Below are 72,089 nucleotides of genomic sequence, written 5' to 3'. Positions count from 1 at the left end.
GATCCATCCTTCTTTTCTACTAGAAGTACTGGCGATCCCCAAGGTGAAGAACTTGGGCGAATATAACCCTTATCCAGTAACTCCTTAATCTGCTTCTTAATCTCCACCAAATCCTTTGCGGGCATCCTATATGGTCTCTTTGATATTGGCCCTGTGCCTGGCAAAAGTTCAATCAAAAACTCAATATCTCTATCCGGTGGCATGCCTGGCAATTCCTTGGAAATACATCAGGGAAATCCTTCACTAGTGGTACTTCCTCCTGCACCACTCCTTCTAGGAAATTTACTTGAGTCCTTTTTGGCACATGTCGTGATACATACTTGATCCTTCTTCCTTATGGGGTGGTAAGCAAAATTGACTTATTGGCACATTCAATATTCCCTTCATACTTTGACAACCAATCCATGCCTAATATCACATCCAATCCTTGAGATTCCAACACTATTAGGTCTGAGGGAAATACGTAGTTACCAATCCTTAATGGTAACCGATCACACCATAGACTAGCCATATACTCTACTCCAGGCGAGGTTACTAACATGGGTGACCTAAGGGCTTAGGTTGGCAGTTTATACTTATCCACAAATCCCCTTGATATGTATGAATGCAATGCACCAGTATCAAAAAGAACGAGTGCAGTAAATGACTTAACCAAAAACTTACCAATTACTACATCCGGCTGCTCTTCAACCTCCTCCACGTTAACATGGTTCACCAGTCCCCTGTTGAAAGGGTTCGGCTTCTTCCCAGAGCTTCCATTGCCATTTCCATTCTGTGATTAAGGACATTCATTGGCATAATGTCCGGTCTTCTGGCACTTAAAACAAGTGACTTGGCTCAGGTCTTTCTTGGCTGGGGTTGATGGGTTGGTGCGATTCTGGCCGTTGCTTCCTCCATTCCCATTACCAGTCTTGGGGCCATTGTGATTGTGCGAGCTACCTCCTCCATGGGTATGCTGGAAATGTCCTCCCGGTCTAGGGGTAAAACGTGGCTTCTGCTGAGCTCCAGAATTGTACTTCCCTTGTCCATACTTCCTCTTGCAGTTCTCGATCTGCTGCTGCTTCCCTTCAATCATGAGAGCACGATCTACCAACTCCTGGTAGTTGTTGAAGGTTGCTACCATCAACTGCATGCTCAACTCATCATTCAGTCCTTCCAGAAACTTCTCCTGCTTAACTGCATCCATAGCAACGTCATCTGGGGCATAACATGCTAGCTTACTAAAGTCCTCCACATACTGGCCAACTGTCCGTCCTCCTTGGCGCAAGTTGCGAAACTCTCGCTTCTTCATGGCCATAGCTCCTGCTGAAACATGGGCAATACGAAAAGCTTGCTGCAACTGGTCCCATGTGACAGTGCCGACAGGGAAAGTGGCTGTGAAATTCTCCCACCATGATGTTGCGGGTCCTTCCAGCTGATGTGCGGCAAACTTCACTTTTTCCGCATATGTGCATCCTGCCATGGTCAACTCTCTTGCTGTCTTGTGGAGCCAATCATCTGCTACTATCGGCTCGGTGCTACTGGAAAACACCGGCGGATTCAGCCTAAGAAAACGGGCTAAGTGATCAACATGTGGTGGTGGGTTGTTGTTGTTGTTCCCCTGATTCTGATTCTGGACTAGTAACTGCATCAATGTGTTCTGCTGCTGGATCAACTGAGTGAGCTCCGGTGGGAAGGTAAATCCGGGGTCACGTCTCGGAGGCATCTGAGGGTTTAGAAAAGATGAGATTTAAGAATAGAGGGGGTCTAAAGAGAAAGACTACCCATATGCACATGAGGCAAAAGCAAACAATTCACTTCACTCAATCAATCAAACAAGGGCATACAAACGATCTAACTATCACAAAAGTGCTCGGACTACTATATTTACATGGTGGACTACTACTACTGTTGGGGTGGTTGTCGGTGTCAAAACCGGCGGATCTCGGGTAGGGGGTCCCGAACTGTGCATCTAGGCCGGATGGTAACAGGAGGTAAGGGACACGAAGTTTTACCCAGGTTCGGCCCTCTCGATGGAGGTACAACCCTACGTCCTGCTTGATTAATATTGATGATATGGGTAGTACAAGAGTAGATCTACCACGAGATCGGAGAGGCTAAACCCTAGAAGCTAGCCTATGGTATGATTGTTGTTGTGTATGTTGTCCTACGGACTAAAACCCTCCGGTTTATATAGACACCGGAGAGGGTTAGGGTTACACAAAGTCGGTTACAATGGTAGGAGATCTGCATATCCATATCGCCAAGCTTGCCTTCCACGCCAAGGAAAGTCCCTTCCGGACACAGGACAAAGTCTTCAATCTTGTATCTTCATAGTCCAGGAGTCCGGCGGAAGGTATAGTCTGGCCATCCGGACACCCCCTAATCCAGGACTCCCTCAATAGCCCCTGAACCAGGCTTCAATGACGACGAGTCCGGCGCATAGATTGTCTTCGGCATTGCAAGGCGGGTTCCTCCTCCAAGTACTTCATAGAAGATTTTGAACACAAAGATAGTGTCCGGCTCTGCAAAATAAGTTTCCACATATTGCCATAGAGAGAATAATATTTACACAAATCTAATCTGCTGACGCATTCCGTAGTGTGACACACCACGGCCAAGCCTTTATCCGAGTCATTTTATTATCCCACCTCAGCGTATCATGCGAGGCGGTTTCCTTGGCATGTCTTGTTAAAGCAGAGATCGTGTCCCCTTATTCCGGGATTCTCATCAATACGGGCGTGGGTAACCCAACCGCTTCTAGGACTCCTAGATTATAGGCAAGTCCAAACGGACACGGAGAGGACGCTTGATATTCACCCTCTTTATAAAGGGGACAAGGCTTTAATTTTTCCCTCCCGTGCTCAATCGAATCCTTCCCCCACCTCAAGCTCAAACGCCCGAAGTTCAGGTTAGGTGCTCCGAACCTTTAGTCATGTCCGGATCTAGCCTTCAAGGCCGATGGGTGCCTTCCTCCGTCACGGAACAAGACATCAAAAAGTTGAGGGAGGCCAGATATCTGACCGCCGAGATTTTGCATCGGCTGCCTCCCCGAGGGCAGGCCGTCCCCACCCCTGAACCCAACGAGAATGTCGTGTTCGTCTCCCACTTCCTCTGAGGTCTAGGCCTTGCTCTGGATCCTTTCGTCAGGGGTTTGATCTTTTATTACGGGCTGGACTTCCATGATCTAGCTCCGGACTCCTTTCTTCATATCACGACATTTATTGTCGTGTGCAAGGCCTTCCTCCGGGTTACCCCTCACTTTGGCCTATGGCTCAAGACCTTTGAAGTAAAGCCGAAGATGATCGAGGGGCAACATACAGCGTGTGGAGGTTGTTGGGTTTCGTAGTAATTTCAAAAAATTTCCTACGCACACGCAAGATCATGTGATGCATAGCAACGAGGGGGAGAGTGTTGTCTACGTACCCAACGCAGACCGACTGCGGAAGCGATGACACGACGTAGAGGAAGTAGTCGTACGTCTTCACGATCCAACCGATCAAGCACCGAAACTACGGCACCTCCGAGTTCGAGCACACGTTCAGCTCGATGACGATCCCCGGACTCCGATCCAGCAAAGTGTCGGGGAAGAGTTCCGTCAGCACGACGGCGTGGTGACGATCTTGATGTACTACAGCAGCAGGGCTTCGCCTAAACTCCGCTACAGTATTATCGAGGTATATGGTGGCAGGGGGCACCGCACACGGCTAAGGAATAGATCACGTGGATCAACTTGTGTGTTCTAGGGTGCCTCTACCTCAGTATATAAAGGAGCCAAGGGGGGAGGGGGGGCGCCGGCCAGAGAGAGAGGCGCAGGAGGAGTCCTACTCCTTCCGGGAGTAGGACTCCCCCCCCCCCAATCCTATTCCAACTAGGATTCCCCAAAGGGGGAAAGAGAGAGAGGGGGGGCGGCCACCTTCTCCTAGTCCTAATAGGACTAGGGGAGGGGGAAGTGGCGCAGCCACCTTGGGCTGCCCCTTTCTCCTTTCCACTAAGGCCCATGAAGGCCCATATGGCTCCCGGGGGGTTCCAGTAACCTCCCGGTAACCCGGTAAAATCCCGATTTCACCCGGAACACTTCCGATGTCCAAACATAGGCTTCCAATATATCAATCTTTACGTCTCGACCATTTCGAGACTCCTCGTCATGTCCGTGATCACATCCGGGACTCCGAACAACCTTCGGTACATCAAAATGCATAAACTCATAATGTAACTGTCATCGTAACCTTAAGCGTGCGGACCCTACGGGTTCGAGAACAATGTAGACATGACCGAGACACGTCTCCGGTCAATAACCAATAGCGGGACCTAGATGCCCATATTGGCTCCTACATATTCTACGAAGATCTTTATCGGTCAGACCGCATAACAACATACGTTGTTCCCTTTGTCATCGGTATGTTACTTGCCCGAGATTCAATCGTCGGTATCCAATACCTAGTTCAATCTCGTTACCGGCAAGTCTCTTTACTCGTTCCGTAATACATCATCTTACAACTAACATATTAGTTGTAATGCTTGCAAGGCTTATGTGATGTGTATTACCGAGAGGGCCCAGAGATACCTCTCCGACAATCGGAGTGACAAATCCTAATCTCGAAATACGCCAACCCAACATCTACCTTTGGAGACACCTATAATGCTCCTTTATAATCACCCAGTTACGTTGTGACGTTTGGTAGCACCCAAAGTGTTCCTCCGGCAAACGGGAGTTGCATAATCTCATAGTCATAGGAACATGTATAAGTCATGAAGAAAGCAATAGCAACATACTAAACGATCGGGTGCTAAGCTAATGGAATGGGTCATGTCAATCAGATCATTCAACTAATGATGTGACCTCGTTAATCAAACAACAACTCATTGTTCATGGTCAGGAAACATAACCATCTTTGATTAACAAGCTAGTCAAGTAGAGGCATACTAGTGACACTTTGTTTGTCTATGTATTCACACATGTATTATGTTTCCGGTTAATACAATTCTAGCATGAATAATAAACATTTATCATGATTATAAGGAAATAAATAATAACTTTATTATTGCCTCTAGGGCATATTTCCTTCAGTCTCCCACTTGCACTAGAGTCAATAATCTAGATTACACTGTAATGTATCTAACACCCATGGAGCCTTGGTGCTGATCATGTTTTGCTCGTGGAAGAGGCTTAGTCAACGGGTCTGCAACATTCAGATCCGTATGTATCTTGCAAATCTCTATGTCTCCCACCTGGACTAGATCCCGGATGGAATTGAAGCGTCTCTTGATGTGTTTGGTCCTTTTGTGAAATCTGGATTCCTTTGCCAAGGCAATTGCACCAGTATTGTCACAAAAGATTTTCATTGGACCCGATGCATTAGGTATGACACCTAGATCGGATATGAACTCCTTCATCCAGACTCCTTCGTTTGCTGCTTCTGAAGCAGCTATGTACTCCGCTTCACATGTAGATCCCGCTACAACGCTTTGTTTAGAACTGCACCAACTGACAGCTCCACCGTTTAATGTAAACACGTATCCGGTTTGCGATTTAGAATCGTCCGGATCAGTGTCAAAGCTTGCATCAACGTAACCTTTTACGGTGAGTTCTTTGTCACCTCCATATATGAGTAACATATCCTTAGTCCTTTTCAGGTATTTCAGGATGTTCTTGACCGCTGTCCAGTGATCCACTCCTGGATTACTTTGGTACCTCCCTGCTAAACTTATAGCAAGGCACACATCAGGTCTGGTACACAGCATTGCATACATGATAGATCCTATGGCTGATGCATAGGGAACATCTTTCATATTCTCTCTACCTTCTGTAGTGGTCGGGCATTGAGTCTTACTCAACTTCACACCTTGTAACACAGGCAAGAACCCTTTCTTTGCTTGATCCATTTTGAACTTCTTCAAAATTTTGTCAAGGTATGTGCTTTGTGAAAGTCCAATTAAGCGTCTTGATCTATCTCTATAGATCTTAATGCCTAATATGTAAGCAGCTTCACCGAGGTCTTTCATTGAAAAACTTTTATTCAAGTATCCCTTTATGCTATCCATAAATTCTACATCATTTCCAATCAGCAATATGTCATCCACATATAATATCAGAAATGCTACAGAGCTCCCACTCACTTTCTTGTAAATACAGGCTTCTCCGAAAGTCTGTATAAAACCAAATGCTTTGATCACACTATCAAAACGTTTATTCCAACTCCGAGAGGCTTGCACCAGTCCATAAATGGATCGCTGAAGCTTGCACACTTTGTTAGCTCCCTTTGGATCGACAAAACCTTTCGGTTGCATCATATACAACTCTTCTTCCAGAAATCCATTCAGGAATGCAGTTTTGACATCCATCTGCCAAATTTCATAATCATAAAATGCGGCAATCGCTAACATGATTCGGACGGACTTAAGCATCGCTACGGGTGAGAAGGTCTCATTGTAGTCAATCCCTTGAACTTGCCGAAAACCTTTTGCGACAAGTCGAGCTTTGTAGACAGTAACATTACTATCAGCGTCAGTCTTCTTCTTAAAGATACATTTATTCTCAATTGCTTGCCGATCATCGGGCAAGTCAACCAAAGTCCATACTTTGTTCTCATACATGGATCCCATCTCAGATTTCATGGCTTCAAGCCACTTTGCGGAATCTGGGCTCACCATCGCTTCTTCATAGTTCGTAGGTTCATCATGATCTAGTAGAATGACTTCCAGAACAGGATTACCATACCACTCTGGTGCGGGTCTTACTCTGGTTGATCTACGAGGTTCAGTAGTATCTTGATCTGAAGTTTCATGATCATTATCATTGGCTTCCTCACTAACTGGTGTAGGTGTCACTGAAACAGTTTTCTGTGATGTACTACTTTCCAGTAAGGGAGCAGGTACAGTTACCTCATCAAGTTCTACTTTCCTCCCACTCACTTCTTTCGAGAGAAACTCCTTCTCTAGAAAGGACCCATTCTTGGCAACGAATGTTTTGCCTTCGGATCTGTGATAGAAGGTGTACCCAACAGTTTCCTTTGGGTATCCTATGAAGACACATTTCTCCGATTTGGGTTCGAGCTTATCAGGTTGAAGCTTTTTCACATAAGCATCGCATCCCCAAACTTTAAGAAACAACAACTTTGATTTCTTGCCAAACCACAGTTCATAAGGCGTCGTCTCAACGGATTTTGATGGTGCCCTATTTAACGTGAATGCGGCCGTCTCTAGAGCATAACCCCAAAACGATAGCGGTAAATCAGTAAGAGACATCATAGATCGCACCATATCCAGTAAAGTACGATTACGACGTTCGGACACACCATTACGCTGTGGTGTTCCGGGTGGCGTGAGTTGCGAAACTATTCCACAGTTTTTCAAATGTACACCAAACTCGTAACTCAAATATTCTCCTCCACGATCAGATCGTAGAAACTTTATTTTCTTGTTACGATGATTTTCAACTTCACTCTGAAATTCTTTGAATTTTTCAAATGTTTCAGACTTATGTTTCATTAAGTAGATATACCCATATCTGCTTAAATCATCTGTGAAGGTGAGAAAATAACGATATCCGCCACGAGCCTCAATATTCATCGGACCACATACATCGGTATGTATGATTTCCAACAAATTTGTTGCTCTCTCCATAGTACCGGAGAACGGTGTTTTAGTCATCTTGCCCATGAGGCACGGTTCGCAAGTACCAAGTGATTCATAATCAAGTGGTTCCAAAAGTCCATCAGTATGGAGTTTCTTCATGCGCTTTATACCGATATGACCTAAACGACAGTGCCACAAATAAGTTGCACTTTCATTATCAACTCTGCATCTTTTGGCTTCAACATTATGAATATGTGTATTACTACTATCGAGATTCAATAAGAATAGACCACTCTTCAAAGGTGCATGACCATAAAAGATATTACTCATATAAATAGAACAACCATTATTCTCTGATTTAAATGAATAACCGTCTCGCATTAAACAAGATACAGATATAATGTTCATGCTCAACGCTGGCACCAAATAACAATTATTTAGGTCTAATATTAATCCCGAAGGTAGATGTAGAGGTAGCGTGCCGACCGCGATCACATCAACTTTGGAACCGTTTCCCACGCGCATCGTCACCTCGTCCTTTGCCAGTGCCCGCTTATTCCGTAGTCCCTGTTTCGAGTTGCAAATATTAGCAACAGAACCAGTATCAAATACCCAGGTGCTACTGCGAGCTCTAGTAAGGTACACATCAATAACATGTATATCACATATACCTTTGTTCACCTTGCCATCCTTCTTATCCGCCAAATACTTGGGGCAATTCCGCTTCCAGTGACCAGTCTGCTTGCAGTAGAAGCACTCAGTTTCAGGCTTAGGTCCAGACTTGGGTTTCTTCTCCTGAGCAGCAACTTGCTTGCCGTTCTTCTTGAAGTTCCCCTTCTTCTTCCCTTTGCCCTTTTTCTTGAAACTAGTGGTTTTGTTAACCATCAACACTTGATGCTCCTTTTTGATTTCTACCTCCGCAGCTTTCAGCATTGCGAAGAGCTCGGGAATAGTCTTGTTCATCCCTTGCATATTATAGTTCATCACGAAGCTCTTGTAGCTTGGTGGCAGTGATTGGAGAATTCTGTCAATGACGCAATCATCCGGAAGATTAACTCCCAATTGAATCAAGTGATTATTATACCCAGACATTTTGAGTATATGCTCACTGACAGAACTGTTCTCCTCCATCTTGCAGCTATAGAACTTATTGGAGACTTCATATCTCTCAATTCGGGCATTTGCTTGAAATATTAACTTCAACTCCTGGAACATCTCATATGCTCCATGACGTTCAAAACGTCGTTGAAGTCCCGATTCTAAGCCGTAAAGCATGGCACACTGAACTATCGAGTAGTCATCAGCTTTGCTCTGCCAGACGTTCATAACATCTGGTGTTGCTCCAGCAGCAGGCCTGGCACCCAGCGGTGTTTCCAGGACGTAATTCTTCTGTGCAGCAATGAGGATAATCCTCAAGTTATGGACCCAGTCCGTGTAATTGCTACCATCATCTTTCAACTTTGCTTTCTCAAGGAACGCATTAAAATTCAACGGAACAACAGCACGAGCCATCTATCTACAATCAACATAAACAAGCAAGATACTATTAGGTACTAAGTTCATGATAAATTTAAGTTCAATTAATCATATTACTTAAGAACTCCCACTTAGATAAACATCCCTCTAATCTTCTAAGTGATTACGTGATCCAAATCAACTAAACCATAACCGATCATCACGTGAGATGGAGTAGTTTTCAATGGTGAACATCGTTTATGTTGATCATATCTACTATATGATTCACGCTCGACCTTTCGGTCTCCGTGTTCCGAGGCCATATCTGCATATGCTAGGCTCGTCAAGTTTAACCTGAGTATTCTGCGTGTGCAAAACTGGCTTGCACCCGTTGTAGATGGACGTAGAGCTTATCACACCCGATCATCACGTGGTGTCTGGGCACGACGAACTTTGGCAACGGTGCATACTCAGGGAGAACACTTCTTGATAATTTAGTGAGAGATCATCTTATAATGCTACCGTCAATCAAAGCAAGATAAGATGCATAAAAAGATAAACATCACATGCAATCAATATAAGTGATATGATATGGCCATCATCATCTTGTGCTTGTGATCTCCATCTCTGAAGCACCGTCATGATCACCATCGTCACCGGCGCGACACCTTGATCTCCATCGTAGCATCGTTGTCGTCTCGCCAATCTCATGCTTCCACGACTATCACTACCGCTTAGTAATAAAGTAAAGCATTATATCGCGATTGCATTGCATACAATAAAACGACAACCATAAGGCTCCTGCCAGTTGCCGATAACTCGGTTACAAAACATGATCATCTCATACAATAAAATTCAGCATCATGTCTTGACCATATCACATCACAACATGCCCTGCAAAAACAAGTTAGACGTCCTCTACTTTGTTGTTGCAAGTTTTACGTGGCTGCTACGGGCTTAAGCAAGAACCAATCTCACCTACGCATCAAAACCACAACGATAGTTTGTCAAATAGACTCCGTTTTAACCTTCGCAAGGACCGGGCGTAGCCATACTTGGTTCAACTAAAGTTGGAGAGACAGTCGCCCGCAAGCCATCTATGTGCAAAGCACGTCGAGGGAACCGGTCTCGCGTAAGCGTACGCGTAAGGTTGGTCCGGGTCGTCTCGTCCAACAATACCGCCGAACCAAAGTATGACATGCTGGTGGGCAGTATGACTTGTATCGTCCACAACTCACTTGTGTTCTACTCGTGCATATAGCATCAACATAAATAACCTAGGCTCGGATGCCACTGTTGGGTTTCGTAGTAATTTCAAAAAATTTCCTACGCACACGCAAGATCATGTGATGCATAGCAACGAGGGGGAGAGTGTTGTCTACGTACCCAACGCAGACCGACTGCGGAAGCGATGACACGACGTAGAGGAAGTAGTCGTACGTCTTCACGATCCAACCGATCAAGCACCGAAACTACGACACCTCCGAGTTCGAGCACACGTTCAGCTCGATGACGATCCCCGGACTCCGATCCAGCAAAGTGTCGGGGAAGAGTTCCGTCAGCACGATGGCGTGGTGACGATCTTGATGTACTACAGCAGCAGGGCTTCGCCTAAACTCCGCTACAGTATTATCGAGGTATATGGTGGCAGGGGGCACCGCACACGGCTAAGGAATAGATCACGTGGATCAACTTGTGTGTTCTAGGGTGCCTCTACCTCAGTATATAAAGGAGCCAAGGGGGGAGGGGGGGCGCCGGCCAGAGAGAGAGGCGCAGGAGGAGTCCTACTCCTTCCGGGAGTAGGACTCCCCCCCCCAATCCTATTCCAACTAGGATTCCCCAAAGGGGGAAAGAGAGAGAGGGGGGCCGGCCACCTTCTCCTAGTCCTAATAGGACTAGGGGAGGGGGAAGTGGCGCAGCCACCTTGGGCTGCCCCTTTCTCCTTTCCACTAAGGCCCATGAAGGCCCATATGGCTCCCGGGGGGTTCCGGTAACCTCCCGGTAACCCGGTAAAATCCCGATTTCACCCGGAACACTTCCGATGTCCAAACATAGGCTTCCAATATATCAATCTTTACGTCTCGACCATTTCGAGACTCCTCGTCATGTCCGTGATCACATCCGGGACTCCGAACAACCTTCGGTACATCAAAATGCATAAACTCATAATGTAACTGTCATCGTAACCTTAAGCGTGCGGACCCTACGGGTTCGAGAACAATGTAGACATGACCGAGACACGTCTCCGGTCAATAACCAATAGCGGGACCTGGATACCCATATTGGCTCCTACATATTCTACGAAGATCTTTATCGGTCAGACCGCATAACAACATACGTTGTTCCCTTTGTCATCGGTATGTTACTTGCCCGAGATTCGATCGTCGGTATCCAATACCTAGTTCAATCTCGTTACCGGCAAGTCTCTTTACTCATTCCGTAATACATAATCTTACAACTAACATATTAGTTGTAATGCTTGCAAGGCTTATGTGATGTGTATTACCGAGAGGGCCCAGAGATACCTCTCCGACAATCGGAGTGACAAATCCTAATCTCGAAATACGCCAAACCAACATCTACCTTTGGAGACACCTGTAATGCTCCTTTATAATCACCCAGTTACGTTGTGACGTTTGGTAGCACCCAAAGTGTTCCTCCGGCAAACGGGAGTTGCATAATCTCATAGTCATAGGAACATGTATAAGTCATGAAGAAAGCAATAGCAACATACTAAACGATCGGGTGCTAAGCTAATGGAATGGGTCATGTCAATCAGATCATTCAACTAATGATGTGACCTCGTTAATCAAACAACAACTCATTGTTCATGGTCAGGAAACATAACCATCTTTGATTAACGAGCTAGTCAAGTAGAGGCATACTAGTGACACTTTGTTTGTCTATGTATTCACACATGTATTATGTTTCCGGTTAATACAATTCTAGCATGAATAATAAACATTTATCATGATTATAAGGAAATAAATAATAACTTTATTATTGCCTCTAGGGCATATTTCCTTCAGAGGTGCCTCAATACGCAAGATGACGGGAGCTCCGTGGCCCAAAGGTTCCATCCCAGAGGTGTCTGAATTGTGGCAACAGGAGTGGTTCTACATCACGGCTCCTAGAAGTGCCAAGTGGGCGGCCGCCCCTGTTTTCCGCTCGGGCCCTCCACCACAACTGATGTCATGGATCAACAGAGGTCTGAGCTGGGGTCCAGCCAAGGACGTGCCTATACTGCAAATCCGCATTCGAGATCTCTTCAATGGAGATTTCAGTTTGGTTGCGGTAATACAAGTTATGCCGGTTCATCATGTCCAACCTTGCAAACGCCGGCCTCTTCGCCTGTGGGAGTTCAATCCCGAGGGACCGCGTGTCATTCAAAATTTTCTCAGCCTGACGCACGAGGAGATGTATAAGTTATTCTTTGGACCTCAGCTGGAGTGTCCGGAAATCACCGAGGACGTGGGCCTGAGTAGTAACCGCGCCGCCGAACAGGTAAGGCATCTTCCGGCCGAACATACTATCTCTCCTTTGTTACGAAGTTATTTCTGAGAGTTTGCTTTTTGACCAGGACTGGCTAACAAAGGCGAAGTTGATTCGGTGTTCGCCCCCCCTCCCTGAGGGTTTGGAAAATCCGGTATTGGAAAAGATGCTCCAGACCGCACCTTGCCCGGAGCCCTTGAAGGAAGATACTATGGAGGATAATACGGGCGGACGCGGGCCCCCAACGCTGACCATTCTAACCGAGGGAGCGAGCGTCTCCATGAAGGAAGACGACCAGAAGAGGAAAAGGACTGCGTCCGGGGATTCGAAAGCCGAAGCTTCCAAACGGGAGAAGAAGTCTCCCATAGAGGGTCCTACCTTGGGGGGCGCTGTTGCCGCACAAAGTTCGTGGGGGGATCAATTCTCCTGCGAGTCGTAAGTGACCCAAAATACTTTAATAGTACAGATATGCCATCTTTTTCTTCTGAGAGAATAACCACCGCATATATTTTTGCAGTTCGGGCCTTAGCCCCTCTCAAATGAGCTTGTCCTCGGGGGGTCTTCTTCCAGAGATGATGGAGAGCGAAACGCCTCCTCCAAACTCCTCCGCTCCGGAAGCGGGCGACCCTGAAGTGTCGTCGCGGAGGGCCTCTCCGAGTCCGGTGAGGCCGGAAGATAATCCCATTGACCCCCGAAGCTCCCAGTGTCCGGCTCCCGAAGAGAGCAGACAAAAGAGTCCGACACCATCTAGTGTGCGATCGAATGTTCTGAGGGAGTTGGTGGGGCGAGCGGCCATCTCAGATGAACACCGTGTGCTGATGAATACGGTGATGGAGAGAATATCGTCCGCCGAAAGCGGATTGCATGAAGCTTTTATGAGTCTACTGACAGGCTTTGAGGTACGTAAAAGAATGTATGATAGTCCTGCACATGCTAGGTGTGCCCTGTGTAGATAGTAGCCCCTGAGACTCTGGTTGTCGTCGGAAACGACGACGAACAGAGGATCATATTCCCAGGTAATAACCATACTGCCTCTATGTGCAGGCGATGGAAGCTCCGGTGGCTAGCCGGACTAGCGAGTTTGCCCATTTAGAACGGCAGTTGGATGCGGCAGACGCCGACATCGAGCTTGTTAACAAAAGGCTTGACGACGCACAGGGTAAGTGTCATTATCTGGTAAACGCCACAATAGGAAGAGCAGCATGATGCCAGCATCTTTAATATGTTGTGACTGCAGATGGAGCTGCCACTGTTGAAGCCTTGCGGGCAGAACTTGCCCGAGCCAAGGAACAAGCGAGGTTGGGTAATGCGGCTGCTTTGAAGGCGGCCGAAGAGTTGCAAGCCGAGAAGGCCGTGCATGGCGAGAGCCGAGACTAGATGGCCAAGATGGCCATAGAATTAAAATCCGCCGCTGAACGTTGCCGGGTTCTTGAAAAGGAAAACCAAGCGAAGGCATCGGACCTTGAGAAGGCTGCTGCGACGAAAAAAAAGACCTCCGCTCTGCTATGAGGGCAAAGAAGGAGGAGCTGCGGGAAGCCGGGGATATTGTAGCTGGGAAATCCTTTATGTTGTGGAGGAAGTTCGGAGATCCACGGTATGCCCCTCTGGATCGGCTGTGGAGTTCGAAGGATGTGTATATGGATTTGGCGGCGAGCGCTGCCGATGCGGCCAAGTACTTCCAGGGTCAGACGGACCATGAAGTAGACCAGCTGTTTTGGAGATAATTTCATTCTCCCGAGCGTCCACTTTCACTGACTGGCCAATTAGCCGAATGAGCCGAACTAAATAGGTTGTCCGGACTCTCCATGAGGTCTGTTGTGGATCAGCTACGGCCAGAAAGGTCAAAACCGAACAGCTATTTCAGCTTGGTGCAGCAGTTCCTTGACGTGGTGCCGCGCATTAATGCGATGAAGAGGTCAGCGTGCATAGAGGGCGCACGGATGGCCTTTGCCCGTGTTAAGGCATACTGGGCGGAGATGGATGCTACCAATGTTGCAGCGCGAGATTCGGCTATAGGTCGAAAGGCTGCTAAGCACTACTTTGAAGAAGTTCTTGAGGGTGCCCGTTTGATAGAGACCCAGTGCTCAAAAAATATTATGTTTGAGTGATATGTAATCTCATTGTAAGCGAAATGCTTTTATAAATTTTTATAAGGCTATTTTTATACTTTTGCCTGAAAGTAATATGATGCCTCCTGGGTGGCCGTTTATGTATACATGTGTATAACCTGAAAGATTGTAGTCGTCAGCTTCAACCCCCACGCATATAATGCGGAGGTGCTCGCAAAAACACGCGTTCACACTTAACCCAACGTCTTGGTCCTATTAAGGAGGTGATAACGGAGCGAGCGAGGCAACCGGACTATAATGCTTTAGCACTTTCACTTAGCCATAGGAGTTTGACAGTGGGGCTACTAGATAGCCCCTGGTGGCTCCGCACTCTCCCGATTCCGGGGTGCGTACATGCCTGGCCGAAAAACGGCCCTTCGTTAAGGCGGAGGAATTCTAACATTCCCACAGGTCATCGAGTGGTTGACCAGTCTCACACTATATCATGACAGTCAGTTTTCGGCTTTCTCTACTGAGGTGCTCGTCCGAATGAACCAGGGCACAATCACAGTAGTTCTCCTAGTGCTACCTTAGCCGGTAAAGCGGAACGTAAGGCAACAAAACACAGGACCCGGGCAAACCCAACATTTGACCAAAGACAATGATTCGGAGCTGATGCATATAGGGCCAAACTCGCGATGCCGAACACTCCCTAAGGTATCCGGTCTTTGTGATATAAACCGGGCCTAAATAATGGCCTTTGTAAGAAGCCCCTTGTGTCCAGGTACGTGCATTTTTCTGGCGTGGCCACATGCCAAGACGTCAGCATCCTTCTCAACGGTGGATATGTATCAACAAGAGACAGTAAAAAAGGTTTACGCAGGGTCTTAATCTAAAAAGAATCCTTGGAGCGGGTCCCTGCTGCACGTCTGCGCCTGTGTCTCCGTTGTGCCGTATCCTGGATGAGTGTAGCACGATGATCGTCTGCAAAAGAGAGGAAGTTAAGTGAAAAAGTTGTCGTGCAAAAAGATAGTTTTTAAAGAAACCATGTATAATTCAAGATGATAAGAAATTGGCACTTGTCTGCGCGCGTTGAGCCCCTTGTATTGACAAATAGGGGTGTGACCACTTATTCGGTATAAATAGCGGCGCTGGACTTGATTAGTTGTGTCTGAGGTCTTGACAACCTATTTGGATGCTTTCACTGGTCCGAGCGCCTTTAGTGTGCGGCTGCCAAGGCAGCCGCACTCTCTTCGGCGCGCAGAGATCGCTTGATATTTCCGTTCACTGAAATGATGCCACATGGACCGGGCATCTTTAGTGTGAGGGAGGCGTAGTGTGGTATTGCATTAAAGCGAGCGAAAGCTTCGCGTCCGAGCAGTGCTTGATAGCCACTTTGAAACGGAGCGATGTGGAAGGTTAAATGCTCATGACGGAAGTTATTGGGGGAGCCGAATATAACCTGTAGTAGGAGGGAGCCCGTACAATGAGCCCCTGGGCCTGGCATTACTCCTTTAAAGGTAGTATTGCTATGGCGAATTTGTGTTGGGTCTAACCCCATCCCGCGGATTGTATCCTGATATATTAAATTTAGGTTGCTGCCGCCGTCCATCAAGACTCGTGTGAAGTGATATCCGCCAATTACTGGGTCTAATACCAGGGCAGCCCATCCTGCGTGTCGGATATTTGCTGAGTAATCGCGATGGTCGAAAGTGATTGGTTGAGACGACCAGTGGCAGGACTTCGCGGTGACAGGCACTTGGGTATATTTTCCTGGGAGTGCCATGTTGTTTTTTCCCTTGATCATGTGTAACACGTTTACTGTTTTGACTTTTGGTGGAAATTTCTTTTGTTCTGCCATCTCTTGCTTGGGAGGCTCGTCCTCGTCTTCACTTGGTGTATCCTCCCCCTTATGTACGGCATTGAGCTTGCCGGACTACTTGAAGACCCAACATTCTCTGTGGGTATGATTAGCAGGTTTACCAGGGGTACTATGGATCTGACATACTTGGTCCAGAATTTTTTTGAGGCTTGACAGTTCATCCCTGCTGCCTTTAGGGGGCGGCTTTTGATCTGGCCGAGAGCTTTTGAATCCGGCATTTACTGTTGTGCCCTTCGTGCTGTCTTCTTTATTCCGGCGTTTGTTATTACTGTTGCGCCGTGATTTCCTATTTCCATCTCTAACTTCAGATGTACTGGGGTCGCTGGTGCTGCATCTGGCTAGCCAGCTGTCCTCACCCGCGCAAAAGCGGGTCATGAGGTTTGTTAATGCGGCCATCGTTCTCGGCTTATTTTGGCCGAGGTGTCTAGCGAGCCATTCGTCACGGACGCTATGCTTGAAAGCTGCCAAGGCTTCGGCGTCCGGACAGTCGACAATCTGGTTCTTTTTAGTAAGAAACCTGTTCCAAAGCTTTCGGGCTGACTCTCCGGGCTGTTGAGTTATATGACTCAAATCGTCCGCATCCGGAGGTCGGACATAAGTCCCTTGAAAATTTGCCCGAAAGGCGTCTTCGAGCTCTTCCCAACTTCCAATGGAGCTTTCGGGGAGGCCTTTGAGCCAGTGACGAGCTGGCCCTTTGAGCTTGAGGGGTAAGTACTTGATGGCGTGGAGATCATCTCCTCGAGCCATATGGATATGGAGGATGTAGTCCTCAATCCAGACCTCAGGGTCTGTTGGTCCGTCGTATGCCTCTATGTTTACGGGCTTGAATCCCTCTGGAAATTCATGGTCCAGCACCTCATCGGTGAAACATAGGGGGTGTGCGGCACCCCTGTAGCTAGGTGTACCGCGTTGTTCGGATGTTTGTTGTGTTGCATTGTATGCTGGGGCACGCTTGCGTGGTCCATAGATGGATCTTGTTGCACCGTCCTTTGGGTGCGAGCCCTCGCATGGGTCGCGTGTTGTATTGTGAGCGGCGTTGTATGCCGCTCTGTTTTGGTAGAGGGGTCGTCTATCCGACCAGGTGGCTGCTTTGATATTTGGTTGTGGGGGGTCTGAGGCCTCCTCATCGAATTCGGGTAGCAGCTTCCGCTTTGGGTAGCTCTTGGAGGGGCGATTGTCGCCGTACCTTGCTGCTGTGTTGAGTATTTTACTCCATCTGATTTGGAGTGTGTCTTGCGCGGCCTTGAGCCTTTGCTTCTGCTTTTTCAGACTCCTCACGGTGGCAACAAGCCTTTTACGGGCAGTCTGCTGCTCCGGGTGCCTGTCCGGCGTTATGTCGTCTGGACCATTATCCTTGATAGGATTTGTTTGTTCGGTTTGATTATCCGGATTGCCGTTGTCTAGCAGCGGTTCGCCCTGCTCCAACGCTGGGTCTGTGTGATCGCTATTTCTGTCGAGGCGGGATTTGGGGCGGCGCTTGCGTCGCCGCTTTGACTGCTTTTTGAGGGAATAAGCCTTCGGTGCGTCCTCCCGCTCCTCGTCGTCATCTTTTGGTGCGTCCACCATGTATACGTCATATGACGAGGTGGCGTTCCAGGGCCCAATAGGCGCTGGTTCTTCATTGTCTCCTTCATCGGCGTCCATACCGTTGATGTCTTCGGAGTCGAAGTCGAGCATGTCGGTTAAATCATCGACAGTGGCTACAAAGTGGGTGGTGGGTGGGCTTTGAATTTCTTCATCGTCCGTATCCCAATCTCGTTGACCGTAGTCCGGCCAGGGCTCTCCTGATAAAGAGAGAGACTTTAGTGATTTCATAATATCGCCAAAGGGCGAGTGCTGAAAGATGTCCGCGGCAGTAAACTCCATGATCGGCGCCCAATCGGATTCGATCGGCAGAGGCGCGAATGGTTCGGAGTCCAGAGAGGAGTCCGGCTCCTTGGAATCACGAGTCTCGCGGAGTACGGGGCTGGTGTTCGGCTCGATCGCCGCTAGGATCGCAGCCCCCGAGGCGGCATCCATCCACCCATCCTCGATCGGCGCAGTTGGCTCCGAATTAAGGGTCGAAGCCGATGCGGGTGCGGCCTTCAGGGCACTGTTAGGCGGCAGAGCTAGATCATGCTCGTCGTGGCAGTGCGGCGCGCTCGGCAGTGGCTCGAATCCGTCGAAGATCAAGTCCTCGCGGATGTCAGCTGTGTAGTTTAAACTTCCAAATTTGACCTGGCGGCCAGGGACATAACTTTCGATCTGCTCCAGATGGCCAAGTGAATTGGCCCGCAGTGCAAAGCCGCCGAACACAGAGATCTGTCCGGGGAGACAAGTTTCGCCCTGGACCGCATCACTATCGATGATCGTAGGAGCCATCAAGCCTGACGGCGACGACACAGAGGAACTCTCAATGAAAGCACCAATGTCGGTGTCAAAACCGGCGGATCTCGGGTAGGGGGTCCCGGACTGTGCGTCTAGGCCGGATGGTAACAGGAGGTAAGGGACATGAAGTTTTACCTAGGTTCGAGCCCTCTCGATGGAGGTAAAACCCTACGTCCTGCTTGATTAATATTGATGATATGGGTAGTACAAGAGTAGATATACCACGAGATCGGAGAGGCTAAACCCTAGAAGCTAGCCTATGGTATGATTATTGTTGTGTATGTTGTCCTACGGACTAAAACCCTCCGGTTTATATAGACACCGGAGAGGGTTAGGGTTACACAAAGTCGGTTACAATGGTAGGAGATCTGCATATCCGTATCGCGAAGCTTTCCTTCCACGCCAAGGAAAGTCCCTTCCGGACACGGGACGAAGTCTTCAATCTTGTATCTTCATAGTCCAGGAGTCCGGCTGAAGGTATAGTCCGGCCATCCGGACACCCCCTAATCTAGGACTCCCTCAGTGGTCTACTAGAAATACTCTTCGGTTGTAGACTACATGATATCTGCTCCAGCTTCATCAACATTGTCATCATCGCTATCATCTGGATCCGAGTCGGTGTCGTCGATGATGATGTAGTCTTCCGGGCGAATCTCCTTGGGTTCTTTGTCTTCTTCTACTGGTGTAGGGTCTCCCATGAATATTTCAATCTTCTTGATCAGATCGTCATTCTTTTCCACTAATACTTCGATTTCCTCTTCATAATCTTCATGTGTAGCCTTGAGTTCTTCCTCCAGTTCCTTGATTCTTGTCCTCGCCTTCTTTAGATCTATCAGGTCTGCACACATCTGGTTCTCCTGACATCGAATCGAATATGCTGGTTTAACTCCTGGATAAAAGCTGCAATTGATCTATCCTTCCTGGTGCTGATCATCTCCCAGTGCTCATCTCGGCGCCCACAAATCTGGTAGATAGTATCCTTGAGATCATTGTGGTAAACTTCTCCAATGCGTCCCATGGCGATGTGAGCTGCCATGCTCTTTCCTAGACTCCAAGTTGGTGCATCAAAAGAAAACTCTATGGGCTCAGTGACTAGCATAAACGTCCTTCCTGGAACTTGAACTTGAATCATCCAGCGCTCTTCTTCAGATAATGTGGCGTTGTAGGTTACGATGAAGCTTGGTACTCCTATGTTCAGGTATCTAGTGAATTCCTTCAAGTGACATCCAAAGGGTGTATCTTCATCCGGTTGTATGAACTTGTTCCTTGCATCCGCCATCCTAAAAGAGTAGAAAAGATGAGAGGTTAGAAGGAGAAGAGTAAGTAGTGATCTAGGGCTTTAGCTTAGTGGTCGTGTCCTACAGTCAGCGTGTGCTCTGATACCATCTTGTAGCGACCAGACCTCAAACGGTCCAATCTCTGTGCTCCGGTGTCATCCCTGGATCAGTAATGCTGACACCACACAGTACTTGAATGATTTATAACAGAGTAGCAATCACACACTTATTACATCGAGTGTCTCAAAAGAGAACTTATTACAATAAATATGGCTTAAGGCCATCTAATAACGATAACAACGGAAGGCTTGGAAGATAAGTGAGTCCATCAACTCCAGCGGCATCACTGAGTATAGAACCACGACCTAAGGCACCTTAATCATCGTCTGAAAAGTCTGCAACATTAACGTTGCAGCCCGAAACGGGTCAGCACATGGAATATGCTGGCAAAGTAACACATAGAGAGTAATACAAGAATATGGCTATTCTATATGCATATATGGCTGGTGGAAAGCTCTATGGTTACAGTTTTGCGTAAAACCAATTTTTCCCAACTGCAAAGGAATAAATTTTATTTAACTATCATGGTAGTTGTTAAACATTGAGAATGGTTGACAGCATTCTCAATCCCAATTAAGCATCATCATTAAAAAACCCAACAAAAATTAATTAGAGTAACATGATGAGATTGACATGATAATCCAGGTACTAGATACTCAAGATGTCCATAACCGGGGACACGGCTAACCATGATTAGTTTATACACTCTGCAGAGGTTTGCACACTTTTCCCCACAAGACTCGATCTCCTCCGTTGGTTTTTCTCGCACTGCATGGTGTTTGAGAAACGGATGACCGAGACATAGTCTTTCAGAAGCGCTAGCACCTTACGAACGGGTAGACCGTACCAACCTACATCCCCTACATCTGCTAGTCTACCACTGTAAGAGTTTGCACGACTTAGTCAACTATGCTAGAGCCCATAGTAGCTTGTGGCTGCACACGGAAGTTTCTAGTATGAAAAATCTCATGATCCCTTTGAGCCTGGGTGGCGGTCCAAAAGAAAACAGGCAATCGCTGGAATACCCAGGTGCCTCAATCCACCCAGATGTGTGTTTAGGTTGCCACCTTAAATAAACCATTAATTAACAAAGCTCACAACTGTCATGGATATACTCACCCAATCCACGTCTACTAGCATAGCATAGCAATAATAAGCAAATGTAGAGTAACTCCCAAAGGTTTGATAATAAACAGGTAATAGGTTCTACCTCAACTACTCCCCAAACTCACAATTTAATTAGATCCTAACCATGCAATGTGTGAGGATTGATCTAATGCAATAAAACTGGATAGTAGGACGTATGATCAAAGTGTTACTTGCCTTGCTGATGATCCGGGAAACCTAGCGATTCGAAGTAGCAAGCGGCGCACTCCGGGTACTCTATCGCAAACAAACAAGCACACAATAAGTACTCAACTAATGCACAGGTAAAACTCGAACAAACGATCTAACCAGAAAGTTCAACTTAAGAACTCCGGTTGGCAAAAAGAATCAAAACGAGCAATGAAAGACAAACGGCAAAAGAAACATGCTCCGTTTACTATTCTGGATCTAGGGCCATTTTTACAATGGCAAAAACTTGTTTGAGTTGGTTAAACGGAAAGAGGGTTTCGAGACGAAACTCCAGGCGCTTGAATCGCCTGATTCCGATAAACGAGCGAAAAGATAAACTAGAACGAACATCGGATCAGAGATAGCGATCAGAAAAACCGCGGATTTAATCCGAGAAAAAGAAAAACGACGAACAGTTAATGAACAAACGTTCGTTAAAAGAAACTAAACGAAAAACACGTTTGTTAAAACGAACGGACGAACGGGCGCTCGCTAAATAAATAAACCGAAAAAAACCGATCTATTTATTTAAAAAAACGGAAACTAGGGTTTTCAAAAAAACCGAATCGGTTTTTTTCTCAAAAACCAGCCGACGGCTACCTCGGCGGCGGCGGCGGTGGCGCGAGGCGGCGGCTCCGGGCGGCGCGGGGCGCCGCAAGCGGCACGGCGGCGGCTTCGGGAGGTGGCAGGCGGCGTGCAGCGGCGGCGGCGGTGCAGGTCGCGGGGCGGCGGTGTGGGGTTGCAGGGGGGTGGCGGCGGTTATAAAGGGGCGGGGGAGGTCGACTTGGGGGAGGGGTCGCCTCGGGAGGCGTGTCCTCCCCGGACACGGCGGCGGCGGCGATCGGGACTCCGGTCCCGATCCGGCTGGAGGCGGCGGTGGCTGGCTGGGCCGACCTGCTCAGCTGGGCCCTTGGCCCAGTCGGGCGCGGGTTATTTTTCTTCTTTTTTTTAACAATTTCGCTTCCCCTAAAAAATCTAAAAAAAATTTAATAAAAATCTAAAAATGCCAAAACAAATTTTCTCCATCTAAATAAAATATTTAGAACAGGATGAACATTTTTTTGGCTCTAAATGCAATTTTTGAAAACGTACAATTTTTCCTAAATTCAAATAAAATAGCAAATAAAACCAAAATAAAATCTTATTTGATTTTTTATTAAATCCTCAATATTTCTTTATTTTGGGAAAGTCATTTTATTCCCTCTCTCATATTTTGATAATAGAAATAATTGAAGATAAAATAAATAAAATTAAATGATCCTATATTCAAAGTTTGAGAAAAACTCAAATATGAAAATAACGAAATCCCCAACTCTCTCCGAGGGTCCTTGATTTGCGTAGAATTTCTAGGATCAACCAGAAAAGCAATAAAATATGATATGAAATGATGATCTAATGTGTAACATTCCAAATTGAAAATTTGGGATGTTACAATACTGTTAATAGATCTAGAGAGAATTGGTCCAAGAAACTTGCTGACGCATTATGGGCCTATAGAACTGCATATAAAAATCCTATGGGTATGTCTCCGTATAAAATGGTTTATGGAAAAGCATGTCACTTACCTCTCGAACTAGAAGATAAGGCTTATTGGGCATTAAAGAACTCGATTATGATTTCAAACTTGCCGGTGAGAAGAGATTATTTGACATTAGCTCACTTGATGAATAGAGAACCCAAGCCTACGAGAATGCCAAATTGTTTAAAGAAAAAGTTAAAAGATGGCATGACAAAAGGATACAAAAGCGTGAGTTTAATGTAGGTGATTATGTATTGCTATACAACTCTCGTTTAAGATTTTTTGCAAGAAACTTCTCTCTAAATGGGAAGGTCCTTACGTTATCAAGGAGGTCTATTGTTCCGGTGCCATAAAAATCAACAACTTCGAAGGCACAAATCCGAAGGTGGTGAACGGTCAAAGAATCAAACATTATATCTTAGGTAATCCTATAAATGTTGAAACCAATGTTATTGAAACCATAACCCCGGAGGAATACATAAGGGACACTTTCCGGAACATTTCTTGCACGTTACGTATTTTGGTGCCCCCTACCTCGTGGGCACCTCGTGTGCTCTCCGGACTTCGTTTTCTTGCACGTTACGTATTTTGGTCGGTAAAAATTCATTATATAATCTCCCGAAGGTTTTAACTCCCGTATCACGCAAAAATCTCATGTTCTTGTTTCATGCTATTCCTGCTACAGATTAGAGCAATATGTCGTCCCAGGATTTGGAAGGAGAAATTTATGTGGCTGATTATCTTGCAGATCCTAAGGTCTATGGGGACGTGGAGTATTGCGGTTGGACTACGGAAGAAGAAGAGGACTATGAACCCAGGGGAAAGGAGGAGACGAGTTCAGATGAAGATGAAATCCAATTACCTCAACCTGGGGACATGAAAACAAACAAGAATTATGCAAGAAGATATTAAGTCTTGAGCAGGAGATCGATGCCCTAAGGGATCAAAATTCTGTCCTCAAGCACAAATTAAGGAAGAAGCCTACGTCATCAACAACTCCACCCTCTCCACCAACAAAGAAGAATTGAGTATCTGGTATGGGCACTCCCCTTGGCAACTTCCAAGCTTGGGGGAGTGCCCCGGTATCGTATCACCATCACTTTTATCTTTACTGCTTTTCTTAGTTCGATCATTTTGATAATATTTTGATATAGTAGAATAAAAGTTCTTAGTATGATCTAGTTGTGAGTTTTGCTTTATGATCCTTCTATGTAATCGAGTCCGTGAGCTATATATAAGAAAGATTAGTGTTGAGTCAAGGGCTTGCTTATTTTGCCATGATCTTGAGTGAATAAAGAAAAGAGAAGGAATAAAAAGAAATAAAAGAGATTATATGGATCTTATGGAGAGTAATGAGCTCACATAGAAAGAGTATGATGAATAAAAGTTGTTGAGAGTTGACAAACATAGTTTTGGTCATCGTTGCAATTAATAAGAAGTAATAAAGAAAGGGGGGTCTTCACATATAAATATACTATCTTGGACATCTTTTATGATTGTGAGCACTCATTAAAATATGACATGCTAAAGAGTTGACGTTGGACAAGGAAGATAACGTAATGGGTTATGTTTCCTTACATCCGAGATAAATTATATTGTCATGGATCATCCAACATGATTGAGCTTGCCTTTCCCCCTCATGCTAGCCAAATTCTTTGCACCAAGTAGAGATCCTCCAAGTTTTGCCATGAGAGTCCACCATACCTACCTATGGATTGAGTAAGATCCTCCAAGTAAGTTGTTATCGATGCAAGCAATAAAAATTACTCTCTAAATATGTATGACTTATTAGTGTGGGAGAAAATAAGCTTTAGACGATCGTGTGATATGGAAGAAATAAAAGTGACAAACTGCATAATAAAGGTCCACATCGCAAGTGGCAATATAAAGTGACGTTCTTTCGCATTAAGATTTTGTGCATCCAACCATAAAAGCGCAAGACAACCTCTGCTTCCCTCTACGAAGGGCCTATCTTTTACTTTTATCTCCCACCTTGCATAAGAGTCATGGTGATCTTCACCCTTCCTTTATACATTTTATCTTTTGGCAAGCACAACATGTTGGAAAGATCCTGGTATATATGGCTAATTGGATGTGAGTTTTCATGAACTATTATTGTTGACATTACCCTTGAGGTAAAACGTTGGGAGGCAAAACTATAAGCCCCTATCTTTCTCTGTGTCCGATTAAAACTCCATACCAATAAGTATTGCGTGAGTGTTAGCAATTGTGAAAGACTATATGATAGTTGAGTATGTGGACTTGCTGAAAAGCTCTTATATTGACTCTTTCCTATGTTATGGTAAATTGCAATTGCTCCAATGACTGAGATTATAGTTTGTTAGTTTTCAATGAAGTTTATGATTCATACTTGAAATTGTGATTGAATTGTTACTCTAGCATCATAGATCATATGACAAGAATTATATAAGTTGCTATTCTAAGAATGATCATGATGCCCTCATGTCCATATTTTATTTTTATCGACACCTCTATCTCTAAACATGTGGACATATTTTTCGATTTTGGCTTTCGCTTGAGGACAAGCGAGGTCTAAGCTTGGGGGAGTTGATACATCCATTTTGCGTCATGCTTTTATATCGATATTTATTGCATTATGGGCTGTTATTACACATTATGTCACAATACTTATGCCTATTCTCTTATTTTACAAGGTTTACATAAAGAGGGAGAATGCCGACAGCTGGGATTCTGGGCTGGAAAAGAAGCAAATATTAGAGACCTATTCTGCACAGCTCCAAAAGTCCTGAAACTTCACGGAAGTCATTTTCAGAATACATAAAAAATACTGAGCGCAAGAAGTTCCAGAGGGGGGCCACACCCTTCCCACGAGGGTGGGGGGCGCGCCCTACCCCCCTGGGCACGCCCCCCTACCTCGTGGGCCCCCTGGTGGCCCTCCGATGCCCATCTTCTGCTATATGGAGTCTTTCGATGAGGAAAAAATCATAAGCAAGCTTTCGGGACGAGACTCCGTTGCCACGAGGCCGAATCAATCTAGGGCTCCGGCGGAGCTGTTCTGCCGGGGAAACTTCCCTCCGGGAGGGGGAAATCATCGCCATCGTCATCACCAACGTTCCTCTCATCGGGAGGGGGGGTCAATCTCCATCGAGAGGGCAAAAGTGCTCCTGCCCAAGTTTCACCTCGAGACGGCGGCGCTCCATCCCGAAAGTTCTCTCCTTTTTTTTCTAGGTCAAAATGACTTATATACCAGAAGATGGGCACCGGAGGTGGGCCTGGGTGAGCACAACCCACCAGGGCGCGTCTGGGCTCCCTGGCGCGCCCAGGTGGGCTGTGCCCACCTGGTGGGCCCCCTCTGGTAGTTATTTGCTTCAATATTCCTCAAATAATCCATAAAAAATCTCCGTGAAGTTTCAGCATGTTTGGAGTTGTGCAGAATAGGTGGCCTGGCATAGGTTTTCTAGGTCCAGATTTCCAGCTGCCGGAATTCTCCCTCTGTGTATACCTTGCATATTATGAGAGAAAAGGCATTAGAATTACTCCAAAAAGCATTATTATGGATAAAAACATCATAAATAGCTGTAAGAAAACATGATGCAAAATGGACGTATCAATCACGAACAGTTTATTTCGGTGAACTGTATGCCGTATATCGCACACACCTTGATATGGCTGCCCATTTCTGTTGTTCTATCTCATCGCAAACAATTCATATGGATCAGCCATATGCCCCGCATCACACACGCATCTAAAATCTGAACCGTGTTTGATGTATACACCATCACAAATGTTCTACATCTTTTTTATTGTTTTTTACATCATTGTTGCGATTAATGCATTGCACGCAGTTTCATCGAAGCGTCTCTGATTGTAGTGTTGCATTAGCAGCATCCTGCAATAGTGTTGTTGCAATAGAAGCATGCACATTATTTTTGTTTTGATTGATCCTCTTGGTAACCCATGCCATGTTCTTCTTTCTCAGCTCTTGTGCACTAAGATTTTGCAATTCCTTCTTTTGCCAATACAATAAGCTGAGTGGGCATCTCGGTTGTGTTTCTGTTTTGACCAATGGCAATTCTTTCTTGGCCTTGTGCACTCTCAACTTCTTTTCTCCAGATTTGGCACTTTGACTCTCAATAATTGGTTGCTTTATCTCATTGCCTTTAGTAACCAATGTCAACACTTCAATTGGCTCTTTTTCATTTGAGATCAAATCTAAAGTAGCACTCTTACGACCATCTCTTTTAACGCGGTAAACTTGCTAGACCGGCTCTTTCTTCTTCCTTGAGCTCCGTACCGACTCCTTATGATTGAAATGGTCTTTAACATGTGATTGTTCAAATGTTGATCTTCTCGGATCTGCATAATATTGGTGAGATGGTCTAAAGTAAGATGGAGAATGTGCCCTTGTATCATACATGTCCCATGATGGATATGGATCTATATGAGCATAGGGAGGCATCCACAACATTGGCATTGGTGGCCCAAAATAAGGATATGAATATGTTGCATGAAAATTCTCACTTTGCCAATACCGATCCTCATATTTGCATCGTGGGGTGATCTTGGTTTCTTTGCATGATTTGGCTGATAAGCATTCTTCTCTTCACTCTTCTTTTGATATTTATTCAATAGTTTAACAAAGGTGATTGTTGTTCTCTTACACTTGCGCTTATTTCAGCCTTTGTTTTCTTTTGCATTGCTTTCCTTGATCATTGGATTTGCTTGCTGCCCCCAGTCCTTGGCGCCTTCATTGTAGCTTTAATGGAATTCTCGCCCTCAAGATTATGTTCATTTTGCTCTTCAACAACTTCTTTACTTGAAAACTTGATCCCGTGACCTGCAGTTTTTACCTTCTCTTTAAATGGAAGGCTTGATGAAGCCGATGCAAAAAGTTTTTGCCATCAGGACCAATCGGATTAGACTGGTCATCTCTTGGTGTTTCAACAAATTTCAATCGTCCTTTTTCAATGGCCAATTCAACTATTTGGTGAAACATATTGCAATTTTCGAAATTATGTTTGAACGAATGATGCAAGCTACAATGCATTCCTCCTTGGATTGATGGCTTAACATGGTGATCAAGAATTCTAATATAATTATTTGTCAACAAAAAATCAAATATTTGATCACACGTGTTTGAATTGAAGGTATACTTCTTATTCTCGAACCGATCTTGTTGTGAGAACGGCTTTGTATTCAGATTTGGAGTCTTCCATTCGGCTATGCATTGTGTTTTACACTCTATCTCCAATGTCTTTGGATAAGATATTATATTAGCGTGGGATTTCTCAATAGAATTTAACTTTGGCTTTAAATTTCTAAAACGAAGATAGTTAGAACATTCATGTCCGAATTGATACCAAGTGTAAGCCAAGTAAGAAATAAGCAAAGCTACCCAATTTGACTTGAACTTTAGATAAAGCAATGGCGAAAGCCTTGGCTGCAATAATAATTCACTATCGGTCTTTATAAATGGCACAATGGGTTGACCGATATTCTCTAGAAAATTTTTATTACTAACAAGTAAATTACACCTCTTCATTGGTCTTTCAAAATTACTTATGAGAATTTTTCTAGTAGATGCATCAACTATGAAGTTGCGACCAAATTAGAAAATTGGTGAATTACTTGCTAGGCATACCTCTTCAAATATGTTGGGAGAGCATGCTGGTGGTGTGACTTGAACAATATCTTGCTCCATCTTTGGATGGCTCCCCAACGCCTTATCATCATCTTTTTGTTGATTCCATGCATCATTACTTTAAAGATCCTTGTCAGCCGAACTTTGTTAGGCTACTTGCTCTTGTCCTTGAGGGTTGTCAATTTCTACGGCATGGAACTAATATGGCAGGAAGTAGGTTCCATTAACTTAAAAAAATCAAGCACTATTGTTTTCCTATGCTTGCCATGCCCTTTCTCAGTGATGCTTGCCTCTTTGGATTTGATGAATTAGAAATATATACTACTTGATTCGGCTTTTTCAACCAAAGAACTTTTAGCTTCTAAATCATTATTCTTTTCACCGGTTATATCAATTGGCAATGCTTCTTTTCTTTGAGCCAATTCCCTATCAGTTCTCTCTTGGTGAAGTACTTGCACCCTATCGCGCAAAGCTTTAACTCCCCTCTCAATTTCAGCCCACTCTAGATCAGTTTGCCCCTCAATGCTTTTAAGATCTTTCGGCAATGAACCGTTAGTGTTGCCGAAATTTTGCAACTGTGTAGGGGGTGCATAATATGATGTGGTACTAGGTGGAGGTGTATGCACTGTTGTATAACTATATGCTCTCTCGCCAACTCTATCAATTGATGAAGTTTCATCTTCTTGCAAAACTCTAGCCTTTATCGCAGCATAATCAGGAAACAACCTCCTTTTCATATTGTTCAAGGCAAAGAGCACTAATCCTCTTGTTTTGTGCCAAGCTCTTTTTTAACGCAGCCACAACTGCTTCTGGAAGGGATTGCTCTGCAATACTTTCAGACTCTTTCGGCAATGATTCATGAGTGTTGCCGAAATTCTCCAATTGCCTAGAGCATGCATTATATGCTACAATATTAGATGATGGCATGTGCACTCCAGCAAAATTTTCACTTATTTGGCTATAACCATGAAGGTGTGGAGCCGAATTATGATCATCTATAGTTCCGTATGGTGCTGAAAAATTACTAACATGACGGTTGAGAGTAATTGGCCAATTCCCCTATCCGTCGGCATGTTTGGATTAACATGTTGCAAATTAGTCGCCTACGAATAAAAAGGTGAAACACTATGTTGCATGACATTGAAAGTTTCTACATGGGGCGTTTCAACTTGATTGACCAAACTCATCATGTTGTTCATCGACATATGAGTTTGTGGGGTTGCCGATGCATGGGAATTGGAATACATATGTTGCATGTTGTTAAAATTATATGAGGTAGAAGCATGGAGATTTTGTTGCATCGGCTCTTGCACATAATTAAATGCATGATTAATAAAACTAGGGCTAGCCGATACATTATGCTCATTAGGCGATCTAGCAACAACATATGGATTATTTGCATCTACAAAGGAGAATTGGGTATTCATATTACCTTTGTGGATTGCAGCAATTTGATGACGATCTCTTCGTAGCAAGAACAGGCCGGAGACCGTTCGAAGCTTCGTCCCCAATGGACTCACCAAAAAGTGTGTTCGCACATGAACATGTCACCATGTACCCTCGACGCCGGGGGTGATGCACCGCACCTCACGTTGAAGGAGACCCGGCCGGAAGCGCGATACACAAGCAATCCGGCGGGCGCTTTTGTAGACCCGAAACCTCACATGCCCGGGAGGGACCCCGTCAGGGTGCGCGGCGGCTATGGGCTGCCCTAGGTCGACCCGATAGCTCATAGGGCCTCGAGGTTCGCCGCCCTGCAACAAGAAAAACGAACGAAGAATGAGGGAGAAGAAGAACAAGAGAGAGAGATAAAAATAAAGGTAAAAGGTGGTAGGTGATTTTGTTGATTGTGTATTGTTTTTCAATCGGCCATCACCTCTCATCTATTTATGAGGCGGCTGGACTTCCCTACAAGAAAAGGACTCCAAATTCAAATCTTTCCAAAATTAACCGAACTCGGATTTAGGCAAGTCTGAAACAACAGTTCGGTTTTTGGGTCGCACAGGCCACAATCAACCTCGGATGAAGATGAGCCCAAAAGGAAATTTGACCGTTTCGACGAGGAAAACAACTTTTATGTTGAATGTTTTTTTGATTCGATGTCATCTTCAAGGCCGAATCGCCCTTATACTGATCAGATTCGTAAAAAACTCCAGTTTCGATCTGGACCGGACTGTCCGGTCATAATAGAAGGTTTGGATGATTTTGACGAGCCTGACCGGCAGTCTGGTCCTAATTTCCGGACAGTCCGGTCACAACAGGAGGTTTGGACGTCCGGCCATGTCCATAGTTTTTGCAACATTGCACTGTTTTGGCTCGTAATTTTGCAAATGACCTTGGATTAAGACGAATTATATATCAACTTCATCCGTTTCGACGAGATGAAGAACTTTCATGTTGAATTTTTTTCCATCCTAGGTGATCTTAATTACATTTCGTGACATATCATAATCTGATGTCAACACGGGCATTTCTGAAATTGCCGTACTTCTTGCATCTGAGCTCCGTTTTGGACTATCTTTGTATCCATCTTGATCTTCTCGAAGAGAGCCATCCAATAATGACTTACAACCAAAATTTTGACTTATTGCTACAGGTTCAAGTCACTCTTTGCGATCATGCCATTTTCGAGCGTCAACAGTTATAGCGGTTATATTATGCATGTTTAAATTGAATGTTTTTATGATATATATTGTGTAGTGTGTGAAGTTCATGCGTCTAGGATAAAAAAAGCTACACAATTTTGTTTTTACTCCACTAAGTATAAAGTTCATGCGGCTATGTGCGGCCACAGTTAGTGGAGTAAATTTTTCCTCCGCCAACTTTACTCCATTGGATCCTCCATAAACTTTTAGGGGATCAGTTAGAGTTGCCCTTACGTAGCGAGAAACTCTTCCAGGGCAAGGTTTGGACAGATGAAGATGCATGTTGGCAAGTTGTTGCATCAGGGAAGGATTTTAGCAGAAAGCAGCCCACCCTCATGTTGTGATGCCTACTGCTGCTGCATCGTCGAAGAGGCGAACCTGTGACGGCTGCTGCCTCATTCTAGGACAAGTGGGTCTGGGGAAAGTGAGAGACCCCTTTTATCAAAAAGGAAGTGAAAATTCGCTCTTAACTAGTACTCCCTCCATTACAAAATATAATGCGCCCGCGCTTTCCGAGGTCCAATTTTGACCAATTGGACCATAAATTAGACTCACTATTCATCCGAGCGTCGGTTTCCCGGTTGTCCAGGTCTGGAGATAAGGGGAAGATTTGTCCGCCGGAGCCGCTTAATTAGACGTCGCCGGCTCCAGTACGTACCACGTACAGACGCACATAAATGAGCCTGGCGGAGTGTTAGGTTCGGCCAAGCAAAGAGCGTTTTACACATGGCCAGCCGGAGGCCACGAGTACCGGCCAGCAAGCCAGCCAAAAAATCGAACGGGCCAGGATTATTTCTCGCAGAAAGATTTGGATTCGGTACGACCTTCCGACGTGCATAATTGTACCGCCCGGAGCGGAACACATGGCATTACTGTTTTAGCACTGTTCGTGTCTGGTACCGCCAAGCCGGCAACACGCACCTCCCGGATAATATCTCGGCCTTTCTGCCCCGGTTAATCATGCGCCTAGAAAGACACAAGAGTAACAATAATTATTTGGATAATTTATTAGCACTCCCTCTGAATTGATTGACGTAACCTCTATACAATGTCTAACCTAGGTGTGAGCGGAGCAGAATTGAGGTGTGGTATTTCTGGCGCATGGATGGAGATGGATGAAGCACCAGAAAAGAAGAGAGGAAAATAATTACCATCCATGTCTAATAGTAGATCTTTTTGCCAATTTAATCCCCACACCGGCGCCGGTCCGTCCGTCCGAGAAGAAACAATTGGAAGAGATGGACACGGCGGGCGAGCGAGCGACGAGTGACACCGACCGGCGGGGCAGTGACAGGAGTAGCAGCCAGTATAGCAGCAGTAGAAGGAAAGGAAAGGAAACCCGAAGCAAAGGTGGTTGGAGTGGACGGGGGAGAAGCCGAAAGGGAACGAGGCCGCCCGCCCGCCCGCCCGCCCGCCGGGGGAACTCCAAAAAACGCCGCCTTGACTTTGCACGCCGCGATCGAGGCCGGCCGGCTGCCGCGGATGGATGCCACCGCCGCGCCGTGGCCGGGGCGGATATACAATGCAGAGCGGCAGTAAATGAGAACACGGGGCAGCGCAGCAGGACCCGTTTGTCTTTTTCAGGAGACTTGCGCCACCTTTGCTCGCGAGCGTCAATGTTTTCAACCGCTGCGCTGCGCTCCGTGACTTTAAAGCGCACGAGAAAGCCAGCAGCAGCCTCCCTCCGTTCCTTGCCCTCGGCCCTTCGCCGCCCCGCAGATGATGCCACGCCTCTCTTTTTTCATCATCAGCCAGGCAATGCTGCAACTCCCAGCAGAAAAATGCAACACAGATGTTGCGGTGCTGTTTTGGACACTGCTCCAGCCATTTGTCCCTCTCTGCCTCGAGAGGATCCTATTCCCATCCCGTACGAGGCGCCCTCTCCCGCACGACTGAGCGCCCGAAATGGGTAGCTGCAGCACGCCATTGGCAAAGCACGCACGGCCCTCCTGCGTGCAAGAATGACTTGCATGCACGCACGCGCTCACTGCAGAATAATGTCACATTCACCCACACCAGCCACAGCCCCAGCAGCAGCGTGATCAGATCACAACAGCTACTACTCCTACAAGGCAACAACCACAAGGAAGGGAGGGGGAAGTGACACGGTCCGGTCCATTCGCGTTGCAACGGGGGCACGCAACGGCCACCGGAACGGGACGCAACACATCACTTTCCGATCGCCGACAGACCACCGTTCCACCCAAGTACACCCGCCACAGAATTAGCTAGCTGCCCAAATTTCGCGTGGAGGCACGCAGGTGACGACGCCACGTGGCGCCAGGAGCAATGGACAAAACAGCCATCATCATCGCCCCGAACCAAAGCCCTACGACAAGAGTACCGTGGTACTCTCCATCTAGTATTTGAGAATCAAAGAAATAAAAACCTTGCATATCCAACATAATTGGTTCGAAATGTTGGCATCATCTACTTTTACCAGTACCACATTCTTCACCGACACCCATGTGGATGAAAAAAAACCGGAATGGATGGATCAACCAAGCACAGTACACGCGTTACAGCACTCGCAGTCCAAAGTCCAAACATGTGTATACATAAGGATCATCAGATCAGAGTACATCAACCAGAAAAGGAGAGAAAGATACAAAAAAAGTTAGAGGAGAATTTATACTGCTAGCCTAGACTAGACTACTACTGGTCTGGACTGGACTAGAAGCATATATCATCACCACACAGGATAGATAGATAGATAGATAGATAGATAGATAGATAGGTGTATTTTTCACATGCACGGATTGGACGAGAGTGAGCTGAGAGAGCACCATCCAATCCAACCCAACCCGTAGCTGACACAAGAAAGAAACTACCACATCAACAGCAACAAAAGACTCACCGTTGATCGATCGATCGATCACTGTACACATAACGTTAGACACATCTTCCCTCAAGGATAAGCAGGCAGCAGCAACAGAGGATGAAGGTGAAATAATATGCTCCTCTCCATCAACCAATGTCAAATGGTACATGCTGGAGCGGAGGCACTCTCTCTCTTGTCTTAGCCCCAGAGGCAAACACATGGATGGATACAGATCATCGGAGTTCCAAGGATCACACCGACCGATCGGCCGGCGGAACAATTAGTGGGACGACAATGGCTTCCCTCGCTCCGACGAGGTCGAGCCATTGAGTTTTATCATCAGAAGGACAGACGCACAGACGTGGGGATCCCCTTTGGAGCCTAGAGATCACTTGCCGGAAGCCATTGCCGGGCTCCAAGATGACATCCCCAACCAGCAGCAGCAGCAGCACCGGCAGCACCGGCAGCAGTAGTATAAGAGATACTAGTATAAGTCAAGCTTACCATTTAGCTTCCTATAGGCAGCAGTACGTACGTACGTATTTGATTGCGTCGGGACGGACGGCGAGCTCATCCACGACGAGACGACTGGGCTGGTGTATGTACTACAGGAGGTTAGCTCGGACGAACTCGGCGATCTCCTCCATCACCTCGTGGTAGTGGTCCGTGTTGGACAGCAGGTAGAAGCCGATGGTGGCCTTCTCGCGGTGCACCAGCTTCACGTCGTGCCCGTCCTCCCGGAGGCCCTCCGCGTAGCCCAGCTGCCGGTCGCAGGTGAGGTCCAGCCCGGACACGATGATGAGGCTCTTGGCGAACGGCAGGCCCCTGAGCCGCCGCCCGTTCGGCCCGAACGGGTTGCACGCCGGGTGGTCCCGGTCCGCGTCCTCCGGCAGGTACGCCTTCCAGTACCAGTCCCTGTCCTGGAGCGTGACGAAGTACTTGCCGTCGAGGCGCCGCTCCGACTCGGTGCGCTCCACGCCGCCGAACATGGCGTTGAGCAGGATGTTGCCGTGTATCTTGATCCCCTCCTCCGCGGCGCGCACGGCCACGTGGTGCGCGATGTTGCCGCCGGAGCTGTCGCCGGCGAGGAACACCCGGAGCCGCGCGTCGCTCCCGCTCCGCAGGAACGGCTGGGCCTGCGCCCACTTGAGCGCGGCCCACCCGTCGTCGTACGCGCACGGGTACCGGTGCTCCGGGGCGCGCCGGTAGTTGACGGACACCACCACGCCCTTGCTCAGCTTCACGAACTGGCGGCAGAGGTTGTCGTAGATGGTGGTGCTGGACGCCGAGTGCGCGAAGCTGCCGCCGTGGAAGAAGATGATCACCGGGAGCGGCTCCGGGGACGGCGCCCCGCCGAGGAACTCGAGGATGGGCAGGGTGAGCGCGGCGGCGCCCTCGGCGGCCGCGGCGGCGTTGCCGGCGACGGCGCGGTAGATGCGCGCCTCGAGGCCGACGGAGTGGTCGATGACGTGGTCGAAGGAGGAGACGCCCTCCACCGGCCTGGGGTTGGCGGGCACCCGGCGGTCCATGTACTCGGCGAGGTCGCGCTCGAAGGTGCCGTCGGGGCGGCGCAGCATGTGGTACGACACCTTGAAGTTGGAGATGAGCACCCATGTGTGGAGCGGCACCACCGTCTGCACAGCACGACAAAGCCAGCAGCAACAGTGAGACAGAGACCACCAACAAAAAACACTCCCAATCACACCTCGCAACGAAACGAAACGAAAGGAATCCTCCTATTTCTTTGCTGATTCGCGCGCGGACAGGAGCGCAATGCGAGGCGCCGTGTTGCGGTCGCGTCTTGCTAGAAAAGATGCAAGCTTTGGGCCGACGCTCTGCGGCGCGCGCGCGCACGGCCGGACGGATGGATGCGGATGAATGATTTGTTGCTTGTTGGGTAGCTGTGCTGTGTTAGTATCGGCCGGGCACCCCCCTAAAACAACCGGGGCAGGCGAGAGGGGAATAAAATTGGGGTTGAGCCCAAAGGGGAAACAAAGGCAGCGACGGAGCGAGCGAGAAATCGCAGGCCAGGCCCCAATCCCCTCTCCCACCGTCTCAACTCGGCCGTAAAGCGGCGGGGGCGGGGGCGGCACAAATCGAGAATCGCGCGGGCGGCGGCGCCCACACGGCAAGAAGGCGGCCCGGAAACGAGAACCCGGACACGAGCGCAAGGACGGAGGCCTGCACATGCGGCGCTAGTGCCCCGAAACAGGCGCGGGAGGCGCCAAACCAGGGAGGAGGATGGAGAAGGACGGACCTTGCACTCGTTGCGGTTGACCTCGTCGCTGCCGGCCATGTCGGCGGGCGCTACCTCCTCTCGGTCTCGGCGCTCGGGTCTCAGCTGCTGCAGGCAGGAGCAAGATCTCCCCCGGGGAACAGAGGATGGCGCTCGCCGCTTCGCTCACGGCATGGGGGGGCGCCAAGAAAAGCGCGAGGTGGATCCCGCCCGCCGAGTCCTCCGGCCGGAGCCCAGCCGCCGGCGATCTCCTCCCTCTCCGAATCCCCCTCCCTAGTGGGCACCTCGAGCGACGAGAAACCGGGCAAGCAGTCGCGAGGGGGCGAACAGTGGTGCGAGGGCGTACGAGGCTCGGCTCGCGCGGGTCGAGAGAGCGCGCGCGGTGGTGAGCTGTGGCGTGAAGCAGAGGGGGACGAATGGGGAGGGGGGGAGGGGGGTGGCGATGGAAATAGGGGAGGGGGGAGGGGGGAGGGGAGCGGACGGGGGAGACGACAAAACCGGGCGGCTCGAAAAGTAAAACTTGCGCGTGCGGGGCCCACCCCACTTGCCCCTAGCTAAGCTGCCATTGCCAATATAGTTATGTATATATTTTTTTCCTCTCTCCCTCTCCTGGTCTGTTTGTTTTGTTTATTATTGTTTTGGACGGTTTCGTGGGATGGATGCGCGTGGCCTCTGAGAATTGAGACCTCCTTTTCTCCTCCTCTCTCTCCCTTTGTTTTTGGCCGCTCTGTTTTAGACGGACGGCGGCAGGGCAGGGAACTCGACGACGAACTGTTAGGTGCACCAAATCGTGGACGCTTGTAGGAGTACGTGTGTATACGCGCGTACGTGGACGTCGCGTCGCGCGCTGCCACCGAGTCACCAGCGGTTTAGAAAAAGCCCGAGTTCGATTACTCACACTACTAAAATAGATCTAATACATCCATATCTACGACAAGCAATTTGGAATGAAGGGGTACGTTTTAGTGGAGTATTTAACAAAAAAACTACCACATTTCGTGAAAACGTTCCTACAAACTATTACTTTATAAATTTGTGTCGAAACTATCATTTTCTTACTAATTCTTGACTAAAAACTACCATGTCTGAAAAGACCCCGATTTGCCTCTTCTAAACACGTTTCTGACCGGTTGGGCCCACACGTAAGCGTTGACGTGGCACATTAGCAAAATCTGTTTGAAGGCGGCCGAGGAGCTCGCGGCCGCCGGCGAAGGGCGCAGGGCGGGCGGCTCCGGTGGCTCCAGCAGCGACCCGCGGCAGCTCCGGTGGCTCCAGCGCCAACCCACGGCTCCAGCGACTGCCGCAGCGAGCGGCTCCAGCAGCGAAGGGCGGCGGCGGCGGATGCGGGGAGTCCGGGCGGCCGAAGGCGGGGGCACGGCCGTGGGAGCTGCAACATGCGAGGAGCAGCACAAGGGGCACGACAGTGGCGAGCCGTGCATGGCGGGGGCGCGGCCCGGGCGTAGCAGGTGTGGGCAAGCGCGCGTGGTACGGGGACGACGACCATGGTGCGCATGGCGAGGGGCGGCCACGAGCGCGCGCGTGCGGGTGCGGCTCGGCGCACGAGCTCCGGCGCTCGGCCACGGCGTTGATGCGCAAGTAACCGAGGGAGGGGGCAGTAGAGGGGAAGCAGCGGGCGCTCACGATGGTGACGGGTGCGGCACGGGGTGGTTGGGGATGCGGCTCCAACCGGTGTGGTTGCGCCGCCGTCTCCGGCGCTTCACTGGGGCGTCGCCATGGAGAAGAGCGTGGAGTGCACACGAGGTGTTCGAGGAAATGCCAAAGAAAGGAGGAGTAGGAGGAAGAAAATTGATGCTGACAGGTGGGCCCATCCTGTCAGAAACGCGTTTAGTAGAGGCGAATCGGGCACTTTCTCAACATGGTAGTTTTTAGTCAAAGATTAGTGAAAAAATGATAGGTTTTGACACAAATTTGTAAGGTGGTAGTTTGTAGGCACGATTCCATGAAATGTGGTAGTTTTTTGTTAAATACTCGTTTTAGTGCTATAATAAGGCTTGATTAAGCAAGCAAAACCCTGTCGTTTAAGGAAAAAAAACTGGCATGTCCAGCCTTGTCCTGTTCATTAAGCGCACGGCTAGCTGCCACGGGCTTGGATCTTCCAAGCCCCGTTTGTGGCGTCTTGGCCCCGGTCTAGCCCCGCTGCCGGCCTTGATGCGGCTACTTGGATTTTTCAACGCCTTCCCGGCTCTGTTCTCGCTCGCGCGTACATTACATATAGGCCGTGGGAAAGGTCAGCGTAGCATGTACGCTCTGCCGCGCTACGTTACCTTTGATCGATCGACGGGCGGAAAAGCATCGCCTTGACATTTTGCCAAAGTACAAAGAATCTAACCGCCGGGTTTTCTGCTGAGGCAAAGGGTTTAATAGTGTAACATATATACAATAATGGCGGGACAAACTGCAATCACAAGGTGCGGGCCGGCCATTTTCCCGATTTTTCATCTGCGATAAGCATCTACCCATCTCAGCACACCACCAGTCCACCACTGTCCACTTTTATATACTAAATTAAATTGTGCTAACCCGTATTCGTTTCACATGGCCGCGCCCCGCCACGTCCAGTATTCTACTCCCCCTGCCGGCCGGCCGGCCGGCAGCGGCGCCGGCGCTCCTCGTCCACCGCCCGCCATCACCGGTACGTGGCGGCCTCTCCCCCGTTTCGCTCGTCCAATGGCCGCCTCCGCCATGGATTAAAACTTAAAAGTACTTTCTTCCGTCATTTTTAATTCGCATATAAGATTTGACTGAAGTCAAGTCTCATAAAGGTTGACCAACTTTATAGAAAAAACTATCAACATTCACAATCTGAAATCAATATCAATAGATATGTCATAATTTAAAGTTTCATATTATATAACTTTAGTATGATAAATGTTGATATTTTTTTACATAAATACGATCAAACTTTCTGAAGTTTGACTTTAAAGAATTCTAATATGTAGAGTAAAAATGACCGGAGGGAGTACGTAGTAGCTTAACCACGTTCAGCCTCGGCCATGGACTGACGACCGGCGCTAATGCAGGTCAGTCGTCCCCGATGTCAATGCGCTAATCGCTGGACGGACGCGCGATTAGTTAAAGCCAATGCTTGCCGTTGGTGTGGTGAGCTTGCTTTGGGGGATAGGACTCCTGCAAAGCGGAGCGTATATAAAGTTCTTGTGTGTAGTACTATAAAATGGTTTCGCTATTGGAACCACTTGGTGACAAGCATAAACTGTGGCAATTATTGTGGTGCATGCACATGCCCGGGTTGCACTCGCCAGCCGCCTATATTCAAATCAAAGACTGGCCCTTGCATCTGAACCAATGCGTACTACTACTGGTTTTAGTTTTCTGGGTAGCTGCTACAGCTTGGATTGGATCGGAAGCGGTTGCCGCCCGGGATTATCTGGTAGCACTGCTGATTTTTAATTTTTTTTATAACCTGGATTATCTGGTGTGTTTATATTTATCACTGTGGCGTGTTCTACTGACTTGCAGAGAGCAGCACACTTAAAACTGTCATTGGGCTGAGAGGAGTGGGTCAGGCAGTCAAGCCCAACCCACTGTATTGATTAGTGTGAACTTTAAGGCCCATCTTGGCCATTTAAGTAGCCCAGGATTGGATCAAGGCCCTACACTGCCCTACGAGAGATAACTGTTAATTGGAAGCATCCTCTAACTAGTGGACAGCATTTTGTCGATGTTAAAAAGAAAAACGTTGCGAATGGATATTCTCCACCACATATTGCCCGTCACCTATAATATATGCAGCTGAAGGAGGACGTGGTAATATGATCAAGTTGAGTCACTTTTATTTTTGAAATTAGACACTTTTATTTTTCGTAATAGCGAGTTCCTAATTGTAGACAGATAATTTGCAATACGATGATTGATTGGGATGCTGGTGCACGCATATATATATATAATACAAGGGAAGACCTCTACCTCAACTATACAAGACTAGGAGGTGGGCCACAACTCCAATATACGTGCAGTACAAAATACATACTCAACACCCCCCGCAGTCGAAGCGTCGTCGGAGACACAGAGACTGGACCGAAACTCCTCGAAGACGGGAGTAGGCAATCCCTTAGTCATCACATCAGCAAACTGTTGCGTCGTCGGCACGTGGAGAACCCGAACACGGCCAAAGGCAACCTACTCGCGCACGAAGTGAATATCGAGCTCAAAATGCTTCGTCCGTCGATGGTGCACCGCGTTGGCGGAGAGGTAGACCGCGCTGACGTTATCGCAGTAGACAAGAGTGGCCTTGTGAACATCACAAAGCAACTCCTGGAGCAGCTGACGTATCCAAGAGCACTCGGCCCCGGCATTAGCCACGGCGCGATACTCTGCCTCGGCGTTGGAGCGGGAGACCGTGGGCTGCTACTTCGATGACCAAGGATCAACGATGGCCCAAGGTAGACGCAGTCGCCTGACGTAGAGCGTCGCGTATCGGGGCAGCCAGCCCAGTCGGCATCCGAGTAGGCCACAAGGTTGGTGGAGGCGGAGGCCGTTAGGGTGAGTCCCAAAGACATTGTGCCGCGTATGTAACGGAGAATACGCTTCACCAGAGTGCAGTGAGAGTCACGCGGGGCGTGCATATGGAGGCACACCTGCTGGACAGCGTACTGCAGGTCGGGGCAAGTCAGCGTCAGGTACTGTAAAGCACCGACAATAGAGCGATAAAACGCTCCATCGGACGCAAGAGACCCCTCAAGAGCAGAGACCTTCGCCTTCGTGTCGACCGGGGTGGGCGTCGGCTTGCAGTTAATGTTGGGGATCGTAGCAGAAATTTAAAATTTTCTACGCATCACCAAGATCAATCTATGGAGTAATCTAGCAACGAGGGGAAGGGGAGTGCATCTACATACCCATGTAGATCGCTAAGCGGAAGCGTTGCAAGAACGCGGATGAAGGAGTCGTACTCGTAGCGATTCAGATCACGGTTGATTCCGATCTAAGCGCCGAACCACGGCGCCTCCGCGTTCAACACACGTGCAACCCGGTGACGTCTCCCACGCCTTGATCCAGCAAGGGGAGAAGGAGAGGTTGGGGAAGACTCCGTCCAGCAGCAGCACGACGGCGTGGTGGTGGTGGAGGAGCGCGGAACTCCAGCAGGGCTTCGCCAAGCACTACGAGAGACGAGGAGGGAGAGAGGTAGGGCTGCGCCAAGAGGGAGATGATCTCGTGTATGTTGCAGCTCCAATACCTCAAGTATATATAGGGGAAGGGGAGGGGCTGCGCCCCCATCTAGGGTTCCCTCCCTAGGGGTGGCGGCAGCACCAAAACCCATCTAGGGTTGCGGCCAAGGGGGGAGAGAGGGGGGCGCACCTAGGGTGGGCAGGCCCATCTGCCCTAGGGTTTGCCCCCCTCCCCTCTAGGAGGCGCCTTGGGCCTTGGTGGGAGGCGTGTTGGGTTTCGTAGTAATTTCAAAAAAATTCCTACGCACATGCAAGATCATGTGATGCATAGCAACGAGGGGGACAGTGTTGTCTACGTACCCAACGTAGACCGACTGCGGAAGCGATGACACGACGTAGAGGAAGTAGTTGTACGTCTTCACGATCTAACCGATCAAGCACCGAAACTACGGCACCTCCGAGTTCGAGCACACGTTCAGCTCGATGACGATCCTCGGACTCCGATCCAGCAAAGTGTCGGGGAAGAGTTCCGTCAGCACGACGGCGTGGTGACGATCTTGATGTACTACAGCAGCAGGGCTTCGCCTAAACTCCGCTACAGTATTATCGAGGTATATGGTGGCAGGGGGCACCGCACACGGCTAAGGAATAGATCACGTGGATCAACTTGTGTGTCTAGAGGTCTCCCCTGCCTCCGTATATAAAGGAGTAGAGGGGGGGAGGCTGGCCGGCCAAGGAGGGAGGCGCAGGAGAGTCCTACTCCCTCTGGGAGTAGGATTCCCCCCCCCAATCCTAGTTGGAATAGGATTCGCGGAGGGGGAAAAGAGGAGGAGGGGGCCGGCCACCTCTCCTAGTCCTAATAGGACTAGGGGAAGGGGGAGGCGCGCAGCCCATCTAGGGCAGCCCCTTCTCTTTTCCACCAAGGCCCACTATGGCCCATATAGCTCCCGGGGGGTTCCGGTAACCCTCCCGGTATTCCGGTAAAATCCCGATTTCACCCGGAACACTTCCGATATCCAAACATAGGCTTCCAATATATCAATCTTTACATCTCGACTATTTCGAGACTCCTCGTCATGTCCGTGATCACATCCGGGACTCCGAACAACCTTCGGTACATCAAAATGCATAAACTCATAATATAACTGTCATCGTAACCTTAAGCGTGCGGACCCTACGGGTTCGAGAACAATGTAGACATGACCGAGACATGTCTCCGGTCAATAACCAATAGCGGGACCTGGATGCCCATATTGGCTCCTACATATTCTACGAAGATCTTTATCGGTCAGACCGCATAACAACATACGTTGTTCCCTTTGTCATCGGTATGTTACTTGTCCGAGATTCGATCGTCGGTATCCAATACCTAGTTCAATCTCGTTACCGGCAAGTCTCTTTACTCGTTCCGTAATACATCATCTCACAACTAACATATTAGTTGTAATGCTTGCAAGGCTTATGTGATGTGTATTACCGAGAGGGCCCAGAGATACCTCTCCGACAATCGGAGTGACAAATCCTAATCTCGAAATACGCCAACCCAACATCTACCTTTGGAGACACCTGTAATGCTCCTTTATAATCACCCAGTTACGTTGTGACGTTTGGTAGCACCCAAAGTGTTCCTCCGGCAAACGGGAGTTGCATAATCTCATAGTCATAGGAACATGTATAAGTCATGAAGAAAAGCAATAGCAACATACTAAACGATCGGGTGCTAAGCTAATGGAATGGGTCATGTCAATCAGATCATTCAACTAATGATGTGACCTCGTTAATCAAATAACAACTCATTGTTCATGGTTAGGAAACATAACCATCTTTGATTAACGAGCTAGTCAAGTAGAGGCATACTAGTGACACTCTGTTTGTCTATGTATCCACACATGTATTATGTTTCCGGTTAATACAATTCTAGCATGAATAATAAACATTTATCATGATTATAAGGAAATAAATAATAACTTTATTATTGCCTAAGTGTCACTAGTATGCCTCTACTTGACTAGCTCGTTAATCAAAGATGGTTATGTTTCCTAACCATGAACAAAGAGTTGTTATTTGATTAACGAGGTCACATCATTAGTTGAATGATCTGATTGACATGACCCATTCCATTAGCTTAGCACCCGATCGTTTAGTATGTTGCTATTGCTTTCTTCATGACTTATACATGTTCCTATGACTATGAGATTATGCAACTCCCGTTTGCCGGAGGAACACTTTGGGTGCTACCAAATGTCACAACGTAACTGGGTGATTATAAAGGAGTACTACAGGTGTCTCCAAAGGTAGATGTTGGGTTGGCGTATTTCGAGATTAGGATTTGTCACTCCGATTGTCAGAGAGGTATCTTTGGGCCCTCTCGGTAATGCACATCACATAAGCCTTGCAAGCACTGCAACTAATATGTTAGTTGTGAGATGATGTATTACGGAACGAGTAAAGAGACTTGCCAGTAACGAGATTGAACTAGGTATTGGATACCGACGATCGAATCTCGGGCAAGTAACATACCGATGACAAAGGGAACAACGTATGTTGTTATGCGGTCTGACCGATAAAGATCTTCGTAGAATATGTAGGAGCCAATATGGGCATCCAGGTCCCGCTATTGGTTATTGACCGGAGACGTGTCTCGGTCATGTCTACATTGTTCTCGAACCCGTAGGGTCCGCACGCTTGAGGTTACGATGACAGTTATATTATGAGTTTATGCATTTTGATGTACCGAAGGTTGTTCGGAGTCCCGGATGTGATCACGGACATGACGAGGAGTCTTGAAATGGTCGAGACGTAAAGATTGATATATTGGAAGCCTATGTTTGGATATCGGAAGTGTTCCGGGTGAAATCGGGATTTTATCGGAGTACCGGGAGGGTTACCGGAACCCTGCGGGAGCTATATGGGCCATAGTGGGCCTTAGTGGAAAAGAGAAGGGGCTGCCCTAGATGGGCTGCACGCCTCCCCCTTCCCCTAGTCCTATTAGGACTAGGAGAGGTGGCCGCCCCCCTCCTCCTCTTTTCCCCCTCCGCGAATCCTATTCCAACTAGGATTGGGGGGGGGGGAATCCTACTCCCAGAGGGAGTAGGACTCTCCTGCGCCCTCCTCCTTGGCCGGCCAGCCTCCCCCCTCTACTCCTTTATATACGGAGGCAGGGGGCACCTCTAGACACAAGTTGATCCACGTGATCTATTCCTTAGCCGTGTGCGGTGCCCCCTGCCACCATATTCCTCAATAATACTGTAGCGGAGTTTAGGCGAAGCCCTGCTGCTGTAGTACCTCAAGATCGTCACCACACCGTCGTGCTGACGGAACTCTTCCCCGACACTTTGCTGGATCGGAGTCCGGGGATCGTCATCGAGCTGAACGTGTGCTCGAACTCGGAGGTGCCGTAGTTTCGGTGCTTGATCGGTTGGATCGTGAAGACGTATGACTACTTCCTCTACGTCGTGTCAGCGCTTCCGCAGTCGGTTTGCGTTGGGTACGTAGACAACACTCTCCCCTCTCGTTGCTATACATCACATGATCTTACGTGTGCGTAGGAATTTTTTTGAAATTACTACGTTCCCCAACAGTCCCTTCCCACTATTGGCCCATGTAGGCCTCCGGGGCTGGTGGCCCCTCCCGGTGGACCCCCGGACCCCTCCGGTGGTCCCGATACACTACCGGTGATGCCCGGAACACTTCCGGTGGCCAAAACCATACTTCCTATATATCAATCTTTACCTCTGGACCATTTCGGAACTCCTCGTGACGTCCGGGATCTCATCCGGGACTCCGAACAACATTCGGTAACCGCGTACATACTTTCCCTATAACCCTAGCATCATCGAACCTTAAGTGTGTAGACCCTACGGGCTCGGGAGTCATGCAGACATGTCCGAGACAACTCTCCGGTCAATAACCAACAGCGGGATCTGGATACCCATGTTGGTTCCCACATGCTCCACGATGATCTCATCGGATGAACCACGATGCCAAGGATTCAATCAATCCCGTATACAATTCCCTTTGTCTAGCGGTACGATACTTGCCCGAGATTCGATCGTCGGTATCCCCATACCTTGTTCAATCTCGTTACCGACAAGTCTCTTTACTCGTTCCATAACACATCATCCCGTGATAAACTCCTTGGTCACATTGTGCACATTATGATGATGTCCTACCGAGTGGGCCCAGAGATACCTCTCCGTTTACACGGAGTGACAATTCCCAGTCTCGATTCGTGCCAACCCAACAGACACTTTCGGAGATACCCGTAGTGCACCTTTATAGCCACCCAGTTACGTTGTGACATTTGGTACACCCAAAGCATTCCTACGGTATCCGGGAGTTGCACAATCTCATGGTCTAAGGAAATGATACTTGACATTAGAAAAGCTTTAGCATACGAACTACACGATCTTGTGCTAGGCTTAGGATTGGGTCTTGTCCATCACATCATTCTCCTAATGATGTGATCCCGTTATCAACGACATCCAATGTCCATGGTCAGGAAACTGTAACCATCCATTGATCAACGAGCTAGTCAACTAGAGGCTTACTAGGGACATGGTGTTGTCTATGTATCCACACATGTATCTGAGTTCCTATCAATACAATTCTAGCATGGATAATAAACGATTATGTGAACAAGGAAATATAATAATAACCAATTTATTATTGCCTCTAGGGCATATTTCCAACAGTTAAGCATACCGGCACGCTCCAGGAGCTCGTGGGCGTACTTCTGCTGATGTAGAAAGAAGCCGTCACTCCGCCGGACCACCTCGATGCCGAGGAAGTAGTGCACGGGCCCCAAGTCCTTGAGGGCAAACTCATCACGAAGACGAGCAGTCAGCCGCTGAAGGAGGTCGGGGGCGAACGCCGTGAGGATGATGTCGTCGACGTAGAGCAGCAGATATGCAGTGTCAACTCCCTGATGATACACGAAGAGTGAAGCATCGGAGCGAGTGGACCGAAATCCGAGAGACTGCAGGAAGGCTGCGATACGCTGGTAGCAAGCCCGAGGCGCCTGCTTCAACCCGTAAAGAGAACGGGAGAGCAAGCACACGAAGTCAGGGTGCTCGACGCCGACGAAACGAGTAGGGCTCACAGAACACCTGCTCGGCGAGATGGCCATGCAAGAAGGCATTGGAGACATCCAACTGGGGCACAGGCCAGGCGTGCGAGACCGCCAGCTGAAGCACGGCGCGAATCGTGCCCGGTTTCACAACCGGGGCGAAGGTGTTGGTGAAGTCCATGCCCGCGCGCTGCCGAAAACCATGAACCACCCACCGAGCCTTCTAGCGCTCGAGAGAACCGTTCGGGCGAGTCTTGTGGCGAAACACCCACTTGCCAGAGATGATGTAGGCACAAGGGGGTCGCGGAACAAGCTGCCACGTGCGGTTGCGCTGTAAGGCGTCGAACTCCTCCTGCATCACAGCTAGCCAGTGGGGATCCCGAAGGGCAGCACGAGCGGAGGTGGGGACGGGTGATGGCGTCGATGTCGAGGCGGCGCACAGATACTCATCGACGGAGAAGCGTGTGCTGGGCCGAAGCACTCCTGCTCGGGCACGGGTAGTCACGCCAAGTGATGGGGCAGTAGGGCCGGCGGGTGCCGCGGCGGCAGGGGTCGTGGTGGCGGGGGCACCCGGTGTGGCAGCGGGGGCCGCGGCGGAAGAGGCGACGTGCGAGGTTGACGTCGAGCCCGTCGCAGGGGTGGAGGGCGGGGTGCCGGGCTCAACCTCGTATGAGGGAGACGGGGACCCGGGGGCCCGCTCAGACTTGACCCCGGGGGAGGGAGTCACGAAGCCAGGTGGTGGCGGCAGAGGGCATCGTGCCGGGAGGGGGGGCGCCGGGGGCTGCCGCCACGCATCACTCCACGAAAGGGGCGCGGGGGCCGGCGCCGAAGGGGCCGAAGCCGGAGGAACCTGAAAAAAGGGAACACCATCTCGACAAAGTACACATGCCTTCAGGTGTACACACAATGAGTGACAGGATCATAACACCGGTAACCTTTGGTGTTAGGAGGGTAGCCAAGGAAGATGCAGGGGACGGATCGTGGTGCGAGCTTGTGTGGCGTGGTGGATGCGGTGCTAGGATAACAGAGACACCCGAAGATGCGGAGACCATCATAGGACGGTGGTGTGCCGAAGAGAAGGTGGTGAGGGGCGTAGTTCCACCGAGGGCGACAAGGACGAATGTTAACTAAGAGAGTGGTGGTAGCGAGGGTATCGGGCCAAAACCGAGCGGGCACGTTAGAGTGAAAGAGTAACGTGCGAACACAGTCATTAAGAGTGCGGAGAATGCGCTCGGCGCGGCCGTTCTGCTGGGAAGTGTAGGGGCAAGTCAGAGGGAAGGTGGTGCCGTGAGAGGCGAGAAGTGTGCGAAGAGCGACGTTGTCAAACTCCTTTCCGTTATTAGTTTGGAGTGCGAGTATGGGGCGACCGAACTGGGTGGTGACATAGGAGTAAAAAGCGCTGAGTGTGGCTACAACATCAGATTTACGACGAAGGGGAAAAGTCCACACATAATGAGAGTGATCATCTAAAATCACCAAGTAGTAAAGATAGCCCGTGTTACTCGCAATGGGAGATGTCCAAACATCACTATGAAGTAATTGAAACGGAAAAGTGGAAACTGAAGAAGACGCACTAAAGGGAAGACGAACGTGCTTGCCTAAGAGACAAGCCTCACAAGAGTGCTCGTCGAGCTTATCACATGAGAAAGAGAAACTCCTAAGAATTTGACGTAAGACGGTGTGGTTGGGGTGATCCAAGCGAGCGTGCCAAAGGTCAACGCCGGCGGCAAGGGCGACGGGTGTGGAGGTGGAGGCGCCGACGTGCACGGGATAGAGCTCATCGGGACTGTCACATCGGTGAAGGACCATCCGCATACGGGCGTCTTTCACAGAAAAGCCAACACCGTCAAATTCGACAGTAAGAGGGTTCTCACGAGTAAGATGACGAACAGAAACTAGGTTCGTGACTAAATCAGGTGAAACAAGAACATTAGACATAGTGATGGGTGTGGAAGTGGAGGGAAAGCTAGTGCTACCGATATGAGTAATAGGTAAGGAGGAGCCGTTGCCGACATTGATACGAGTGGGTGTGTGAACTGGAGTGGAGGAGTTTAGGTTACCGGGATGAGCTGCCATGTGCGCAGTAGCACCCGAGTCCATGTTGAAGGAAATATGCCCTAGAGGCAATAATAAAGTTATTGTTTATTTCCTTATATCATGAAAAATGTTTATTATTCATGCTAGAATTGTATTAACCGGAAACATAATACATGTGTGAATACATAGAAAAACATAGTGTCACTAGTATGCCTCTACTTGACTAGCTCGTTGATCGAAGATGGTTAAGTTTCCTAACCATAGACATGAGTTGTCATTTGATTAACGGGATCACATCATTAGGAGAATGATGTGATTGACTTGACCCATTTCGTTAGCTTAGCACTTGATCGTTTAGTTTGTTGCTATTGCTTTCTTCATGACTTATACATGTTCCTATGACTATGAGATTATGCAACTCCCGTTTACCGGAGGAACACTTTGTGTGCTACCAAACGTCACAACGTAACTGAGTGATTATAAAGGTGCTCTACAGGTGTCTCCAAAGGTACATGTTGGGTTGGCGTATTTCGAGATTAGGATTTGTCACTCCGATTGTCGGAGAGGTATCTCTGGGCCCTCTCGGTAATGCACATCACTAAAGCCTTGCAAGCAATGCAACTAATAAGTTAGTTGCAAGATGATGTATTACAGAACGAGTAAAGAGACTTGCCGGTAACGAGATTGAAATAGGTATTGAGATACCGACGATCGAATCTCGGGCAAGTAACATACCGATGACAAAGGGAACAAACGTATGTTGTTATGCGGTCTGACCGATAAAGATCTTCGTAGAATATGTAGGAGCCAATATGAGCATCCAGGTTCCGCTATTGGTTATTGACCGGAGACGTGTCTCGGTCATGTCTACATTGTTCTCGAACCCGTAGGGTCCGCACGCTTAACGTTACGATGATAGTTTCATTATGAGTTTATATATTTTGATGTACCGAAGGTTGTTCGGAGTCCCAGATGTGATCACGGACTTGACGAGGAGTCTCGAAATGGTCGAGACATAAATATCGATATATTGGATGACTATATTTGGACACTGAAAAGGTTCCGAGTGAGATTGGGACAATACCGGATCACCGGGAGGTTATCGGAACCCCCCGGGAGGTATATGGGCCTTATTGGGCTTTAGTGGAAAGGAGGGGAAAGGAGCAAGGGAGGGGGCGCCCCCCAAGCCCAATCCAAATTGGGAGGGGGGCCGGCCCCCCCTTTCCTTCCTCCCTCCTTCCTCTTCCTTTCCTCTCCTACTCCTAATAGGAAAAAGGGGAGTCCTACTCCCTGTGGGAGTTGGACTCCCCCCTAGGGCGCGCCACCCTCCTTGGCCGGCCCCTCCTCCACTCCTTTATATACGGGGGGCAAGGGGGCACCCTATAGGGACAACAATTGATCATTGATCTTTTAGCCGTGTGCGGTGCCCCCCACCATAATCCTCGATAATATTGTAGCGGTGCTTAGGCGAAGCCCTGCAACGGTAGAACATCAAGATCGTCACCACGCCGTTGTGCTGACGGAACTCTTCCCCGACACTTTGTTGGATCGAAGTCCGCGGATTATCATCGAGCTAAACGTGTGCTAGAACTCGGAGGTGCCGTAGTTTCGGTGCTTGATCGGTCGGGCCGTGAAGACGAACGACTACATCAACCGCGTTGTGCTAAACGCTTCCACTTCCCGTCTACGAGGGTACGTAGACAACACTCTCCTCTCTCGTTGCTATGCATCACCATGATCTTGCGTGTGCGTAGGAAATTTTTTGAAATTACTACGTTCCCCAACACATGTAACAGTCGCCTCCACCGACAGAGCTACGCGGCGACGGCGCGGAGTGCTGGGCGGCGAGGAGGGTGGGGTCCCATGGCACAGGTACCGGCGGCGGCAGAAGGCCCCCGTAGGGCGGCGCCGGGGCGGTCGGGCCATAACCACCAAGGGGCGGCGGCGCAAGTAGGGCGCCGTAGCCTGCGCCAGTCGGCTGGAAGGGCGCGCCAATGAACGCCCAGTGGCCAGTGGGGAGAGCATGCTGATAGTGCGGCGCCCCCCCGGCGTCCTGGGCCCGCTGCTGCTGCAGGCGGTGGCGACCGCCGCCACACCGGTTGCGTCGGCCCTCTCCCCCTTGCGGTTGCTGCGGGGAGGCGCTGGTGTCGACAAAGGGTAACGCTCAACGGGTGCGGGAGGATGCGACTGGATCGGCGCGGCCGGTGAAGCGGTTCCACCGTAGATGGTGAAGTAGCCCGGAGAGTCCATAAACGGCGGCGGCGGCATGCGCGGGGAGGCGTGGCACGGCAGCGGCGGCGGTGGGAGCGGCGGCGGAGGCACGCGAGAGACACACGCTACCACGTATAGAACCAGGCTGCTGGATGAATTTCCTGGACGTGAAGCTAGCTAGACGAAGCACTAACAAGCTGATGGATTTTCTGGATCGATCGCGTGGCTGTACTAGCACGTATATGTACGTGCGAGGTCGCCGGGTAGACACAGGAAACCAGGCTGCGAGTGAGGGCGAGCGGGTTAGCGATGCGGGAGGCAGCGCAGCGGCTAGCGAGGCGCGAGTGGCGGCCGACGCGGAGGAGCGCGGCTGCGGTGGCGGCTGGAGACGGTGGGCAGGCGGATGGATCGGGTAGAAGCGGCGGCCGGCACGGGGAGGCGCGCAGGCGGTGGCGGCGGCGACGGCGCGGAGGAGACGCGCGGCGGCGGCTGCAGCGGCGGAAGCGACAAAGAAACTTAGAAATCTGATACCACGTAGACGCAATATGATGATTGATTGGGGTGTTGGTGCATGGGGTGTTGGTGCATGCATATATATAATATAAGGGAAGACTTCTATCTCAACTATACAAGACTAGAAGGTGGGCCACAACTCCAATATACGTGTAGTATAAAATACATACTCAACACTAATCTCGGTTGTATCATGCATGCAGATTTCAGTACCACATAATGAGTTGTTAAGAAAAACATTTGGAATGAAGGGATTTAACTAGAATTTCGTAGGACTGGGCAGATAACTTTTGCACGATGCCGTTTGGGTTGTAAAAATTTCTATAGGAATCCTTCTTTTACACATCTTTTTGAGGATGCTAAGCACTCGCTCATATATCATGTTTATGGTTCCTTTGGGAAGTCCGATGCAGTACGTGTCCTTTATCTTTCTTCTTCTCTTTTAAATATCTAAACAATTTTCGTTAAATTTAATCTAGAAATGTGGTAGATAAATCATGATAAACATAACAAACATAGTGATTGGGCGAATCAAAGTACTAAACATATACTAGACAAGTAATCGGGTATATATATGATGAAGGTAACATGCCCAAATCAATTGCTAGTACCAAAAGTGCAGAAGCAGTCCCTATGCCAAGGGATAAGCAAGGTTGTCAGAATCGGATCGGAGATCCAATGATAGGATCGCAAATCGTAGAATCCTCATTGCCAGGATTGTAGAAACGTAGATTTTAGAGATCAAAATCGTAGAATCAGAGGGGTTAGTTTGGATCGTAAAGTCGTAGAATCGTGCAACAGAATCACGATTCGACAACCTTGGGGATAAGAACACATACAAAGCGGTGGAAGAAGAGGCGTTCACGTCGGTAGCCATGTCGTCAAAGAGATCATCGGCGTCATGGTAGTAGTCATCGTGGGAAAGTAATCGTTCACAACTAAAACAATTGAGATGGACCTAGGGGGGGGGGGTGAATAGTTACACTTACAAATTTTAATTATTACTCTCTTTGTTAAGAAATATAAGAGCGTTTAGATCACTAATAAAATATAAGAGCGTTTAGATCACTAATGGAGTACTTAGCAATTTTAGACAACAATGCGGAATATAAAAGTGAGTAACGATTACAAAGGTGATTCTAGTGCTACCAATGTAATCAACAACAACTAATATAGAGGTAAGCAAACACAATATGATATAACTAAGACACGAAGCCAAATAAACCACAAGTAAGGAGTTAGGGTTTGGGATAACTGAAAGTCCGGAGACGAGAATGTATCCCGATGTCACTTCTTTTAAGGGAATCTAATCACCGTTGGGGCACTGCTCTAAAAATGAATAATGATGATCATCACACTTCTATTTACTTATAACTCAAAATAAATAAAAATTACAACTCGATACCTATGACAAAGTATGACTCTATATGAATGCCTCTGGCAATGTACCAGGATGTGCAATGATCTAGCGTAACATGTATGAAAAACGATGAACGGTGGCTGAGCCACAATTACTATGTCAACTATATGATCATGCAAAGCAATATGACAATGAATGCTCAAGTCATCAAACGGAAGTGGTGGAAGTTGCATGTCAATATATCTCGGAATGGCCATGGAAAAGCGATAATAGGTAGGTATGGTGGCTGTTTTGAGGAAGATATAATAAGGCTTATGTGTAATAGAGTGTATCATATCATGGGGTTTGGATGCACCTGCGAAGTTTGCACCACGTCTCGATGTGAGAAAGGGCAATGCACGATACCCTAGAGACTACCAAATTGCGAAAAGGCAAGAGTGCGTATAATCCATGGACTCACATTAGTCATAAAAAACTCATATACTTATTGTAAAAATTTATTGGTCCTTGAAGCTAAGTACTACTACGCATGCCCCTAGGGGGATAGATTGGTAGGAAAAGATCATCGCTCGTCCCCGACCGCCACTCATAAGGAAGGCAATCAATAATAAATCATGCTCCAACATCATAGCATAACGAGAGACTATATGTGCATGCTTCGGGAATCACAAACCTTAACACCAATATTCTTACTTACCACAACCGTTTACTAGTACCTCCCACATATTTCATCTCTATATCGCAAAACTATTGCAAGGAATCAAACATATGATATTCAGTGATCCATAAGTTTTATGTAGGATTTTATGACTAACCATGCAAATGACCAATTCCCATTGACTCTCTAAATAGATATAAGTGAAGCATGAGAGTTTAATTATTTCTACAAAATACCATGCTCTAATAAATATAAGTGAAGCAAAAGATCATTCTTCAAACGACGGTTTTTTATGTGAAGAGAAACAGGCAATCCAAACTTCAAATGATATAAGTGAAGCACATGAAGCATTCTATAAAGCCATACTCAAAAGATATAAGTGAAGTGCAATGAGCATTCTATAAATCAACCATAGACTATCTCATACCATCATGGTGCATAAAAGAGAAAAGAAAACTAAATGCAAAAGACGCTCCAAGGTTTGCACATATCACGTGAACTAAACGAATCTGAAAACATACCGGTACTTGTTGAAGAAAGATGGGATGCCTTCCTGGGAATCCCCAAGCTTAGACGTTTGAGTCTCCTTGAATATTTACTTGGGGTGCCTTGGGCATCCCTAAGCTTGAGCTCTTGCCTCTTCTCCTTCTCCTTATATCAAGACCTCCTCGGTCTTCAAACACTTCATCCACACAAAACTTAACCGAACTTTTAGTGACGGGGTTAGTGAATATGGCAATGAAATCCCATCATGTACTGCTGTAACATTATTGTATAATTATAAACAAACATTACCCACTATATGCTATCACAATTCTATGGCCACAAGTCAAGGAGGCTTCAACAAGAATTCACATATACGCAAATAATGAAGCTATAACAACAATCTGTGAAAACACGACAGTCTGTGAAGATTCGAACATCCACCATACTTCTGTAACTCAAAAAATCTGAAACATTAGGACAAAATAAACATTTTGTATATAAAGACAGTGCAAAAAGTTTCAGAACCGTTTGACGTTCCAGTAAAAAATGTAAAATCGAGCACTACAGCCAAATTTTCTGTTTTGCACCGCACAAACCAACAAGCAATCTACTCATCCTAAAGGCAAATCATGGCACATTATTTTTATAATACAATGGAATTTTTATAATACAATGGAATTATTTTTGTGAGAATTTCCATGAAAAATTCTACATTGTTTCCATGAGCATGAAGACAAGTGTTCAAGGTCGACCCTCACTTCTCCAATGCATAACTTCCAATCGCTTCTCTTTTGTGTTTTTTTAAGTTTTAGGTTCCCCACTTTATTTTTTTTGTTTTTAAACTTTATAAAATCACTCAACAGAAAGAAATGACTCTCTAAAACTTTCGGGTTGTCTCCCTGGCAGCACTTTCTTTAAAGCCATTAAGCTAGGCATAAAGTGCTCAAGTAATGAATCCACCCGGATCGCAAGGTATATCAAAGCCAATTTGAATCAACAATGATTTAGCATTTTGTAGTGAGCACAAAGCAACATATATCATGCAATGACGAAGACTAACTCTCTTCCTATGCATCGACATGTCATACAAGAACAATTCATGCACATCAAGTAAAGGCCAATACACAACATAAGAAGTTTCATGCAATTTTATTGTGTTGGAAACATAAAGAGGTGGAGATGTAGTTCCTCTCTCATAATAATTGCAAGTAGGAGCAGCAAGCACATGCATATTATACTTTTCAAAATCATCATGTGTAATGGTAGAATGCAAACCATCAATGTAATCCTTAATAAGTGCAAACTTCTCCGATATAATGTAGTTCGGAGAATTCAAAAAGATAATAGGACTATCATGTGTGGGTGATACGTCTCCAATGTATCTATAATTTATGAAGTATTCATGCTATTATATTATCTGTTTTGGATGTTTATGGGCTTTACTAAACACTTCTATATTATTTTTGGGACTAGCCTATTAACCGGAGGCCCAACCCAAATTGTTGTTTTCTTGCCTATTTTAGTGTTTCGAAGAAAATGAATATCAAACGGAGTCCAAACAGAATGAAACCTTCGGGAGAGTTATTTTTGGAACGGAAGCAATCCAGGAGACTTGGAGTAGACGTCAGGGAAGCTTCGAGGAAGCCATGAGGCAGGGAGGCGCGCCCTACCCCCTAGGCGCGCCCCCACCCTCATGGGCCCCTCGTGGCTCCCCTGGCCGACTTCTTTTGCCTATATATGTCCATATACCCTAAAAACATCAAAGGGCAGAATAGATTGGGAGTTTCGCCGCCGCAAGCCTCTGTAGCCACCGAAAACCAATATATACTCGTTCCGGCACCCTACCGGAGGGGGGAATCCCTCTCCGGTGGCCATCTTCACCATCCCGGCGCTCTCCATGACGAGAAGGGAGTAGTTCACCCTCGGGGCTGAGGGTATGTACCAGTAGCTATGTGTTTGATCTCTCTCTCTCTCTCGTGTTCTTGAGATGGTACGATCTTGATATATCACGAGCTTTGCTATTATAGTTGGATCTTATGATGTTTCTCCCCTTCTACTCTCTTGTAATGGATTGAGTTTTCCCTTTAAAGTGATCTTATCAGATTGAGTCTTTAAGGATTTGAGAACACTTGATGTATGTCTTGCATGTGCTTATCTGTGGTGACATTGGGATATTCACGTGATCCACTTGATTTATGATTTGGTGATCAACTTGCGGGTTCCGCTCGTGAACTTATGCATAGGGGTTGGCACATGTTTTCGTCTTGACCCTCCGGTAGAAACTTTGGGGCACTCTTTGAAGCACTTTGTGTTGGCTGAATAGATGAATCTGATATTGTTTGATGCATATCATATAATCATACCCATGGATACTTGAGGTGACATTGGAGTATCTAGGTGACATTAGGGTTTTGGTTGATATGTGTCTTAAGGTGTTATTCTAGTACGAACTCTTGAATAGATCGATCCGAAAGAATAACTTTGAGGTGGTTTCGTACCCTACAATAATCTCTTCGTTTGTTCTTCGCTATTAGTGACTTTGGAGTGACTATTTGTTGCATGTTGAGGGATAGTTATATGATCCAATTATGTTATTATTGTTAAGAGAACTTGCACTAGTGAAAGTATGAACCCTAGGCCTTGTTTCCTAGCATTGCAATACCGTTTACGCTCACTTTTATTACTTGTTACCTTGCTGTTTTTATAATTTCATATTACAAAAACCTATATCTACCATCCATATTGCACTTGTATCACCATCTGTTTGCCGAACTAGTGCACCTATACAATTTACCATTGTATTGGGTGTGTTGGGGACACAAGAGACTCTTTGTTATTTGGTTGCAGAGCTGTTTGAGAGAGACCATCTTCAACCTACGCCTCCCACGGATTGATAAACCTTAGGTCATCCACTTGAGGGAAATTTGCTACTATCCTACAAACCTCTGCACTTGGAGGCCCAACAACGTCTACAAGAAGAAGGTTGTGTAGTAGACATCAAGCTCTTTTCTAGCGCCGTTGCCGGGGAGGTGAGTGCTTGAAGGTATATCTTTAGATCTTGCAATAGAATCTTTTAGTTTCTTGTTTTATCACTAGTTTAGTTTATAAAAGAAAACTACAAAAAATGGAATTGAGTTTGCCTCATACGCTTCATATTTTTAATATTTTTCGTGAGAATGATGGAAAGGAAAATTGTGCTCAAGTGCTAGAAGAAGAAGTCTATAAAATGTTTGGCACTAAATCTTTGAATGATGAGCATGATTGCAATGTTGTTAGTATGAACTCTTTGAATATCCATAGTACTAGTGATGATTGCACTAGTCATGATGAAAATGTCTCTTATAAGCATGCCAATTTTGTGGAATACATAGAGCTTGCAAGCACACACCAAATAGGGAAGATAGATTTTGCAAGAGGCATAAGTATTTGGAAACTAAATGGTTGCAAGAAAGGCTAGATGATTGTTCTAAAAGATTCAATATTTATCACCATCCTTGTGAACTTTGCAATGAACATGGTCATTTAAAGCTCCAATGCTATTTGTTTCTTGATCAAATCGTGTCCAAAAATTGTGATAACTTGATTACCCTTGAGCATCATAAAGAGCTTAGTCTTCTTTTGGGGTATGAAGAAATGAAACGTATAACTGAGGGTATTCCAAAATTTAATCTTGATAGATTTCTTGATTTTGATCTAGAAGAAATTTTTATGTATTATGCGGCGAATTGCATTGAAAATCCTTATATTGCCAATTACATAAAGACAAGAAAACAAATAGAAGATGAAGAGAATACTAATGAAAGGGAAGAGACTTCCCAATATTCTCCTATTGTTTCTTATGATGAATCAAGGAACGATGAGGAGCCTTCTATTCAACCAATCTCATTAATAAGGAGCTCCAAAAAGAGGGATAAACCCATACTTAATGTGAAGAAGAAAAAGAAAAGATAGATAAGTGAAGGTAAAGAGGTATCCCTCCCAAATGATGTTGCTCCTATTACTGATTGTGATGGTGATAATTGTTATACTATTGGTGCTATCCATACTATCAATGATGTGAGTGACTATGCTTATGATATGAAAAGGCCCAAGCTTGGGGATGCTATGTTTGATGAGAATGACATGTTTGAGAATGTATATGTTGCAATTAATGTTTGTTCCAAGCTTGGAGATGCTATGTTTTATGAAGATGATATGTTTAACCTTCCAAGTTTTGATGATCAAATTTATTATGATGATAGCATGCTGATAACCCACAAGTATAGGGGATCGCAACAGCTTTCGAGGGTAGAGTATTCAACCCAAATTTATTGATTCGACACAAGGGGAGCCAAAGAATATTCTCAAGTATTAGCAGCTGAGTTGTCAATTCAACCACACCTGGAAACTTACTATCTGCATCAAAGTGTTTAGTAGCACAGTAATATGATAGTGGTGGTAGCAGCAACAAAAGTAAAGACAGCAAAAGTAATTCTTTTGGTATTTTGTAGTGATTGTAACAGTAGCAGCGGGAAAGTAAATAAGCGTAAACCAGTATATGGAAAACTCGTAGGCACCGGATCAGTGATGTATAATTATGCCGGATGCGGTTCATCATGTAACAGTCATAACATAGGGTGACACAGAACTGGCTCCAATTCATCAATGTAATGTAGGCATGTATTCCGTATATAGTCATACGTGCTTATGGAAAAGAACTTGCATGACATCTTTTGTCCTACCCTCCCGTGGCAGCGGGGTCCTATTGGAAACTAAGGGATATTAAGGCCTCCTTTTAATAGAGAACCGGAACAAAGCATTAGCACATAGTGAATACATGAACTCCTCAAACTATGGTCATCACCGGGAGTGGTCTCGATTATTGTCACTTCGGGGTTGCCGGATCATAACACATAGTAGGTGACTATAGACTTGCAAGATAGGATCAAGAACTCACATATATTCATGAAAACATAATAGGTTCAGATCTGAAATCATGGCACTCGGGCCCTAGTGACAAGCATTAAGCATAGCAAAGTCATAGCAACATCAATCTCAGAACATAATGGATACTAGGGATCAAACCCTAACAAAACTAACTCGATTACATGATAAATCTCATCCAACCCATCACCGTCTAGCAATCCTACGATGGAATTACTCACGCACGGCGGTGAGCATCATGAAATTGGTGATGGAGGATGGTTGATGATGACGACGACGATGAATCCCCCTCTCCGGAGCCCCGAACGGACTCCAGATCAGCCCTCCCGAGAGGTTTTAGGGCTTGGCGGCGGCTCCGTATCGTAAAATGCGATGATTTCTTCTCCTTTTATTTTTTTCTCTCCGAAAGCAAATATATAGAGTTGGAGTTGGCGTCGGAGGGCATCCAGGGGGCCCACGAGGTAGGGGGGCACGCCCTAGGGGGGCGCCCCCCATCCTCGTGAACAGGGTGTGGGCCCCCTGGTCTTCATCTTTGGCGAGGATTTGTTATTATTTTTTCTAAGATGTTCCGTGGAGTTTCAGGTCATTTCGAGAATATTTGTTTTCTGCACATAAAACAACACCATGGCAATTCTGCTGAAAACAGCATTAGTCCGGGTTAGTTCCATTCAAATCATACAATTTAGAGTCCAAAACAAGGGCAAAAGTGCTTGGAAAAGTAGATACGACAGAGACGTATCAACTCCCCCAAGCTTAAACCCTTGCTTGTCCTCAAGCAATTCAGTTGACAAACTGAAAGAAAGAAAGAAAGAAAAACTTTTACAAACTCTGTTTGCTCTTGTTGTTGTAACTATGTCAAGCCAGCATTCAAGTTTTTAGCATAGATCATAACTAACCACATTTGCAATAATTCTCAGGTCTCATAATTACTCATATCAATGGCATAATCAACTAGCAAGCCATAATAATAAATCTCGGATGACAACACTTTCTCAAAACAATCATAATATGATATAACAAGATGGTATCTCGCTAGCCCTTTCTGAGACCGCAAAACATAAATGTAGAGCACCTTTAAAGATCAAGGACTGACTAGACATTGTAATTCATGGTAAAAGAGATCCAATCATAGTCACACCCAACATAAATTAATAGTGATAAATGCAAATGACGACTGTGCTCTCCAGCTAGTGCTTTTTAATAAGAGGGTGATGACTCAACATAAAAGTAAATGGATAGGCCCTTCGCAGAGGGAAGCAGGGATTTGTAGAGGTGCTAGAGCTCGGTTTTGAAATAGAGATAAATTGCATTTTGAGCAGTATACTTTCATTGTCAATGTAACAACTAAGAGATGGGATATCTTCCATGCTAAACACATTATAGGCAGTTCCCAAACAGAATGGTAAAGTTTATACTCCCCCTCCACCAACAAGCATCAATCCATGGCTTGCTCGAAACAACGAGTGCCTCCAACATACATCAGGTCCCAGGGGGAGTTTTGTTTGCAATTAATTTTGATTTAGTTTGCATAAAGCATGGGACTGGGCATCCCGGTGACCAGCCATTTCCTCGTGAGTGAGGAGCGGAGTCCACTCCTCTTGAGAATAACCCGCCTAACACGGAAGATAAGGACAACCTTGGTTGATACATGAGCTATTCGAGCATACAAAACAGAATGTTTATTTGAAGGTTTAGAGTTTGGCACATACAAATTTACTTGGAACGGCAGGTAGATACCGCATATAGGAAGGTATAGTGGACTCATCTGGAATAACTTTGGGGTTTAAGGGATTGGATGCACAAGAAGTATTCCCGCTTAGTACAAGCGATAACAGCCATGTGCATGCACTAAAATTAATAAACATTGGACGCAAGCATGAGTAAGATATAATCCACCATGAACATAAATGTCGTGAAGGCTATGTTGATTTTGTTTCAACTACATGCGTGAACATGTGCCAAGTCAAGTCACTTAAATCATTCGAAGGAGGATACCACCCCATCATACCACATCATAATCATCTCAATAGCATGTTGGCACACAAGGTAAACCATTATAACTCATAGCTAATCAAGCATGGCACAAGCAACTACGATCTCTAATTGTCATTGCAAACATGTTTATTCATAATAAGCTGAAACAAGAACGAGGGACTCATCATATTTACAGAAACAAAAGAGGTCGAGTTCATACCAGCTTTTCTCATCTCAGTCAGTCCATCATATATCATCATAATTGCCTTTCACTTGCACGACCGAACGGTGTGAATAATAATAAGAGTGTATGTGCATTGGACCAAGCTGGAATCTGCGAGCATTCAATAAGCTGGAGAAGACAAGGCAATATGGGCTCTTGGTTAAATCAACGATAATGCATATAAGAGCCACTTCAACAATTTAATTCTCGTATTCTCCTACTAACCCCCAAATAAAAGAAAAGAAATAAAACTATTTACACGGGAAAGCTCCCAACAAGCAAAAGAAGAACGGGAAATATTTTTGGGTTTTCTTTTTAATTATTACTACTACAGCAGAAAAATAAACTACTACTAATTTTTTTGGTTTTTGTTAAGGTTTAACAAACACACAAGAAGAAAGCAGGAAAAAGAAAATAAACTAGCATGGATATTACAGTGAAAGAGTATGAGCACCGACATCTAGCAATGAGTGTGTGTGAACATAAATGTAATGTCGGTGAGAAATACGTACTCCCCCAAGGTTAGGCTTTTGGCCTAAGTTGATCTATGGCCTTGGCTGGCCTGACGGATATCCATAATAATAGTTGTTGGGGTCATACTGTGATGAAGAATAGTTGGGATCATACTGATGTGCAACGGTTATCGCCTGCTGAGCTGCAGCGTGGAGTCGAGCTGCCTCTGCTCTCCTCTCGTATTCTTCCGCCTCCTCTCTGGTAATAACATATCTTCTTTTTGTCTGTGAATCAAAGAAGGCAGGAGCAGGGAGAGTAATACAGAAAACACGTCGTTTATCAAAAATTAAACGATATAAGAGAGGTGATTCAGGCCTCTCGACAAACTTGTGCGAAGCCATAGAGTCATAATCTAAATATGCAGGAGGCAACTCCGTATCACCCTCACAAATGTCTATCTCAAGAAAATGAGCTAAGCGGGTTGCATAAATTCCTTCAAAGAAATCCCCATTATGTCTATTATGATGCAACCTACGAGCTACAATGGCTCCCATATGATAATATTGGTCTCCTAACATAGCACTCCTAAGAATGCTAAGATCAGGGACACACATGTGACATGCTTCATCCTTAGCATTTATGCATCTACCAATGAAGAGAGCAAAATAATGTATAGCAGGAAAGTGAATGCTCCCTATGGTAGCCTGCGTTATATCTCTAGATTCCCCTACAGTTATACTAGCAAGAAAGTTTCTAAATTCAGATTTAGGGGGACCCCTAATACTACCCCATGATGGAAGTTTGCATGGAAGAGTGAAATCCTCTGGATCCATGGTATAAGATTTGTCATAAAGATCAAACATGATTGAAGGAGAATTACACGAAGATGAATACTCAAACCTCCTCACAAATGAACTTGTGAGATCATGATATTGGGGGCATTTGTTAGCCTCAAAATCCTCAAGACCGGCATTGTGCAAATATGCTTTGAATTCTTCTTTAATTCCCGCACGGTCCATAAAATTTGCCGACGGCCATTCGCAAGGCCGTACCGGAGCGTCTCTTGGTGGATCCTCGTCAGCATCACGCATAGCAATCCTGGGTCCTTGCTTCTTAGAGGAACCACCTTGGAAGATCTTCCTAAGCATAATGTTTTTCTCTGAAAAAATCTAAATTTTTTAGTAACTTCAAACAAAAGTGAACCAACTTCAATAAAACTGATAGCAGCTACTCCTACAAGTGCCTAGAGCCTATATGAAGCATTAGAACTACTTGGAACCATATAAATTTGACATGCAAGCTCAAGAACATGGTCACCTATGCAGCACAAATTTGCTAAGAATAAAGCACTAGAACAAAAACTAATTGGACCAATGGAGTAGTCACATACCAAGGAACAATCTCCCCAAGCAGTTTTGCGAGAGGTGCTTTGAGCAAGGAGATCGAAAATCACAGCAAAAGTGGCTGAAACTCGTGCTTGAGTTGGTTTTTCGGGTTTGTGTGAGACAGAGGAAGAAGATGGGTGCTGGGATAAGTGGAGGAGGGCCACCGTGGGCCCACGAGGCAAGGGGGCACACCCTAGAGGGGGGGGGGGGCGCCCACCACCCTCGTGGCCAGGTGGCAGCTCCTCCCGCGGTAATTTTTGTACAGTAAATCCTCAAATATTCCTAAAAAATCATATTAAATTGGCATGTCATTCTAAGGACTTTTATTTTCGGGATATTTTTTATATTGCACGGATAAGTCAGGAAACAGACAGAAAAATATTATTTTTACTTTATTTCCACTAATTAACAAAAAATATAGAGAGGGTACAAAAGGTTGTGCTTCTAGTTTCATCCATCTGATGCTCATCAAACAGAATCCACTAACAAGGTTGATCAAGTCTTGTTAACAAACTCACTCCGATTAACATGAAACCGGAGAAATTTCGAATATCACTAGGTTACCTCAACGGGGATATGCACATCCCCAATAATAAGAATATCACATTTCTTCTTGACAGTAGGAAGAGGAAATTCAAAACCTCCAAATATAATCGATGGAATTTTTCCAATAGAATTGATACTATGAACTTGAGGTTGTTTCCTCGGAAAGTGTACCGTATGCTCATTACCATTAACATGAAAAGTGACATTGCCTTTGTTGCAATCAATAACAGCCCCTGCAGTATTAAGAAAAGGTCTTCCAAGAATAATAGACATACTATCATCCTCGGGAATACCAAGAATAACAAATCCGTTAAAATAGTAGCTTTTGCAACCACAACGGGCACATCCTCACAAATACCGACAGGTATAGCAGTTGATTTATCAACCATTTGCAAAGGTATTTCAGTAGGTGTCAACTTATTCAAGTCAAGTCTACGATATAAAGAGAGAGGCCTAACACTAACACCGGCTCCAAGATCACATAAAGCAGTTTTAATATAATTTCTTTTAATGGAGCAAGGTATAGTAGGTACTCCGGGGTCTCCAAGTTTCTTTGGTATTCCACCCTTAAAAGTATAATTAGCAAGCATGGTGGAAATCTCAGCTTCTGGTATCTTTCTTTCATTAGTAATGATATCCTTCATATATTTAGCATAAGGATTTGTTTTGAGCACATCAGTTAATCGCATACGCAAAAAGATAGGCCTAATCATTTTAGCAAAGCGCTCAAAATCCTCATCATCCTTTTTCTTGGATGGTTTTGGAGGATAAGGCATGGGTTTCTGAACCCAAGGTTCCCTTTCTTTACCATGTTTCCTAGCAGCAAAGTCTCTTTTATCATAACGTTGATTCTTTGATTGTGGGTTATCAAGATCAACAGCAGGTTCAATTTCTACATCATTATCATTACTAGGTTGAGCATCATCATGAACATCATCATTAATATTTTCATTAGGTTCATGTTCATTACCAGATTGTGTTTCAGCATCAGACATAGAGATATCATTTGGATTATCAGGTGGTTCAGCAATAGGTTCACTAGAAGTTTGCACAGTTCTATCATTTTTCTTCTTCTTCTTTTCAGAAGAACTAGGAACATCAATATTATTTCTTTGAGAATCTTGCTCGATTCTCTTAGGGTGGCCTTCAGGATACAAAGGTTCCTGAGTCATTCTACCAGTTCTAGTAGCCACTCTAACAGCATAATCATTTTTCTTACTATTCATTTCATCAAGCACTTCTTTTTGAGCCTTAAGTACTTGTTCTACTTGCGTGGTAACCATAGAAGCATGTTTGCTAACAAGTTTAAGTTCACCTTTAATATTAGCCATATAATCACCCAAGCATCTAATCATATAAGCATTTTCTTTTAATTGTCTACCAAAATAAGCATTGAAGTCGTCTTGCTTAAACATAAAGTTATCAAACTCATCCAAGCACTGACTAGCAATTATAGTAGGAGGGACTTCAGCTTTATCATATCTATAGAGAGAATTTACCTTTACTACCTGCGTCGGGATATCGGGATCAGGAGGTTCTTCAATAAATAAAGAGTTGAGATCATATGTTTCTTCAACAGGAGGTATATTAAGACCATGTATTTCTTCAATAGGCGGTAAATTCTTAACATCTTCAGCTTTAATACCTTTTTCTTTCATAGATTTCTTTGCCTCTTGCATATCTTCGGGACTGAGGAGTAGAACACCTCTCTTCTTTGGAGTTGGTTTAGGAATAGGCTCAGTAATTGGAGCAGGAGTTGGCTCAGGAGCTGGCTCAGGAGGTGCCCAATTATTTTCATTTGTCAACATATTATTCAATAGAATTTCAGCTTCATCCAGTGTTCTTTCCCTGAAAAGAGAACCAGCACAACTATCCAGGTAATCTCTGGAAGCATCGGTTAGTCCATTATAAAAGATATCAAGTATTTCGGGTTTCTTAAGAGGATGATCAGGCAAAGCATTAAGTAACTTGAGAAGCCTCCCCCAAGCTTGTGGGAGACTCTCTTCTTTAATTTGCACGAAGTTGTATATTTCCCTCAAAGCAGCTTGTTTCTTATGAGCAGGGAAATATTTAGCAGAGAAGTAATAAATCATATCCTGGGGACTACGCACACAACCAGGATCAAGAGAATTAAACCATATCTTAGCATCACCCTTTAATGAGAACGAAAATATTTTGAGTATATAGAGGTAACGCGATCTCTCATCATTAGTGAACAGCGCAGGTATATCATTTAACTTAGTAAGATGTGCCACAACAGTTTCAGATTCATAGCCATAAAACGGATCAGATTCAACCAAAGTAATTATATCAGGATCAACAGAGAATTCATAATCCTTATCAGGAACACATATAGGTGAAGTAGCAAAAGCAGGGTCGGGTTTCATTTTATCTCTAAGTGATTCTTTGTTCCATTTAACTAATAACCTCTTAAGCTCATATCTATCTTTGCAAGCTAAAATAGCGGCAGAAGATTCCATATCAAAAAGATAACCCTCAGGAATAACAGGCATATTTTCATCATCACTATCATCATCGTATTCCGATTCAATAATTTCTTTTTCTCTAGCCCTAGCAATTTGTTCATCAAGAAATTCACCAAGGGGCACAGTAGTACCAGACATAGAAGCAGTTTCATCATAAGTATCATGCATAGCAGAAGTGGCATCATCAATAATATGCGACATATCGGAACGAATAGCAGAAGCAGGTGTAGGTGTCGCAAACTTACTCATAACAGAAGGTGAATCAAGTGCACAGCTAGATGGCAGTTCCTTACCTCCCCTCGTAGTTGAGGGATAGATCTTGGTTTTGGATATCTCAAGTTCTTCATAGTGTCCAGCAGATATAAATCCCATGTGACTCAAAGAATAGAGCTATGCTCCCCGGCAACGGCGCCAGAAATTTGTCTTGATAACCCACAAGTATAGGGGATCGCAACAGCTTTCGAGGGTAGAGTATTCAACCCAAATTTATTGATTCGACACAAGGGGAGCCAAAGAATATTCTCAAGTATTAGCAGCTGAGTTGTCAATTCAACCACACCTGGAAACTTACTATCTGCAGCAAAGTGTTTAGTAGCACAGTAATACGATAGTGGTGGTAGCAGCAACAAAAGTAAAGACAGCAAAAGTTATGCTTTTGGTATTTTGTAGTGATTGTAATAGTAGCAGCGGGAAAGTAAATAAGCGTAAACCAGTATATGGAAAACTCATAGGCACCAGATCAGTGATGGATAATTATGCCGGATGCGGTTCATCATGTAACAGTCATAACATAGGGTGACACAGAACTAGCTCCAATTCATCAATGTAATGTAGGCATGTATTCCGTATATAGTCATACGTGCTTATGGAAAAGAACTTCCATGACATCTTTTGTCCTACCCTCCCGTGGCAGTGGGGTCCTATTGGAAACTAAGGGATATTAAGGCCTCCTTTTAATAGAGAACCAGAACAACGCATTAGCACATAGTGAATACATGAACTCCTCAAACTATGGTCATCATCGGGAGTGGTCCCGATTACTGTCACTTCAGGGTTGCCGGATCATAACACATAGTAGGTGACTATAGACTTGCAAGATAGGATCATGAACTCACATATATTCATGAAAACATAATAGGTTCAGATCCGAAATCATGGCACTCGGGCCCTAGTGAAAAGCATTAAGCATAGCAAAGTCATAGCAACATCAATCTCAGAACATAATGGATACTAGGGATCAAACCCTAACAAAACTAACTCGATTACATGATAAATCTCATCCAACCCATCACCGTCCAGCAAGCCTATGATGGAATTACTCACGCACGGCGGTGAGCATCATGAAATTGGTAATGGAGGATGGTTGATGATGACGACGACGAATCCCCCTCTCCGGAGCCCCGAACGGACTCCAGATCAGCCCTCCCGAGAGGTTTTAGGGCTTGGCGGCGGCTCCGTATCGTAAAACGCGATGATTTCTTCTCCTTTTATTTTTTCTCTTCGAAAGCAAATATATAGAGTTGGAGTTGGCGTCGGAGGGCATCCAGGGGGCCCACGAGGTAGGGGGCGCGCCCTAGGGGGGGCGCCCCCACCCTCGTGAACAGGGTGTGGGCCCCTGGTCTTCATCTTTGGCGAGGATTTTTTTTATTTTTTCTAAGATGTTCCGTGGAGTTTCAGGTCATTCCGAGAATATTTGTTTTCTACACATAAAATAACACCATGGCAATTCTGTTGAAAACAGCGTCAGTCCGGGTTAGTTCCATTCAAATCATACAAGTTAGAGTCCAAAACAAGGGCAAAAGTGTTTGGAAAAGTAGATACGACGGAGACGTATCACATGCCTCCTATTTATGATGGTTATATTGATGAAGGTGGGTTCGGAAGAGTGTCAACTTTAGGAAGTAATGATCCCACTATTTTGGAGGATGTTGAATCTTATTTTGACAATTATGAAAGTGGATTTGTATAGGTCATGACTTTATTTATTATGATTCCACTATCTTGGAAGAGGTTTCAATCGATTATGATGAGAACAAAGTTGTTACCTATGATGATTATTGTGATGACACGTATGCTATAAAAAGTAGTGATGATTATATTTATAAAACTTGTCATGATTATTATTATCCTTTTTCTGAACTTTATTCTTTCAACGTGGAAACAATTTATAGTATTCGAGTCTCTTATGATACTCCCACTATTCCGAACGAGAAGAATTTTGCTTATGTGGAGAGTAATAAAATTTCTATGGTTGTAGATCATGAAAAGAATGCTTTATGTGATAGTTATATTGTTGAATTCATTCATTATGCTACTGAAAATTATTATGACGGAGGAACATATGCTTGTAGGAATTGCAATAATATCAAGTTTCCTCTCTATGTGCTTAAAGTTTTAATGTTATGCTTGTTTTGCCTTCCTATGCTAGTTGATTATTGTTCCCATAAATTGTTTGCTCACAAAATCCCTATTCATAGGAAGTGGGTTAGACTTAAATGTGCTAGTCATATTCTTCATGATTCTCTCTTTATGTTTCAATTCCTATCTTTTATGTGAGCATCATTGAAATCATCATGCCTATCTAGGGGGCGTTAAATGATAGCGCTTGTTGGGAGGCAACCCAATTTTGTTTTTGTTCTTTGATTTTTTCTCCTATTTACTAATAAATAATTCATCTAGCCTCTTTTTAGATGTGTTTTTATACTTTTAATTAGTGTTTGTACCAAGTAGAACCTTTGGGAAGACTTGGGTGAAGTCTTTGTGATCTTGCTGTAAAAAACAGAAACTTTAGCGCTCACGAGTTTTGCTGCCTTTTTTTACTGGAGAGTGCAATTAGGTTAATTGTTTGTGAATATTATTAATAGAAAAATTCATCACGTCCACCAATTTATTTGAGAATTTTATGAGTTCCATAAGTATACGTTTTATACAGATTACTACAGACTGTTCTGTTTTTGACAGATTCTGTTTTCTATGTGTTGTTTGCTTATTTTGATGAATCTATGACTAGTATCGGAGGGTATGAACCATAGAGAAGTTGGAATACAGTAGATATTACACCAATATGAATTTAGAATGAGTTCATTACAGTACCTTGAGTGGTGGTTTATTTTCTTATACTAACAGAGATCACGAGTTTTCTGTTAAGTTTTGTGTTGTGAACTTTTCACGTTTTGGGTAAAGATTTGATGGACTATGAAATAAAGAGTGGCAAGAGCCTAAGATTTGGGATGCCCAAGGAACCCCAAGGTAATATTCAAGGACAACCAAGATCCTAAGCTTGGGGATGCCCCGGAAGGCATCCCCTCTTTCGTCTTCGTTCATCGGTAACTTTACTTGGAGCTATATTTTTATTCACCACATGATATGTGTTTTGCTTGGAGCGTCAATTTATTTTGTTAGGATTTGCTTGCTATTATTTAGGACAATTTTTTGCATCTTTTATTTCAATAAAAGTGGCATCGATAGCCTTTACTATGCCTATTTTACAAGTCTACATGTTGCTGTTTGAAAACAGAAAGTTTACCGCTGTTGCAAAAATTCCCTAGAAAAGTAAGAATGTGATAAAATGTTGAAATCTTTTGCATAATAAGCTCTGATAAATTTACTACATTATGAATTTTCTTTCATAATTTTTGGAGCTAGAGAATTATGGATCTTGCTGCATTCTTCACAAACTGTCCTGTTTAGGCATATTGCTGTTATGTTTGCATTGTTTGCATATGTTTGCTTGTTTAATGATTCTATTTGAGGATAGGACTATTAAATATGCAGAGGCATTTAGTATGCAATGTTGAATAATAATTTTAGTGATTTGCTACAGTAGAGTATGATAAGGTTTTTGCATTGGTTTATACTAACTTATCTCACGAGTCCTTGTTGAGTTTTGTGTGGATGAAGCTTTTGAGATTTAGGCAGGCCGTGATATGAGAGGAATTAAGGAGACACAAAATCTCAAGCTTAGGGATGCCCAAGGCATCCCAAGATAATATTTCAAGAAGTCTCAAGCGTCTAAGCTTGGGGATGCCCCGGTTGGCATCCCACCTTTCTTCTTCGACAACTATCGGTTAGTATCGGTTGATCCTAAGTTTTTGCTTCTTCACATGATGAGTGCTATCCTTGAAATGTCGTTTTATTTTGTTTTGCTTGCTGTTCGAATAATATCTCAAGATCTGAAATCCTTAAATGGGAGAGTCTTCACATAGCTAAATAATTATTTAACTACTCATTGATCTTCACTTATATCTTTTTGGAGTAGTTTGTCATTTACTCATGTGCTTCACTTATATCCTATGAGTAAATAGTTGAATGATTTGAATATCATAAATCTGAATTTATATATGTTTCATATAATTATTCCATGGGGAGTAATGACTTCACATATAAGAAGTAGAGGTGGTAAATTTATTGAAGGTTAGCAAACATTGTATTGGTCACTTGAATAATCATGAAAGAATATTGAAGGAAGAGAGATTTCACATATAGATATACTATCTTGGACATCTTTTGTAATTGCGAGCACTCATTAAAATATGACATGTTAAAAGGTTGATGTTGGACAAGGAAGACAACGTAATGGGTTATGTTTTCTTATATCTGAAATAAAGTATATTGTCATGGATCATCCAACATGTTGAGCTTGCCTTTCCCCCTCATGCTAGCCAAATTCTTTGCACCAAGTAGAGATACTACTTGTGCTTCCAAACATCCCTTAAACTAGTATTGCCATGAGAGTCCACCATACCTACCTATGGATTGAGTAAGATCCTTCAAGTAAGTTGTCATCGGTGCATGCAATAAAAATTGCTCTCTAAATATGTATGATCTATTAGTGTGGAGAAAATAAGCTTTATATGATCTTGTGATGTGGAAGTAATAAAAGCGATGGACTGCATAATAAAGGTCCCTATCACAAGTGGCAATATAAAGTGACGTTCTTTCGCATTAAGATTTTGTGCATCCAACTATAAAAGCGCATGACAACCTCTGATTCCGTCTGCGAAGGGCCTATCTTTTATTCTTGTCTTATACCTTATGCAAGATTCGTGGTGATATTCACCTTTCCTTTTTACATTTTATCCTTTGGCAAGCACATTGTGTTGGAAAGATCCTGATATATATATATATATCCAATTGGATGTAAGGCATCATGAACTATTATTGTTGACATTACCCTTGAGGTAAAAGGTTGGGAGGCGAATCTGTAAGCCCCTATCTTTCTCTGTGTCTGATTAAAAATTTGAACCCATAAATATCGCGTGAGTGTTAGCAATTTTGAAAGACTAAATGATAGTTGAGTATGTGAAGTTTGCCGAATCAAAGCTCTGACATAGACTCTTCCTGAAAATAAGTTGAATTTTAATTGTTTGATGACTAATAACACGATTTGTTAGTTCTCAAGAAAGTTTATGATCTATACTTTAACATGTGAATAGTTTGTTACTTGATCATGAGAAGCTTTATGATATGAGCCATTGTTATGACATATAATGATGCTAGAAAAGGTGATTGAAATTATCATCGATCAAACTTGTGCACATGCTAGCATTCACACTTCATAAATTATTTCTTTTATCATTTACCTACTCGAGGACGAGTAGGAATTAAGCTTGGGGATGCTGATACGTCTCCAACATATCTATAATTTATGAAGTATTCATGCTATTATATTATCTGTTTTGGATGTTTATGGGCTTTACTAAACACTTTGATATTATTTTTGGGAATAACCTATTAACCGGAGGCCCAGCCCAAATTGTTGTTTTCTTTCCTATTTCAGTGTTTCGAAGAAAAGGAATATCAAACGGAGTCCAAATAGAATGAAACCTTCAGGAGAGTTATTTTTGGAACGGAACCAATCCAGGAGACTTGGAGTAGACGTCAGGGAAGCTTCGAGGATGCCACGAGGTAGGGAGGCGCGCCCTACCCCCTGGGCGCGCCCCCACCCTCGTGGGCCCCTCGTGGCTCCCCTGACCGACTTCTTTCTCCTATATATCTCCATATACCCTAAAAACATCAAAGGGCAGAATAGATCGGAAGTTTCGCCGCCGCAAGCCTCTATAGCCACCGAAAACCAATCTAGACCCGTTTCGGCACCCTGCCAGAGGGTGAAATCCCTCTCCGGTGGCCATCTTCATCATCCCGGCGCTCTGCATGACGAGGAGGGAGTAGTTCACCCTCGGGGCTAAGGGTATGTACCAGTAGCTATGTGTTTGATCTCTCTCCTGTGTTCTTGAGATGGTACGATCTTGATGTATCGCGAGCTTTGCTATTATAGTTGGATCTTATGATGTTTCTCCCCCTCT

General features: G+C 45.8%; 1 protein-coding gene across 1 annotated transcript; it reads right to left on the bottom strand.

The window, feature by feature from the left end:
• Window positions 1-34,199: 34,199 nt before the first annotated feature.
• On the bottom strand, window positions 34,200-36,666 carry LOC125517624 (gibberellin receptor GID1). The gene is made up of 2 exons (XM_048682834.2): window positions 36,339-36,666; window positions 34,200-35,715 (listed from the first exon to the last, which is right to left on the bottom strand). The coding sequence occupies exons 1-2, from the start codon at window positions 36,375-36,377 to the stop codon at window positions 34,687-34,689; spliced, it is 1,068 nt and encodes a 355-aa protein (XP_048538791.2). The 5' UTR covers window positions 36,378-36,666; the 3' UTR covers window positions 34,200-34,686.
• Window positions 36,667-72,089: the final 35,423 nt, after the last annotated feature.

The sequence above is a fragment of the Triticum urartu genome, chromosome 1A, assembly GCF_056163025.1.
Source record: "Triticum urartu cultivar PI428250 chromosome 1A, HENAU_Tu73, whole genome shotgun sequence".
Classification (NCBI taxonomy): domain Eukaryota; kingdom Viridiplantae; phylum Streptophyta; class Magnoliopsida; order Poales; family Poaceae; genus Triticum; species Triticum urartu.
This window is presented reverse-complemented; position numbering and strand designations above follow the sequence as displayed.

What these genes read in the sequence shown, in the direction of transcription:
- LOC125517624 (XM_048682834.2), bottom strand. Translation starts at nt 36,377, where the DNA reads ATGGCCGGCAGCGACGAGGTCAACCGCAACGAGTGCAAG. An exon ending in TCAACCGCAACGAGTGCAAG is followed by an intron (nt 35,716 to 36,338) that starts GTCCGTCCTTCT and finishes CGTGCTGTGCAG; the next exon opens with ACGGTGGTGCCGCTCCACAC.